At 29.8% G+C, this 62,187-nt stretch overlaps 4 protein-coding genes and 1 long non-coding RNA gene across 5 annotated transcripts; 1 reads left to right on the top strand and 4 right to left on the bottom strand.

Annotated features, from left to right (window-relative positions):
- Positions 1–3,593: 3,593 nt before the first annotated feature.
- LOC101504526 (DEAD-box ATP-dependent RNA helicase 7-like) lies at positions 3,594–9,048 on the top strand. The gene is made up of 14 exons (XM_004506235.4): positions 3,594–4,174; positions 5,041–5,175; positions 5,263–5,403; positions 5,545–5,656; positions 6,341–6,411; positions 6,508–6,662; positions 6,757–6,868; positions 7,022–7,123; positions 7,223–7,283; positions 7,372–7,540; positions 7,620–7,716; positions 7,827–7,921; positions 8,182–8,315; positions 8,551–9,048. The coding sequence occupies exons 1-14, from the start codon at positions 3,716–3,718 to the stop codon at positions 8,748–8,750; spliced, it is 2,043 nt and encodes a 680-aa protein (XP_004506292.1). The 5' UTR covers positions 3,594–3,715; the 3' UTR covers positions 8,751–9,048.
- A 1,612-nt stretch (positions 9,049–10,660) lies between these two features.
- LOC101504838 (mitochondrial metalloendopeptidase OMA1) lies at positions 10,661–13,717 on the bottom strand. The gene is made up of 3 exons (XM_004506236.4): positions 12,454–13,717; positions 11,739–11,887; positions 10,661–11,147 (listed from the first exon to the last, which is right to left on the bottom strand). Exons 1-3 carry the CDS (start codon positions 13,471–13,473, stop codon positions 10,898–10,900), a joined length of 1,419 nt encoding a protein of 472 aa, XP_004506293.1. The 5' UTR covers positions 13,474–13,717; the 3' UTR covers positions 10,661–10,897.
- Positions 13,718–33,186: 19,469 nt separating this feature from the next.
- LOC101505153 (uncharacterized) lies at positions 33,187–34,925 on the bottom strand. The gene is made up of 3 exons (XR_001144177.3): positions 34,709–34,925; positions 34,149–34,348; positions 33,187–33,487 (listed from the first exon to the last, which is right to left on the bottom strand). It is a non-coding gene; the product is annotated as an uncharacterized lncRNA (long non-coding RNA).
- A 476-nt stretch (positions 34,926–35,401) lies between these two features.
- On the bottom strand, positions 35,402–39,818 carry LOC140919099 (uncharacterized). The gene is made up of 4 exons (XM_073364618.1): positions 39,653–39,818; positions 39,556–39,572; positions 36,611–36,715; positions 35,402–36,516 (listed from the first exon to the last, which is right to left on the bottom strand). Exons 1-4 carry the CDS (start codon positions 39,816–39,818, stop codon positions 35,575–35,577), a joined length of 1,230 nt encoding a protein of 409 aa, XP_073220719.1. The 3' UTR covers positions 35,402–35,574.
- On the bottom strand, positions 39,596–43,857 carry LOC101508691 (cysteine-rich receptor-like protein kinase 15). Its single transcript, XM_073364617.1, is given in 7 exon segments — positions 39,596–40,199; positions 40,302–40,539; positions 40,646–40,856; positions 41,773–41,923; positions 41,979–42,108; positions 42,281–42,708; positions 42,710–43,857. Coding segments are annotated over 7 exon segments (2,553 nt in total). The 5' UTR covers positions 43,855–43,857; the 3' UTR covers positions 39,596–39,949.
- Between the last annotated feature and the right edge of the window lie 18,330 nt (positions 43,858–62,187).

Below are 62,187 nucleotides of genomic sequence, written 5' to 3'. Positions count from 1 at the left end.
TATTTTTTGTTAGTCTTGATTATTAAAAAAATATCATTTAAAATTTTATTTCGGTTTATATAATTATAGTATTGATAATAATTTATTATATTGTTTGCAAATGCATGCTCCCCTAATTGAGATATAAAGTATGTCAAAATTTATATATAATGCTTTTGAAAAATAAATCAATTAATATATAAAACATCGATATATATATATATATATATATATATATATACACACACACATATATGGATATAGACCGTAGTTGAATGTACGATAGGAATTTTCCTAGAAGGAAGGGTTTTAAGCAACGTTTTGCTAACAAGGTTGAAGACTTTCTCAATTTTGCGAGAGTGCAGAAAATTGTCGAAGATGAAGGGGGAATGAGATGTCCATGTTGTTTATATGTAAATGGTTTAAAAGTGAAGATGAAATAAGAGTGCATTTATATGCGAGAGTGCTTTTGGCCCTCACAAAATACATGTTTTCTTATTGTGTATAAATATATAATATTTTATCTTTAGTTCCTTTAATTTTTTTTAAACGATGGTTTTTAAATATTTTTTGTTAATAATTTTGGTCTATATTTTAAAATTATTTTATGTGTATTATCTGATTTTTTGTATTATTTTTTGCATACATATTTATAATATTGTAATAATGTCTCCCAAAAAAATTTAATTGTTTTTTACTTTAGATGGATTAAATATAAATTTCTAAACATTTAACGCTTAAAAATTCATATATTAATTCATCTTTTGTTAAAAGAATTTAGATTTTTGTAAAAGAAATTCTTATAATATTTTAAATATGTCTGTAAAAAATAATTCAAAAGATAAATAGAAGTTGGCTTAAACGTATAGATCAAATTATTGATAAATAACATTTGAGGATATTTTTTGAAACAAAAAATTAGAAAATTAAAATCAAAATACAATATATTAAGACAAAAAAATTATACAGTGTGAGGTGTTGAAAAAAAAATGGTTTTTATTAGAAAAAAAAAAGAGTCTGGAGCACCAGTAAATTATGTGTGCAGGTAACAAGTTCTAAAATAGAAAGGAGTTGTTAATTAAATCCAATTAAATTTAATTTATCTGTAATATAGAATAGAAAGCAATTGTCAAAATAATATAACATGTTTTTACACATTTACTCAACCACATTAACTTTGATGTATTTTTTTTTTCTATTAAATATATTTTGTTTGATTTTATTAATATAATTTTGTTTATTAATTACTTTTTATTAAATTAATAATTATTCATTTGTTATAATAAAAAATAAAAAACTTAAAAGATTATACATAGTCGCATTGTGAGATCCAACATATTTTTTTTTATCCTTCATGTGATTCCAGGGGCAGGGATACCACATCCTGAAGGTCAAAAAAGTAGTAGAACATTATAGATGCAAAATAACCCAATTGTTCCAAAATATCAACCCAATATTCTCAATCTAAAAACAAATGTTATCCTCAATATGAACCTAATTTTTTTTAATCCTAAACTAAAAATAAAGTAGATCTATATTGATAATATAAAATAATTTTATATTATCATTTTTGCCCAATCATAATAATTAATCCATTATATTATTTAATGAGATTAATTTATATACATTGATGATATAAATTATTTTATACATATATCTAATCAAATCACATCATAATACTATTTTCTTGATTAATTCTGAAATATCTGTACAAAAATCTACCCAAAGTAATTTGATTGGATACATATATAATATTTTTATACCAGTAGTATATACACATTAAATATTTCTATTATATATATTTTAAATTCTTTTATCTAATGTTTTTGTTGACTTAACAAATTATTATAAGTGGTTTATAAAACAATTTTATCTCTTAAATCAAACAAAAAATAAAATATGTTTGCTCACAGGAATACGTCATAAACAAAAAGTGCTTTTAAAGTTTCACCAAATAATGGATGCGGTTTTTGCCTAAAAATGAAAAGCTAATAACAATAATAGTTTCTCATATTTATATCGTGCTATAGATGAATGAGACAAAATGATACAAAATTGAAATATATTGAACTTAATTCATTAATGAGAGAAAATAATATAATTATTTATCACTTTTTTTTTTAAATCAGAAATTGTCTTTAGCTACGTTTTTTCCGCATCTATGTCTTCCCTGTGACTCTAATATAAGTTTCGATTTCTCCACATTAATTTTTTTTTTTATACAACCCTAATATAGGTTTTGAATTCTTCACATTTTTTTTGAATTTTCTATGCCTTTTATCAAAATCATTTTATATAACAGTATTCATATGTTGATATCATTTTTTTTTGTTATGTGTTTATTTATTGCTTTTTACGTTGTACAATAATTTGACGAGTACTTTAAATTTGAATTGTGTCTAATAAATTGATTAATACACTAATAATAAACTTTGAATTGACAATTAGGATTTGAAATATTTCATTTGTTACATTTGGCAACATTTAAACTAAATTTGGTTTTCAAATAATGGCACATAGCAAAGATTTTACTAAGACTATGACTAAATGTGATAATCTCATGGTAGGTTATGTACGAATTTGACTTTTTGCTGACTTAAATATTAATTAGAATGATAACTAAAAATATATCCGAAAAAAAAAAAATCAAATGTCAATTAGAATTAGGTTAAAATCAATGACTGTGTAGATAAGTATAGAAGTAAAATTGTGGTGAGCCTATAATTTTTGGAGAAACTTTTACATATAAATATAGTTGAATGTACAAAAGTATTTAAAATTTATAAGAAAAAAAATAATATTGTGGTGTATGTGTATGTGGCTATAAACTTGATTCTTTAATTGATGAATTTATTGATTAGAATTGTGATTGTTGTGTTGCCAAAATGTATATTTGAGTATAATATATATTTACATCATGTATACTGATATGTGTAGAGCTTATTGTAGATTGATATGTGTATAAAAAAACTAAAATTTATTTTTATAATTTTTAAAATTGTATTTTTTTAATGATAGAAGCCCAATATTTAAGATTAGAACACGTCCTCCAAAATCTATCACTTGCATAGTTTTGTGATGATTTATTTATATGTTTATCTTTCAAGAAAATTCAAAAATTATGAAATGAAGAACCTAAATTAATTGATTTGTTTGGGATAAAAACATGAAATCATAAAGAGTGATGAAGATAGTTGATAGAAATTGGAGAGAGCAAAAAAAGAGATAAAGATGCAGAAGAGAATAAAAAGACATAAATATATTTAGAAAAATAATATATTTAAACAAGGTTTTTTCAAACAAACATAATTTTTTGAAAATTATTTTTTATGTCCTTTATAATAATTTTGTAATTTTAAAAATAACTTATGCAAAATTGTGTATAAATAAATTAAAAATTATTAAAAAAAATTATTTTTATAATACTAAACAAAAATTAATTCAAAAATTAATTTTTTAAAAAATCTTTTAAAGATCTTTAAATTATTTAAAACAAAAACAAATAAATAATAATAAATCCAACGGCCAACCGTTAAAAGAAAATAGGGTTTCAATATCCAACGTTCAGAAACCAATCTCCAAACCTATAAAACCGTAAAACCCGCAACTATATTCTTCCTCTTAACATCTCCTTGCTTCAGCTGTGCAAATTCACAGCCACCGAAGCAGGAGAGAAAGAAAACCCTAACAACACAAACCAAACACACCGTTTTATTCCATTGTCGGTACCGTCATTATGCCTTCACTTCCAATCACTAACGACACCGTTTCAACCGAAAGCCCTAAGCAAAAATCAATGAAGAAGGAGAAGAAGAAGGAGAAGCTTCTAAACGACGCTGTTTTGGAGAACAGCGAAGTTTCGAAGAAGAGTTCGAAGAAGAGGAAGAAAGGTTCAGATGAAGAAGTTGAAGAGGAAGTGAAGAGTGAAACTAGCTCTGAAGATGGATCTTCTAGAGTGAAAGTGAAGAAAGATAAGAAGAAGAAGAAAGCCAAGGTTGAAGATGATGACGATGAAGAGGAGGTTGCTGTGGTGAAGAAAGATGACCCGAATGCGGTTACGAATTTTAGAATTTCGGAGCCGTTGAAGATGAAGTTGAAGGAGAAGGGAATTGAGGCTTTGTTTCCGATTCAAGCTATGACTTTTAATACCATTCTTGATGGTTCTGATTTGGTTGGTCGTGCTCGTACTGGTCAGGTGAGTAGTGATTTTCGCTGTTCTTGATTTTCTTTGTTTTTCTTGTGTTTGTGATTTTTTTTTGGTTGTAAAAAGTATTTAGTTTTTGCAGTTTTGAATACTTTGTAGGGTTTATGAATTATGAAGTTTTATGATTATAATAATTATAATAAAAATTTAATTTTTAAAGTATTGAATGTTTTGTAGGGTTTGTGAATGGTGATGATAGATTATTTTAGTGTTTGATTTTTGAAGAATTGATTGTTTTGTAGGTTTTATGAATGATGAATTTAGATTTTTGATGTTCAATTGAAAACAGTCCTATTTATTCGGTGAAAATTTGTTTTTTAACCTAATTTTGTTTTAATTTTGGTTTAGGAAGATGTTCAATTTTTGAGCCATTGAAAAGACTATTATATTTATATGTTGAATTGGAATTTATTAATAATACTGAAACTTGTTTTTTTGAACCTAAATGAATATCCGAAGGGTGAACTTTGATAGATGAATTTAGTGGAGAAAATAAATATTTTGATGACTGATGCGGTGAATTTTGGTAGTACATGGGCTACTTTTTGTATATAGAAGACCAAAATAATGCTTTATTATAATTTTAGTAATAATGATATTTTTTGAAAGAACTAATCTAAAATTTCACCACCGAGTGTTTACTTGAAATTGAAAGATTCCTCTACTTTTCATCCAACCAAATATGTAATGCATTTACAAGTATTACCAGAAAAAGGTAATTAGATTAATTATGTAAAAAGTAATGGTTGTGGAGTTTGAAAGATTTAGTGCAATTTTCTGATATGATTGGATGAGAAAATACTGTTGCAATTAAATTGTACTGCTATTATGGTTTTGACTTTTGTTGGAAAATGCAGGGTAAAACTCTGGCGTTTGTGTTGCCCATATTAGAGTCATTGACAAATGGTCCGGCTAAATCCGTTAGAAAGACTGGCTATGGGAGAGTCCCAAGTGTCCTTGTGCTTTTACCTACCAGGGAATTGGCCAATCAGGTATATATACTACAATGGAGCCTGTGTTTCAGTTTCTTAGTTTGGTATTTTATGTATTCTTATATGTTGTGGTTTGCGGTGCATTAGGTGTATGCTGACTTTGAAGTATATGGTTCTTCACTGGGATTGGTCGCTTGTGCTGTATATGGTGGAGCTCCATATGGTGCGCAAGAGAGTAAGCTCAGGAGAGGTGTTGATATAGTTATTGGAACACCGGGTCGTGTAAAGGTGATTACTAGTTATTTTAATTTTAGTGTTTGGTTACATGTGACTTCTTTTTTATTTAATGGACATGATTGTTAGTGTGGGCAAAGGTAACCTATAGAAGCTTGACTTTGGGTACTTACTGCTTGTGATTTCTTTTTGTAGGATCATATAGAGAGGGGCAATATTGACCTGAGCCACCTGAAGTTCCGTGTCCTTGATGAGGCAGATGAAATGTTGAGGATGGGTTTTGTTGATGATGTTGAACTCATTCTAGGTATTTGGTTTGTTTTTGTCTCAATTTAAATTTGGCATTATTTGTCTAATCTAAGGTTATTGTTAGTAGTTAGCAATTTGTGATAGTGTACCAAGTAGATTCAAAAATCTTGTTTTTTTGGCTAGTAAGTAGAGTTGTGTGTGATATTTAATATTGCAATCCTCTAATGGAATACATGATTGATTATGACATTGGAGTAAGATGTAGCTCATTGTCATCTAGATCATTTTTCTTTTCCTCGTATAATGTGGTTCTGATAACTTGGAGAAATACTGCAATTTAAATTGACTAAGGGCCAATTGGGTAGAAGGTTAATTAAGCACTTATTTATATGTTGTGTAAGATTTATGTATAAGTTGTCCTTACAATCAAGGAATAAATAGTTATGTCATCTTGGAGCTTATTACAACTGAATCAAGGCCATGTGGCATTTGGGTAGATAGAGAGTTTAATTAAGTGTTAATCAACTAAAGTGCTTTTGTTTAATGATAAGTCAAAGTAAGCTATTCCAAGAGCCTCTTAAATATGTTTTGGAATCCATTTAACAATCCCTCAAAAATGATTACCTCATATGTCTTAATGTGTGGTGCTGTCTACTACGCATCAATCAAGTTGTGTTTGTAATTTTTTTTAGGTTGCAATTTGTTTTGGGCATTACAATTGGCTCATATTTGTTTTTTGCAGGTAAGGTACAAGATGTTACTAAAGTTCAGACACTTCTTTTCAGTGCTACTTTGCCAAGCTGGGTTAAGCAAGTATGCACCTCTGTGATCCTTTCTTGTACTGAATTCATTGTTTGTGCTTATTAGTTGTTATTTATATGACCTGTTCCCTTACTATTTTTTTTCCAGATTTCTTCAAAATTTCTGAAAGCAGATAAGCAAACTGCTGATCTTGTTGGGAATGAGAAAATGAAGGCTAGTACCAATGTTAGGCACATTATCCTTCCATGTAATAGTACTGCAAGGGCACAACTTATCCCTGATATTATTCGCTGTTATAGCAGGTATTTTTATTGTTCATTTTGTAACTTAAACTTCATAACATGATTCTTGTTTAGAATCTTCAAAATTAATAATTTGACTCGTGGTCTGTTGCAGTGGAGGCCGGACAATTATATTTACAGAGAAAAAAGAGTCTGCTTCTGAGCTTGCTGGAATGTTGCCTGGTGCAAGAGCTCTCCATGGTGACATTCAGCAATCACAACGTGAGGTGAGCTATGAATTGATATGATATTTAATTCTGGTGATCATCATTGAATGGATGTTCATGTGTGGTCTGTATGGAAATTGTTTTTGACTTTTATGTTTGTGTATGCATTCCATTCTCACTCGTGTTTTCTGAACTGTTTCCTGTTTCTTACAGATTACATTGAAAGGTTTTAGGTCTGGGAAATTCATGACATTGGTGGCCACAAATGTGGCCGCTAGGGGTCTTGACATTAATGATGTTCAGTTGATTATTCAGGTACACCTTTTGTTCTTATATAGATATATATCTAATATTCCAATAAACCATTCCCTTGTATACCCTTTTATCTGATATTCTGAATTGAATTTGTTTTAGTGTGAACCTCCACGAGATGTAGAAGCTTATATTCATCGATCTGGGAGAACAGGAAGAGCTGGTATATTTGAAATTTGACCTTTGTAGTTGGATTTTGATGTTTGTGTTATCATGATTTTGAGTTAAATATATGGTTTGGAAATTTTTAGGCAATACTGGAGTCGCTGTGATGCTTTATGATCCCAGAAGGTCGAATATATCTAAAATAGAAAGAGAAGCAGGTGTCAAATTTGAACATGTATCTGCTCCTCAGCCTGATGAAATTGCCAAAGCTGTTGGTGGTGAAGCTGCTGAAATGATTACTGAAGTGTCTGATAGGTATATGCTCGTGAATTATTTTCAACATCTGTTACTGTTAACACTGTCTTTCGCTGTTTAACATGGGTCATGAATGCAGTGTTGTTCCGGCTTTCAAATCTGCTGCTGAGGATCTTTTGAATAATTCTGGTCTTTCAGCTGTCGAATTACTTGCAAAAGCTCTTGCTAAATGTGTTGTAAGTCCAATGTCCTTCGATTTGTTTTGTTTTATGTTCTAACTTATTTTCTCTAGGTAACAAGATCTCCATCTTTAATAATGTCGGGTTATATTCTAACTTATTTGCAGGGTTATACTGAGATAAAGAAAAGATCACTTCTTACTTCAATGGAGAATTATGTTACATTACTTCTTGAAGGAGGAAAACCTATGTTCACTCCATCGTAAGAACTTCACACTATTTAACTAGGGCATCCTTATATCAGTATCTAGGATTTTGATCATATATTGTTTGTTGGTTTGAATATAGGGCATATTTATATCAGTATCTAGTAACTTAATCATATATTCTTTGTTGGTTTGAATATATCAATTTTGAATGTCAACTTTTTTTAAAGTTATCTAAACTTTGTTTTATATATCTCATGGTTGTTTTTACTGTATTTGGTTCTGTTTGATTTATGCATATGTTGGTTGTTGTCAGCTTTGCATTTGGAACACTGAGGAGATTCATTCCTGAGGATAAGGTTGATGCAGTGCAAGGCCTCGCTCTCACTGCAGATGGGCAGGGTGCTGTTTTTGATGTACCGGCCAAGGACTTGGATATTTATCTTAATGGTAATATTTATTTACTTGTTGATTAGAATTTGTAGCTATCAATTTTTTTCTGCTGTCCATAATATTGAACTTCTATTGCTATTCATGAAGATTATAATGAAAGATATATAACATTTGCGTTATTCTGGTTTTCAAGCTTTTACAATCGCATTTGTTGAAAATCCAGTGTATCAATTTATATACCAACATATTGTTCTAATGTAGTTATCTTTATTTTGAATTTTTGGCTCTCCAGGTCAGAAGAATGCGGTTAATGTAACCCTAAAGGTTGTTAAAGAATTGCCAAGTTTGCAACAAAGAGAGGAATCTGGAGGGAGAAGATTCGGTGGTGGTGGTCGTGGATTTTCTGGTGGAAGAGGTGGTGGATATAGATTTGGTGGGAGAGGTGGTGGTGGAAGAAGTTTTGGAGGCAGAGGGGGAGGAAGGAAATGGTAAAAGAGATCAGTTACACAAGAATGCTGAAATAAGAGCTTTTTCAGTCACGTTTGACCTCCAATTAAGTTTAGTGCTCTACCTTGTTCCACCCCCTTACAATTTTGATGGATGTCTGAACCCTATACCCGAGTGTCTATTTTTTCGCTCTATGATTTAGCATTTATGTTATATCAATTTTAATTTTTACAGGAAATTGTAAGAATTAGGTTGCTATGTTCTTTTAAGAAAATGATTTTGTGTATTGTTGACAATGACAATTGACAATGGAAAATATATTTATTATGTATGTTTTGCTGAACTTTCATTGTTACAATTGCTGCTGCTGCATAGTTGAGCATTACTACTCCCCAAGCTAAACTAAGTGAAATTTGGAATGTGATAAAATACATGCCATTGAATTCCATCCTTTTAATAAAAATAAAGTTCCCACCTTCTTATTTCATTCATCTATTCGAACATAACCTAAATGATTTTTAACTAATAGAATTTTGAACCATCAACTTAAACCAAACAAATAAATACTTTACTGAAATTATCATGTTTTTCTCCTTGGGAACATATTTTAAAAGTATTTTTGCAAATATAATAAGATTATGTGTTTAATTGACATCTCCTATTATTTGTTTTTTCATACACGTTGGTAAAGGTTCAAACCTTCAACCAATTAATTAAGAGACTAAAGTATTTTACCAGTGTTACACCATATTGTTAAATTACATACAATTTTAATGGATCATAAACTCAATAAATTATTTTATTATTATCTAAGATCACATTTCTTTAGTTTCGTTTTATTTATTTTATGATAAATTATGTGATATATGTTTGTAATATATAAAGGCCAATTGTTGTTTATACAAAATCAATGTATGAGATCTTAAAGGCCCAAAGCCAATGGGTCACTGACTCAACCTACTTGGTCCTGTCCATTGTTTCAAAATATGTCTCGAGCGGTCTACAATAAGATGTTAGTTTACTCATTTTTAAAATTGACTTTTTGGTCTCTATAAATTAATTCTTATAATTTTTGATTCACAATTTTTCATGATTTTGACACTCTCATTACATGATATTTAGATAATATTTGTGAATAAAATAAAATATTTTATATATAATTATTATTAAATTTTTTATATAAATTAAAATAATAAAATCAATTCAATTTATTATATTTATATATTAAAATATTTGGAATTAGCAAAAAATTAATCTATTTAGTTAATTTGTTTTTAATAATTTTATTTTTGATATATTAATATTGTTTTTAATATTTAGATTTATTAAAATTTTAATTTTAACTTTATTTATAAATTCAAATATTTAAAGTTAAAATTAGAATTTGAAATATTTAAAATTTATTTACTTTATTTTTATTATTTTAATATATAAATAAAATAAATAATCAAGTTAATTACAATAATAGTGATATAAAAATTATTTTATCTAATTTACAAGTATCACCTAAGAATCACATAATAAAAAAATAGTGTTATATATTTAAAACTATTATTAAAATTAAATAATCTTTTTATAGTTTTATAAAATATATAAAAAACGATAATAAAATATAAGCCATTAAAGAGTCGGACAACTCAACTAATATGAGTTAAGAAAAGCTCTTGGAAAAATTAAAAGAAAAAAAAAAATCAAACTTGAAGAAGAGAAACTAACCTAACAAGTAATACACCTACAAATTAAGTATAAAAATAATTAACTAATTTTATCTTTAAGATGAAAATCGGAACAAAACAAATTCCATTTTTTACATGAATGAATTGAATTCTAATTGAACATAAAATACAGTTAAAAAAATCCAAATAAAAAAACTTAGGTTTCATTTTCCTTTATATCTAAACTATATCAAACCACATCCACAATCAAGTATAGTGGGATTCTCTACAAAAGTACAATTGAGAAAATCCCATATTTGTATATTATTTAAATCCAAGGGTACTATGTTACTCCATCCGATCATAAATATAAAAGAAAATTAAATTAAGTTAACAAAAGTTAATATATTTAATCTAAAATTTAGACTAAAAACATCAATATCCATTAACTCATTTTTCTCTAATATTTAGGACCGAAGATAGTATTCAAAATATACATTTATTTATAAAAAAAAGTGATGGCATGATGATTCTGCTCTAAAGAAATCCTTCAACCCCACGTCCAGCTCTTACATTCTTATATATAGTAAGAGCTTCTTCCATTACTTGAGCTTGAGCCAACAATTCTGCTCTTTTTCTTCCAGATGGATGAGTAGAGAGATAATCTCTTAGCATAGATTCGCCCGTCACTTTTCCTAACTTCTCGTATACTTTAGGCGCCACCCGGGGATCGTACCCGGCTGACGCAACTAATAGAAGCCCGATGTAATCGGCTTCTATTTCCATCCTGAAAATTGTTAATAATAAATTGGGTTAAGTCGCAAAATTGTAACCACACAAAATATAAATAAAGATAGCATCATAAAAGGCTTAAAATTACACATTTTTTACATTTAAACATAAAAATATGGACCTAATTGCACTTTTATTCTCTAAGTATCGCAATTGTACAAAATTCGTTTCCCAAATTCCAATTGTGCGAATTGAACCAAGTGTTGTCAAATAGTGGTTATAGCAGCACTATAGACTACAATGTAGCGGAATTTGAACAAACTGTTACTGATCTTAAATAGACTATTTAATACAAAGTGTTGTCAATTAGTGACAATAGTAATGCTATTACATTGTAACATAGCAGAATTTGAAATAGATAGATATGCCCTAGTGTGTACATCTCACATGCCCCTTAATCAGACTCATCATCATCATACAATATACAAATTTAACATAAAATATGTTTCTCATTCTATAATATCCTAGAGTAGGTTTAAATATAATAACTCTATCTCACACCCATATTTGACCAACATTACCTACGTATTCAGGAACAAACAGAAAGTCAATTGGTTAGAAAGAGAGATAATGAAGGAAGCATTACCGTCTTGAGAAAGGTAGCCGTAAGAAAAGCGATGACATTGTGTTGACAATATCGGGCGTGACAAATTGATAAAGTATCAACTGAAGAATAAAAAACCACAGATTCTTTGTCATCCCCTCAGCACTGTGTCTGGCCACTGCATGCCCAACCTAATTAATAAGCAAGCTGCAAAGTGTTAGATTTCAGGTCTCCTAAACATATCAAGATTCTGTTTGGATAAATAGCTTAATTAAGCGCTTAAAGCACAAACACTAATCATATAACTTCCAAGTGATTTTATATGGGCTATTTCTATAAATAAAAAAGTAATTTATTTTCATATAAGCTATAAGTTGTTTTCATAAACTGTCGTAGAGAGTTTATGAAAATAAGCTGAAAACAACTTATGGATATGCTATAGGCTTTTTCTATCAATTGTCAAATAGTCGCTATATCATTGTAACAGAGCAGAATTTGAACAAATCGCTATTGTTCTGTGATACGCTATTTAATAGTACAGAGTGTTGTCAAATAGCCGCTGTTGCGGCTCTGTAGCACTATAGCATAGAAAAACTTGAACAAACCACTATTTTCTACAATCTACAATTCACAACATTGATTTCCATAAGTTTTCTCAAACAGTTTCACAAGTGTTTGTCAATAAATAAGTTTAAATAAATCAATACAAACAAGCCTCAAATGCAAAAACCATGAGTTAAACGAATCAGATGAATACCTCATGTCCAATAATAGTTGCAATCTCAGAATCACTTCTAAAATGTTCAAGCAAACCAGTAAACACAACTATCTTCCCACCAGGTAAACAAAAAGCATTAACAACAGGCTCATTCACAACCAAAACCTCCCAATTCAATCCATCCAAATGCGACGTATAAGGTTGCGACCCTCGTTCCTGACCCTTTTTCCTACTCTTCTGAACCCATTTATCATCAAGAATCTCGTCCTCCCGATTCCAATTCCCTTCAATTTTCCCTTCATTCTCAAACAATGCACTAAGTGTCTCCCTCCCATGCTCATCACCCATCATAGTATTCTCCGAAGCATACCCTAAATCACTCCACACATTCTCCTTACTCAACCCTCTCTTCAAGGCGTCAACGATATCGTTAGCTATCATCCTCACTCTCACACTCTCAGGGTGTATTGAAGGCAACACCTTACCCTTAAAAGCTACCTTCATCTTCTCAAACTCACTCTCTCCGAGCTTCCGTTCCATAACTTTCGACATTAGAATCAAATGAGTTCTCTTAGTGTATGGAACAGTTTCCATGTTTCCAAAATACACAGTTACAAAAACACCTGAACCAACCATTACAACAATGAAAACATGTCTAGGATTCTGAAACCAACGTTTTGGTCCTCTTGGCCTAAAATGCTGAACATTTTGAGGATCAACATAGTAAAATCTCCTAAAATTATTGTTAATTTCAAAACCCTTTTTACCTAATCTCTTAGAAATTGAAGAAAATGAAGAAAACCCATTATTCACATAGTAAAATCTCCTAAAATTATTGTTAATTTCAAAACCCTTTGTACCTAATCTATTAGAAGTTGAAGAAAATGAAGAAAACCCATTAAAGCTAACACCTTTAGAACATGAATTGAAATACCCAGATTGTAAAATTCTTGAACTTGGCTGAAAAATTGAATTTTGAGATGAAACCCTAGAAGCCAAGGAATGAAAACCATCAAGAACAATCTTTCCCCTTCTATACAAACCCATGATTGCAAGCATTAAAAACAAAAATAGATGAAAAAAGAAAGGGAATTTTGTTGTTTAGATGAAAAATTGGTGAATGAAAGGATTTGAAAGAGTTGAGAAATGGAAGAATCTAGAGAAAGAGAGATCTAGAGAGAGAGAGAGTTTAAGAAGACGCGTGTGTGGGAAGAAAGAAAAAAGAAAAAAAACTTGTTTTTTCATGTAACAATAAAAAAGAAAAATAGTTGCACCAAAAAAATATTATATTACTTTTGGTTGTCTCGGACCAAACTGGAAAATGAAAGAAGATGGTTTTTTACAAAGGACTAACAATGAGGTTAAGGATATATAAGTGTTACTTTAATAAAATAAATATTATTTTTTAATTTAATTTTAATTATTTATATATTTTTTTAAATATTAATTTGGCGGTTCCTAGAGAAATGAAATTATAGTAATCTACAATTCAATTGGAAGATAACTAAAGTAAGATAACAAAATCTAGAATATGAACTTGGATTTTTTTGAATGACTCGTCTTTAACTGAAACTTGTTAATAACTTGAACTCAAAGGATGCACGACCCATTCTCGCTCGTCTTCAAAGTTTTCTCTCTTTATTCGTGCTTTATGGAAACATGACATTTTGGACTTAATTATCTAATACCTTTTTCCTCGTCTTCATCAAAGCCGTATTGTTTTTCTAGGGATCAGTATGAGCAGAGGTCAAGGCTTTGATGAAGAGGAGGGCTCACTCGGATCACCCGCACTCCATTCCACCCCTCGTACCCTTGACGGTTTTGAGGGGGTAGTTGAGGATGTTTGTCGTTACAAGTCATACTACACCAATTATAAATAATTTCGATATTGTTATAAGCATTTGCCATGCTATTTGACAATATATTATGTGCGCCTCATATAATGTAGATTCAGTGTGTTATGTTTACTTATAAAATTGCATCTTTGACCAACTTTGGCTTCCATTCTCAACATTTCAATGTGACCTTCTTGACACTCTTAATGTGTCCCTCTCACAGCTCCATCCTAACATGTGGGCCTTTGTGAAAACATTTGAAATCTTATGCAAAAGTTTTGGTGTACGATCCTCTGTTTACAAATTTCTTCACTTCTTCCAGGTCAAAATGAGTAATCCTATGACTTGGCTCCCGATGAGTAACTTCCCCCCACCATCATCTTATTGGGACACGAGTTCGATCATGGAAACATTTTTAAAATGACTTTTACTATGTCTATCTGCGCCCTACTTACACACATGTCTTTTATGATACTGACGAACATGAGCTATTTCCTCTCTCTTGGACTAAATATCCGATCTCCAAAATAGGTATCTCTCAATTGTTCCCAACAGAAGATGAATTGGATGATATCGCCATTTTGAGCATTGTGATCCATGTTAGTGCAATTGGTTTATTGAATGTGGAGCATAAGGAAGACAAATTTGCCTCCCTTCTTCGTATGTCCATACTCGCTTATCATATTGATATTCTTTCTTGGCATTCCTCCCAATTTTGAATTTATTTTTGATTCTCGTATTACTAACAATTTGTTTGTTCTTTTTTGGTTGTCCAAAATCCTGCAGGATGACCCCTCTTACTACTATTGAGAGTTGTGTTATCAGAGAGCAAAAGACTGCTGAAGATGGGGCAAAAATGATTTATTTTCTAATGGCAAAGATCTCCTTGCATCTACCTCCACCCAAATCGTTGCTTTTCGTGAGAAGTGTTCCCATCCAAAAGCTCACTCTACTTCCATGGCTCCCTACTCCTCTCCCCGTCCGCCCCTATCACCCTCAGATTCAAAGGATATTTGTGGCGTCCTTGAGGAGGATCCCCAATGGTTCTCTATTTTGGCACTTGGGAAAGAGAAAAGAGACATTGTCCATTTTATTTGGGATGAGAACCTTTTCTATGAAAAATGGTTGGTCAAATTCCCCGCACAAGTGATGTGGATAGAGTGCATCATTTGGGTTGTTACCAGTTCCTTGCCCATGAATCCAAGAAAACGTTGAAACACAATAAAGAAAATAATCGGGATTGTGAGGACGCAATAAAGGCTTTGAAGACGAAGTTGGTCACATATGATACCGTCTATAAGAAGGTTGAAGCTTCGTTGAAGGATTCGTGGCCCGTGTGCCTTATTTTTCTTTTAAAGCATATGTGCTTCTTATCGTTATGGCATGCATGCCTATTCTGTTATTGTGTCATATGAGCCCTCTATTAACTTGTTGCTAATATTGCACATTATTTATTATATTTGGTTTGTTTTCTATTCGTTGATCTTTAGCTATCAATATGCTTGATATATATCCTTATCGATCATCAAGGAAACACTTTCAATATGAGCTTCTCTATAATGTAGTCTTGAAAGTATGACTCTTTTGGTCATGTTTAACGGACATCAAGGAATCATTCTCAATGGGAGCTTCCCTATAACATAGTCTTTAAGGTATGACTTGTTCGGTCATCCTTATCGGACGTCAAAGAAGCACTCTCAATGGGAGCTTTCTTATAATGTAGTTTTTAAGGTATGACTCTTTTGGTCATCCTTATCAGACGTCAAAAAAGCACTCTCAATGAGAGCTTCCCTATAACATAGTCTTGATGGTATAACTTTTTCAGTCATCCTTATCGGACGTCAATGAAGTACTCTCAATGGGAGCTCCGCTATAATGTAGTCTTAAAGGTATGACTCTTTTGGTCATCCTTATTGGACATCAAACAAGCACTCTCAACGCGAGCTTCCCTGTAACTAGGGATGAGAATAGACTAGGCCGTCCGACAGGGGCATATGGTCTGGCCTACTTATGGTCTGGCCTGACCTGGCCTATTTAATAAAAAGACTAGGCTCATGCTATTTTTAAAGCCTATTTATTTAAATAGCTCAGGCTTATAAAGAAGCCTATTAGGCCTAACAGGCCGGCCTATATATATTTAATTATTTATTAATGTTATTTTTTTTTATTATTTTTTTTATTATTATATTAATAATATTATTTCCTATTTTAAATTCTATCAATTAGACAATCACTCAGTAGTCATTCCATATTCGGTAGCCATTCCATATTTGGTAGTCGTTCCATATTCGGTAGCCATTCAATTAGTCAATAACTCAGTAGTCCTTCCATATTTGTTTGAGAGGTAATAATTGGTACATTTGTTTCAAAAAAAAAAAAAATCTATTCTTTGAAACCAAGAATTATGTTTTAGGGTTTAAAGGATGTTTGTTTCAGATTTTTTAAAAATTATTTTGTTAGAAAAATTATTTTTTGTTTAATATATATAGATATGTACATTGATATTGGTATGTGGAGAGCATTTAAATATTTTAATATGAATAAGGCTTTTAAATAGGCTTCCAGGCCAGGCCAGACTTTTAAAAAGGCCAGACCAGACCGAAAAAAAAGCCTATGATAGGCCAGACTTAGGCCTAAAAAATTAATCGTAGGCCAGACTCAGGCTTTGCAAAGCCTGGCATGGCCTGACCTATTCCCACCCCTACCTGTAATGCACTCTTGAAGGTATGACTCTTTTAGTCATCCTTATTGGACGTCAAAGAAACACTCTCAATGAGAGCTTCCATATAACAGAGTCTTGAGGGCATGACTATTTGAATTTCTTATAAGTAATAATTTTTCATTCCAACTTTCACTTGATTGATCGTACCAAAATGTTAAAACAATGTCTTCCACCTACATAGAAGCACATAGAAAAATAACAATAAAGAAAATGGCAATATTAGCCGTCTTACCAATTGATGTCCCCTCACTAACTAAAGTAGTTACGAGTAGGCTCTATCTCCGTCTGCGATGGGGTTCGAGTTTCCCCGTCCACACCAGCGCCCAATCATATATATAAAATTATAAATTTAAAAGTCATATCTATTAGAATTAATATAAAAAAATAATAATCATTCTACAATAATAAAAGCAAAAGAATATTTTTTTATAGAGATGAGATTATAATTTATAATAATAAAAAAATATTAAATATATTAAATATGCATATATATAAAATTTAAAAATTACAATAATATTACTAATGGGACGAGTTCAGGTGCTAGGTGAATATCAATGCCCCAAACCCGTCCTCACCTCCGAATTTTAATTTAGGAGAAAACTCGCATCCAATCAAAGCGAGATTTTCCTCCTAAATCAAGACAAATGCGAGTTATGTTGCCATCCCTAGTAAATTAGTTGTATTCCATGTCCTCGGTACCTTCTTCACATTGAGTGGTTCCATCTTGTATGCTCAATTCCCAACATTTTGTAGCACTCTGAAAAAGGCACTCTCATTTTGGGTGCAACTTGCCTAGCGACTCTCCTTCTAGCCTTCACCTTCGAGTGATACCTCCTTGTTGCTCTTGTTTTGCATGATGCCTCCTTAATGTGAGTTTTTTTTTCTCTCACTCTTCATCTATGAAGTCCAGACTCATCCTCATGTTGTCTTGATTTTCCCTGTCTTTGACAAATAACACACTCACACTTGGTTTAATCAATTCAATGGGTATCATAGCATCTGATCCGTAAACCATCTTGAAATAGGTTTCTTGGGCTGAAAAGTGCAGAATTGTATGATATGACCACAAAACCATAGGGATATCTTCTATCCATAACCCACTAGCTCCCTCCAATCTCTTCTTCAATCCTTGGAGCACTACCTTGTTTGCTTATTCTGCTTGGCCTTTTGATTGCGAGGGTTCTACAAAGGTGAAAATTTATTTGATCCTCTAGTTTTAACATTGTGCCTGTACATTTGCTCTAGCAAATTGTGTCCCATTATTCGATACAATGCCACCTAGTACTCCTAATCTACATATCATCTTTTGTTGGGGAATCATGGAATAAACTTTAAAAACTCTTTCAAAATCATTCTCATGAGCGAAAAATCTCTTTAGCCAAGGATCACGTAAACATAAAATTTCACTAGAAGTGTTCATGTGCTTACCTCTTGAAGTATCGAAGAGGATACAAATCACCAACACAACGTCTCTCTTGAAACGTACTTTAACTTGGATCACCAATGCAGAAATTACTGGCGTCTCTACACAGTCCACGTGAGCACAATATGAAACGTGATGCTAACCATTCTATGAGGGTAGTGGCAATCATGATTACTTGGGAATGTGCTTCTCTTGTATTTATAGAGAATGAGTTACTAAAACCTTAAGACTCCTATTTTTTGTCCAACTCAAAATAAGGTCTAAAATGATTATATTTAACTATACTTTTTTAATTAGATATTAATTAAATTAAATCATATTTAATTTAATTAGTTGTGAAAACTCATTTATTTAATCAAATCAAACTCAATTATAAATATGTTAATATATTAAATCATATTTAATACGATTAACATATAATTAAATCAAATCATCTTTAGTTTAATCATTTGTTCTACTGCGAGTACTCTTTGCGTGTAACCCTTATAAGTTCTCTATGAAATGATAATAATATTAAATAGTATATATAGTTTATATAATATAAAAATATTATAAACAATGATTGACATCTAACAATGCATCATTGCTACTCTAATTATAAGAAAATATGTGATACGATTTAAACTTTACCATAACCACTCTTTGTTGCGCAGTAATTTTCCATTTGTCCAAATGTCTAATTGAACGCAATTCTTAATATGTGTCATCCTTGCAATGCTCAATTTTTTATTTCTCAATCACATAGTAGACACGTAAAACCAATGGATACAATATCACATATTGGTCAATTCTAGCATGACTACACATTTCCACAGTCTCACTTTATTGACTGACAAAGACATAACTCTTATTATGTAGGAGAGACGAATCATATGTACATGACTCACACCCCTCCTCATGAGTTTGTTGCAAGCCCAATAACCACCTTTATGTTGTTTGTTATAGACAATGTTTGATGGACTTAACGCCTTGTAGTGACTTCAAGTTGAAGGACTAGTCACTATGGTAGCATGAGAATCGCTAATGACACTTACACAATAATTATGTAGCATTCTCATGGTTGGTCAATCCAATATAAATATTACACCTAATATTTATACCTATGTGACGACTTGATATCTCATATCCATGATCCGTGAGATGCAGTCATCAATCTATTCACATAATAGTCTCGAGGTATTATTTCATGATAGAAATAATAATCTATATAAAATAGATTGGCGCTAAGGCTTACACCAACATCTTTTCCCAATACATTTTTTGATCAATTCGACTGTTATGGTTGCAATAGTTCCGCTTCCACCCATTTGGTGAAGTAATGTACATCTACATTGAGAAATTTTACTTGTCCAGGAGGAAGTGGAAACGGTCCTAGGATGCCCATTCCCTATTGCCACAATGGTTGTGGTGACGTGACTGAGTACAACACTTGGGGTGCACCGTGATGTAAATTCAATTTTTTTGACACTTATCAGATTTTTTTACATACATCAAACAATCCTCGTGCATTGTAGGCCAAAAGTATCCCACTCTCAACACTTTTCCCCCTAAGGCGTGTCCTCATATGTGCGTTCCGCAAACTCCTTCATGTACTTTAACCATTACGTAATCCGCTTAGCTCCTAGTTTAGCACATCAAGATATGAATTAAAAAAAAACCCCTTTTGAAGAGTTGATCTATTATGACCACATAGATAACCGAGCACTTTCTGATTTGTTGCACTTCATCTTTGTTGTTTGGAAAGACATTTTGAGTTAGGTAGTGAATGATTCCTCATATCTAAGATTCAAGCTCGTTTTCTACTTTCCACTTACTCTATGCTTGGTTGAGTTAAAGTCTCTCGTATAATCGAGTGGTTATTGTCGAGTTTTTTTTTTTGTGTTGACCAACTTTGCTAGCAAGTCTGCCCACATGTGTTTGTCCCTCGGAACATGTGTTAATTTAAAGGAATCCATCCTTCCACTTAGATACACGACTTTTTCTAGGTACTTTATTAGGTGGGATTTTTTGTTTGGAAACTCCCTGTAACTTGTCCAACCACCATTTGTGAGTCGCTCCTCACCTCCAAATCCTTTACCCCCAATTAAATTGTGAACTTGATTCTAGTTACCAAAACTTTGTATTCAACTTGATTGTTAGTTGCTTTGAAATCGAACCTCAACGACTGCTCCAACAAAACTCCATCGTGCCCTTCTAAAGTTATGTTTGCATTGCTTCCCTTCAAATTTGAAAACCCGACAACACCTACTACACAGTTTTGGGCTCCTCATCCCCAATTGTCATTTCTACTAAGAACTCCAAGGTGGACGCCAATGTTCACACGTGTAAACAAGAAATATTATGGTGCCAAAATCTAGGAGAGAGAATACACTATTTACGAATATGCGTGTCTTAGGGATGACTAGGTGCATGAACACACCACTTGATCCGAGTGAGTGGATGCACAAAATGTTGTAACCAAGTTGGTTTTATATTTAGAGTTTTGATGTTAAGAAGATTATTTTATGATAACAATATATTTGACTTCATAGAGTATGAAAGAAGATTCATGTTTTTGAAGATAATATAAAATAAGATTTGATTGAGATTTATAATTGAAAAAATATTTGACCAAGTTGAAAATAAAATATGGTCAATATTTGAAGAATATACGATCAACATCTAATCAACAATAAGATACGAATTATTTACAAGAAGATTTTTATCAAGATTTATCTACAAGAAGATATGAACTATTTACCAGAATATTTAATCAAGATTTATTACAAGAAGATATGAATTATTTATAAGAAAATTTGATCAAGATTTATCACAAGAAGATATGAATTATTTGCAAGAAGACTTAATCAAGAATATCTACCACAATATATGAACTATTTATAAGAATATTTGATCAATATTTATCTACAAGAAGATATGAATTATTTACAAGAAGATTTGATCAAGATTTATCGCAAGAAGATATGAATTATTTACAAGAAGATTTGATCAGGAATCATCTACAAGAAGATATGAATAATTTACAAGAAGATTTGATCAAGATTTATCACAAGAAGATATGAATTATTTACAAGAAGATTTGATCAAGATTTATCACAAGAAGATATGAATTATTTATAAGAAGATTTGATCAACATCTATCCACAAGAATATATGAATTATTTACAAGAAGATATAATCAAGAATTGATTACAAGAAGAAACACTCACAAGAAAATACATTTATTATTTGCAAAGATAAAATTCAGATTTTGACAAATGACAAAATATTGAATTGGACTTAGTCATATTCCTACTTGTGAAAATTCAAGAACCAGTCCAACACTATGTTCCCGCCAGATCAAAGCAAGCAATAGGAGGAAGTTTCATATGAAGAATTTGCGAAAACAATCTTAACAAAATACGAACAATATCAATTTGAAGAATTTACAAACTCAATCTTAACAAAATATGAACAATATGAATCTAAAGAATTTACAAAGTCAATCTTAACAAAATACGAACAAAATCTGTGACACCCTAAACCGAAAATAACAGTTATAATAATTTATACTAAATTATTTGAAGAAAACTCGCAGCAGATAAAGAAAATCTGTTAAAGAGAATAAAAACTTTTATATCTAATTTAGGATATCACATTTCTCTAAATACACATGTAACAATTCAACTTTGTTTCTCAATTAAAACAGTGCAATATCAATGAACATGATTTAACTAGAATTTCTTGATTTAATCCCAAGACTCACTCGTACTAAGATTTTCATATAAAAAATCATTTGTAATTACATAAGTAAATTACACACTACAACTCTTAATTCCCGATATCACCTATCAGAGCGGAGTTTCTCCTAAACTTGAACTTCAAGACTCATTAATCTGTAATAACTGCGATTTCACAAACGCAGAGCCAAACTAGTCAAAAAAAAAAAAAGGTGAGTTTTGAAATCATGTTGATGGTATATTATAAATAAGAGGAACACACAATTAATCATCAATGAACTGTATCATTATACACATATTCTTCAAGGACAAACATCACATTATATATTCAAAATCAAGGAAAATCAATACACTTCACTATAACATCAAATCATCGCAGAAATTATTATCGCACACAATACATATTAATCACAACAAAACAATCACAAGAAAATGCAATGCTATCCATGAGCTTAGACTCTACTTCACAATGTGATACCATTCTAACTCCAAAGTACTTGGTTAGGAGGCCTGATACTATACCACCATCCCGGTGGACGGACAATTCAAATTGCACCTGTCTTCATAAATCCCCTCAACTCAACCCGAGATATATATACGCGACAATTGAGGTAAACGTGTGTTGCATGTTAGCTCCCGACATTTGGAGTGCTACCTCCAAGTCACCAAGGAATTCCCCACCCGAATACCTCCAAGGTCTAACAATCTTATCAGTCAGGCTCATTCAATTGTACTACCCCAGAATCACTAGGCTTATCAGACCCTACCTATACGATGACAAAATAACATCCAATATTCTCATCACAATTTTATAACATCATTATCATACATAATCATGATCATCATATAAGCTCATCACAATTTTATAACATCACTATCATCAATCAAAAATCATCATTATCATCATGTAAACACATATCATGCCATGCATCCATCTTTTTATTATCACATGACATCGATTCGTCTAATCAAATATATGCATAAAATTCATTCGACACCCAATATCACAATAATATGAAATACACACATTTAAAGAAATTAAACCAATCGATGCCTTAAGAATATTTATATTCTATATTTGAATATCATATTTTCCATATTTTCATATTAATTAATTTATACCTCTAAGGGCTATTGTCGTACGTAGTGAGCCCCATATGAATAATTGGGAAATATAGTTTTCCCGTTCATATCACAATATATTATACTCATGAATTCAAAAGTTCTCTCACCCCTTATCTTATATCGGTGCTTTCACACACGAATACAATTCCACTAGCAAACAAACTTTGTTCTTTGACACTCTGTCCTTCAATCGATCTAACTCGACAGTTTATGGGTAAACGTCAAAAATAGATTATGAGAAGACACTCTAAACACTAAATTTCAACATTCGGTCAAGGAAAATTACCATAAATCAGAAAAACAATAGGTGGATAATATAGTCACTTTTTGCACCATCATTTTGGCGTTGATTTCACTCGAATCAGACTTACGATGAAAAAGAACAATGCAAAATAACGAATCCCACGAACAAAAAAGTCGGGTATTTTAGAGAGAAATTGAGCTTGTTAAAAATCTAGAAATTGAGCTTGTTAAAATGAGTAAAAGAATATACTGAAATTTGGATGAAAACTGAGGAAGTTTTTTGAGACAACTATCGATGATCGGTATCAATTTCTTCCTATTCTCTTAAAGCGGCCGCTCCTGTTGATTCTTTCTTTCTCAGACTTTCTCAATGTGGGTTGCCATCCATTCTCTCTTTCTCATTATTTGTGTCTTTTACTTTTCAATTAATTTTAATTTATTTATTTTTTATTATTTAATTAGGTTTTACTTACATATGGGTTTGACCTTTAAATAGATTTTACCCTTTTCTGTTGCCTTTTTAAAATAAGACCAACAATTATAAACTAATTTTAACACTTCTTTTAATACAATATCATTACTAAAACATTATTATTATTTTATAACTAATATATGATAAATTAGAGTAACTAAAATTATTAACCTTTAAAAAAAAATACATATTACTAACAATTGAATATGTGATAAATTAGAGTAATTAAAATAATTAACCTTTTAAAAAAAGTTCATATTACTAACAATTGAAACTGTCATAATCAAAATAATCTTATAAAAATAACCATAAAATACCCATAATCAAAATAATCATCTTTATAGAATAGTTGAAATGATAAAATAAATAAATATAACATCAATAATTTATATTAATTACTAAATCAAAATAAATATGTATAAAATCATCATACCATAGCAACTATATAAAAATAAAGAAAATCAATATCAATATTACTAATATATCAAAATAATTATTTGTAAAATAAATAATTAAAATAAGATATATTTAAAAATAATTAAATATAGTTATGTACACACTTAACATTAGTCAAACATACAAGAAATTATCACATTAACTACAAATGCACCTATAGAAACATATATAGAAACATATAAAAAATAATAAAATATATAAAAACATATATAAAATAATAAAATATAACATTTGTTATTTATATCATTTATTTAGTCAAATATATACAAAATTAGCATATCATAGAAAACACCCATATAACGAAAGTTAGTCACAAGATTTATGCAAGTATATTCTAAAATAGTTTTAACACCAAATTATTATCTAAACTCCTATTTTATTAAGAAAATATTTATTATAAAATTTAGGGTGCTACAATTCTCCCCTTGTTAAAGAAATTTCGTCCTTGAAATTTATGGTGAATAATAAGTGAAATGATATATAACTAACCTCCCTCCAAATTCAAACTTAGTTTATAAACATATTTAAGATATTCAATACTCATTTAAGCATCACATGTCAAGAATCCTAACATGATAATGTAACATGACACAACAAATCAATTAAACACATCACATTCAACAACACAAATATAAAAAAAATATAATGATCAATCATTATCGTTTATAAATAAAACTAAGCATGTGAATTTAGTCAACAAGAACTTACTGCATTAAGTTGAATCAATTAACACATATATCATATACGCTTTTAAATTCAACTAACTTCTCAAACAATATTCTACTAGTTTTTCTATGTTAAAAAATGTTTAAATTCTAACAACAATTACTCTACAGGTTTCACAAAAGATAGACATACATAGAAACATTTAACATATTTCACACCTTCAAGAATTACAAACAAAAACACATATAACAACTCAATGACATGCAATTACTTAAGTTTTTAATTTTTTTTTAAAGAAAAGTAATGTGTATAATCATAGTGGAATAGGATAGATATTTCTAAATATGGTTTCAAACACACTCAAAGTATAACGTAATTTCAAAGTCTTATACACACATTTTATTTATAGAACTCTTACAATAGTTCTAGGTCCTTATAAAATGTGACAATATAGAAAAATAAGATACTAACGCAATGTAATTATTCATTTTAAGAAAATTACTTAGAAGATCAAACGTACTTAATTGAATGTTTAATTTAAGTACACACCTCCAACCTAATTTTTACGCCACATAAACAATTATCAACATTCAACATTGATGTCATATAAGACTCATCATCACTCAAAATTGTACAAGAGATGAACATGATTTTTATCTATTTCAAAAATAAAATTAACAAGTTTTTCTAACAATTATAATGAGTTATTGTTGCATCTTTTATCGACGATGAGTCATCGGGGTAGCTGGTCCCTCTTACTCATATATTCAACTACTTAAGGTAACCATAATTGTGGTCATCCAAATTCAAACATGGGTAGTTAAAAATATTTTTAATATGGTTCAAGAGTGTGAAGACGGACGCCACAACTCCTACTCCTTACTTCAAGTTAAAAATCCACTTAATTACATATTCTCGATAATCTATTTGTAATTTATAACTAGTTACAACAACAAAAGAAATGACACTTGTATTAATATGAATCACCAATCAAAATAAAGAAATATAGAATTATTTCACTTTTAAACACACTCAACTACTCTAAACACCATTAACAAATTCTCAACACTTAGAACGCTTGAAACACAAATATTTTCACATTCACCTAATCACATATATATGTATATAACTAATTCAATAATTCGCATCATGATGTACAATATTCTCATAGCAATCTGACAACTACAAATTTATCACACAACTCAATTTATTTTAAGAATCAACACAACTCCAACACAATTTATTTCTCTAAAATAAGTTAACAATGATTCAAACATAAAAATTTCTCTTTATAAAATAAAGCAACTTAAATTCCTTCACAATTTTCTTTCTTTCTAAAAGTCTAACTTTAAAATTTCAACGAATCTTGAATATTCGAGAAGTACGATTGCTAATATAATGAATTTTATACTATTTCAAAATCATGAAGAACATCCTAAATTGATTTCAAAAGAAATATAAAAACATTAATCATTTAGATACAATCATCAACATTTTCAAGTGATTTAAAATTAAAAAACACGTTTTAAAATTAGTTTTTTTTTTAAACTTTTTTTTTGTATGTTTTGTTTTGTTTTCCTTCTCTTTTTCAATTACTAGATATTTTATCATTTGACATTTTTTTGTACCATTATAAATCACCACCGAATTCTTAAAATCTAAAACTCTCACGTAAATTAAACTCTGATGAGTTCATGATATGTAAATCAATCATTTCAAACAAATATCCCGACACGCTCACGATTCAATATTCACGCCAGCCCCTCTAAACCAACATAACAACAAATCCTTTTAATTTTCTTTAGAAGGACACATAGTAAAATATGATGTACATTTTCATCTTTTCAAATATTACATAAAATCAGTATATAGAATTATGGTTTTTTATAAATCAACAAAAATTCAACTCAATTTAATTTCTTTGAAATAATCAAGAATAATTCAAACAAAAGTTTTTTCATTTTATAAAATAAAATAACATTAATTCCTTCAAAATATCATTTTTTTAATTCTAAAGTCTAACAACCGCTAATATTCAAGAATTTATTATTATTAATAATATGAATTTACAAATATTTCAAAACTACTACTAACATTTTAAATTGATTTCATTAGCAAGATCAAAACTTTAATAATAACCCTAAAGGCAATATATATCAATCGATAATTAGTATTACGTCGATTAAATTAATAATTTAAAAGATATAGCTAGTCAATTAAGAAAAATTATTTCTAGTTATCCAAAAAGCAAATAATCAAATTTACAAACATAAGCCAAAAGTCCAATCAAAAGGTAATTAACGTAATCATGTCAACAATTCAAATAAAATCACATCTTAACAAATACACAATACAGCAAGAACAAGCAAACAACTACCGGTTAACAATTATCTTCAAAAATAAGAGAATTCACAACAAAACAAGAATACAGAAGTACTTAACAATTAACAATAATCTTTTAGGAATCATGTATTGCAATAGAAAAATACATAACACGTAACACAAGTATAATAGGTAAGCGTTTCAACACATAAATGGGAATACGGGTACACATAATTGACTCAAGATTGACAATTCTAACTGACACATAACCCACTCGGCCTGATTGGACACACTTGCTTTGATACCACTAATGTGACACAATAAACCCCAAAATAACATTTATAATAATTTATACTAAATTATTTAAAGAAAACTCGTAGCGGATATAGAAAATATGTTAAAAAGAATAAAAACTTTTATATCTAATTTAGGATATCACGTTTCTCTAAATACACATGTAACAATTCAACTTTGTTCCTCAATTAAAACAGTGCAATATCAATGAACTTGATTTAACTAAAATATCTTGATTTCATTCCCAAGACTTATTGCCACTATGGTTTTAATATAAAAAGTCATTTGTAATTTCATAAGTAAAATACACATTACAACTCTTAATTCTTGGTATCACCTATCAGAAAAACATCAAGGAAAAATACACATTACACAAACATTTGTAAAATACACATTACACAACTAATCATCAATAAACTGTATCATTACACAAACATTCTTCAAGGAAAAACATCACGTTATATAGTCAAAATCAAGGAAAATCAATACACTTCACTATAACATCAAATCATCGCAGAAATTATTATCGTACACAATACATATTAATCACAACAAAACAATCACAAGAAAATATAATGCTACACATGAGCTTAGACTCTACTTCATAATGTGGTAACATTCTAACTCACTTAGTTAGGAGGCTCGATACTATCCACCAATCCCGGTGGACGGACAATTCAAATTGGCCCTGTCCTCATAGATCCCCTCAACTCAACCCGAGACACATATACGCTACATTCGAGGTAAACGTATGTTTCATGGTAGCTCCCAACATTTGCAGTGCTACCTCCAAGGTCTAACAATCTTATCAATCAGGCTCATTCAATTGTACTTCCCCAGAATCACTAGGCTTATCAGACCCTACCTATACGATGACAAAATAACATCCACTTAACAAATTCTCAATATTTAGTTTCTTCCCTCGTTAGCTTAGACTACTACATTAAGAGCATCATCTTTAGGAATCATCACTATCTCATCAACTATGAGGTTATTCAATACAACATTTGTTAGTTTCACCTATTTAGTCAAATATATACAAAATTAGTGTATCATAGAAAGCACTCTTATAACAAAAGTTAGTCACAAGATTTATCCACATATATTCTAAAATAGTTTTCGCACCAAATTAATTATCTAAACTCGTATTTCATTAAGAAAATATTTATTATAAAATTTGGGGTGTTACAAAATCAATCTAGAAGAACTTTTAAGATTGGACTCAAAATAAAGAATTGGTTAAAGAACATATTATCAAAAAATATCTTGTTCAAAATTATTTTTGAATAAGATCATTTTTGATCAATCTAGGAATAAAAGTACAATTCAAAAATAAACAAAGGCTAAATTGAAGACTTAATTTTATCTATAAATGAATATTCAAGGTTGGAGAAGAAGATCATTGAAAAATCAGAAAAGAGTAGAACTCAAACTCAAAATTTTAAATTCATCTTATAGTTCAAAGTTAGAAACACTTGATCAAATGAAAAATATTTTTTTAAGTATTTTTTTCTTAGAGTGTGATAGTCATTGTTCTAATCAAATTATTAGAAGCAACTAGTCAAGTTCCAAATATTTGTATTCAAATCTGATAGTGGTGTTAGTGGGCCTTCAACAATATGGGGTTGTGAGATTGTGTTAAGAAAGTTTGGCGGATAGTGTCAAGGTGTGTTTATTCCTCAAAAGTCTGGGGTACTCGGGCTGTTTGAGATGACTAACTTGGAGGGTCAATGTAATCTCCCATAGTTTTCCTCTTGGCCATGTTTTTTATTCTACAAAAACAAAAATCAACTGCAAACAGACTTCGAGGAGCGAGTGAATATGCACAAGTAACAACAAAAAAACTAATAAAATTACTAATAACTAAATAAATAAATAATTTTTTTTTTGCTTTTTAATAAACTAAAGTGCAAAACAAAATTGAAATGATAATAATAACAAAGAAAAAGGACATATTAAAAAAATTAATTATATTAATAATAGTAACAGCAAAAATTTCAACGATTTTTTTTTGTTTTTGAATAAAATAATTAAAATTAAACTAAATAAAAAAATGTCTAAAATAATAAAACTTTTTTTTTCACTTAATATTGTTAAATTAATCCCCCACAACGGCGCCAAAAAATTTGGTCGTCAAATACAGATTTGTAAAGTAGTAGTATATAAGATTGTATCTACATAGATTAATTTAACAACTACCAAATTAATCAAGATTTTATATTATTTAGACTAATAAAAATTATCGTTGGTTTGCAATAACAAAAACACAACCATATCATAAAAATTATAACGAGAGTATATAACAATACAAATTTGAATTAATGTAAAGTAAACGGTCATAGTTTCACTTGTAATATCAATACCTCAAGTCCTAATTTTAAACCATTCTTATTTATTTTATCAATTATCAATCCCTCTTTAAAACTATTGACAAAGATTCGTCATTCAATGTAATATTTTTTTCTATAAATTAATTCTTTGATTGATCATACATAAAATATAATTAAGAGAAAACATAAAGAACCAAAATATTGAGTGATTGAAAGATTAATATCTATGTTTCATTATACAAAAATATTGAGTGATTGAAAGATTCATCTATCTATGTTTCATCATACAAGAATCATAATCTCAATTATCGTATAGATCTACCAATTTATTGTAGTTAGTCACTAGTTAGTAGTTAGTCACTAGTCAATTGATTGATTATGGCATTCAAAGGTCGGTCATCCCAAACATATAAATAAAACTATAGAATAATTTAATTGAGATAAACAACAAAATCTAAAATAAAACTAGAATTTAAAACTTAAATATAGTAAAAAGGTATCTTAATCACAAGATTCACCAAATAGTATGATTTTTTTGATTCAAATCTTGAGACACTTTACTCTAGCTCCAAGTTTCCAAAGTGTTTCTCTTGATTTTCTCTCTAGTTTTTTCTACTCCTCCAATTTTGTTTCTGGTGTGCAACTCCCCTTTTGTTTCTGATTTCCATTCCTTATGATAGCAAGAAGATCTTAATTTTTTGCAACAACCTTTACCCTTCTTTGACAATATTTTCTTATCATAAAATTCATTCTACTCGATGTGTGCAACAAACCTCATTCTTGCACTCATATGCTGAAATATTAAACTTGATATTTTTGCACTAAAAACTTAGTTGATTTGACCAATTTAAATTATTTTATTATCTCATGATCAACTCTACAAATATAATAAATAAATGAATAAATAAGAAGAAGTTGAAATCAAAACTATAAAATAAGATAAAATAGAGGGTAAATATAATCTTAAAATCCTATAAAAATAAGTTTATCGTCAACATTGTTCAAATTTGTACAAAAGCCTTTGAAATAAAACAAACACATGTAATTTTTAAGGTATTGGAAACAAGAAGGAACCTTCTCATCCATAATAGATCAAGAGGATAATAAGAATGTCTATTACAAATAATATTCCAGAAGGTTACCTAACAAGTAAAAAAGATGTCAACATGTTTACACCAAATTTCAACAGTCACAAAGACTTATAGATTTGAGGATGATCGTCCATGAACATCCTTAGAATCAATTACATCAGGGGATGAATACAATATCAAGATGATGATAGACATAAACGATATCCTCATAACAAATTTGACACATCCAGAAAAGTACAAAGGTACAAAAAGGCGAAGTACTTGACATGAAGGGCACACTGGTTAAAGTGGTTGGAAAAGGGAAAGCAAAAAGCAACAATTACATCAAGAATAAATAAAATAGAAACTTCATCCTCGTACTTAAACCAAATCTGAGGATAAACATAGAGGATAAGCAACATATAACTGAGGATGCACTTTGTTCATTAATCATTCTCGCACATGGAAAAAATAAGTGAAAGTACAAAGATATAAAATGTGGTGTCCTTGACTTGTAAGGCAAACCACTTCAAATTGTTGGGAAAAGGAAAAGCAGCAAGCATCAGTCACATTAGGAAGAATGAAAGCTTCATCCTCGTACTAATCAGATATGAGGATGGACCACCGTTGTCATCCTTTCAATTTACTTAACATGAGAATAAAGGTTAAATGACATTTTTTCAAATAAAGGTAAGTTGAAGGAAACTTAGCAAAGTCTCCAATAACTATATTTTTCTAAGCCATGTGTTTGAAACTCCAAAGGAAACTATAAATATAGAAGTATTAATCTTCAAACATCAAGATAATCATCTACAAGAAAATATATAAGTTATTCAAGCTTATTATCATTCTTTTCATTCTACACACTCTTCCAAATTTAAATAGATATGAGGATTAATTTTATTGAATGTGTTATATACAACTTCACATCATTGTCGATGCTCGTAAAAATACAATGTTGTAAGCCTGGTGAGGCTAAGAAAATACATAGTTGAAAAGGTCAGATCAGAGACAATTTTTTGAGCACTAGTGAAAATCTCACAAAGTTGTGAGGACTACAGTAACCTATATTAGGTGAACCAATATAAATTATGTGTGAATCTTCTTAAGCTCTACTCTCTTTATACTTGTTTTATTCACACCATTAGCACACTTATCGCACATATTTCAAACTCATATTATTCTTCTTTAGATCATCCTCAATAAGAGGAGGATTTATCTAACCGTCCTCACTCCAAAGAAAGTTCGAGAGCATAATATTAATGCATAAACTAAATTTTAAAAATGGTCACAATTCAACCTCACTTCTCGTGACATTCACTTTTAATTCATAAGAATCTCCCAACAACACTTTCTTATCTTCAAACATAATGTATGTTTTAAATATAGCATAATCATATCAGCCATGGAGAGAGACACCAATGTCTATCCACCATCCATATGATCCACCAACAATGTTGATTTCAATTATCATAACAATGAATTGCTCTTCAGTCAAATTAGCTTGTTGAGAAAAGTTTGACCTGTTCCTGCACTTGTGTGCCATATGACCTGGTTTTCCACTTCTATAGTAGAGGAATTGTGAGCCATAGTCATTTCTAAGAGGTGGTTGTTTCTTTATAATTGGTACCTTTGGAGGGTTCCCATTGTTGTTGTTGTTGTTGTTCTTTAGATTGCGGTTTTGATTCTTAAGTTGTTTGCATGTTGGCTTTAGAACTGCCAGATGAATTTCTTGTTGTTGTTTGAAATAACTAGTACTTCATCGTTATGGTATGCTTTCAGAATTCTTCATCATTTCGGAGGCGAGTTATCAATCTCTCTAGTGAAAATTCTTTTGTTTTATGCCTGAGAGTATCACAACATCTTTTAAAACATTTGAGACATTTTTCATAAATAAGAAAAATAACATATTTTGTTGCCATCATTTGGTGTGCTTTTCAAAAGAGCTTGACTCTCTTTATATAGTAATGAAAGCTATCTCAGATATGTGAACTATCCAATGTATAACTTTATTATTTATAGAGTTAAAAGTTAATCTATGTATGAAATCTTTTCAATGTTAGACTTTAATAATTTTTAAATTAACACAATATCATATTCTCTACGTTCCAACACAAACATTCAAAATATTCACAAAATTATGTTCACATTTTATTTTTTCTAGCTAAGCATCAAAAGGGACATAATTAATTGTTCTCTCACATAATTCACCCATGCTAGTTAAAAAAAAAATCATCCAGTTTTCTTTTTAGCTGTTGTAGATCTTTCATCCACGTCATCTTTGTGTTGTTGATGGATTTCAGCCCATTATGCACTTTAATCACACACACACTTTCTTGTTTCAACATAACTCATCTCTCTCTTCTTACAAGACTTCATCCAAAAATCAAAGAGTTCTTCAAGGATAGCACACGAAATGACAAAAAAAAAAAAAAAGTTGGTAAGAAAAACATTACATGATATTGTGACAATTATGCATATAGCAATAAGATGTTATACTTTATTATTAAGTCAAATTTCTTACGTTTTCTATCTGCATAAAAGAGATGCATGTGGTTGTGCTAATCTTGCTAATCAACTTAATTACTTCTAATAGTCATTTCTTCCTTATCATTTCAACTTTTTTTGGCTTCATCCTTATTTGAATGTTTACAATTTCATCATTACCATTGTCCTTTAAAAACTGCGACAAAAAACAATTCACATGAAAAAAAACAGTAAACATAATTATAGTATTCTAGTATTTTGTCATCATCTTCATGGAAGATGTCACAAGTAACAAGCAACAATGTAAATGATGAAATTGTAAACAAATTATCCTGTAAATAAATTTTTAAAAAGCAACAATGTAATTTTTGTAACAAAGATTTATGTTGTTGCTGCCAACAAAGTCGTGTGCCATTGCAATAACTATGGTAGCTATAGTAGCTTCTTAAATTTTGACATGGAATAAAATAATATAATCCCATTTGAAGAATAAAAAGACTACAGAGAAAAAATGTAGATATTATAATATCCAAAAATTAACTTTCTTCTTCAAAAAGAAAAAATACTAACCTTTATAATAGGCATAATAAATCCAACTATGAAAATGGAACCTTTAGGATCCGACCATAATTATGAAACAAATTTATAATAATCCCTTTGATGTGAGAGCCATCATGATCCTGATATGATCCTGATCTTGATCAAGTGTGCAGAGACCTCTGATGGGGAATGAGAGGGAGAAGGGTGCATCTCACTTAGGAGGGGTGTGCCTATCAATCATCCAGTAAATAAATTAAGAGCAAATAGAATATAAAAATAGAAATAGAAATAGAAATTAATAACAGAAATAGGAATAAAAGAATATAAATAGTGAATATGTGGGAAACATTGTAAAACAGAAAGAAAAGAAGAAAGGAAAGACATAAAAGAAAAAAGAGAGAGAGAAAGGAAGAGAGAAGAGGAAGAAAGTGTTAAAGCAAAATCTTAAATCAAGTGTTTTGAGATTAAACAAACAATTAATTAATCACTAATCATTGATTTTGATTATGTTGCTATTTAACTTGTATTTTTGAGTGATTTATTCAAAGATAGGTGATCAAATATATTTATACAAAAATCAAAGATCTCACCATGAAAAAAATCAAGAGCATCATGTCTTACTTGAAATGGAGATGGATCAGAACAACATTATGGTTATTCCCTTTTAAAGACAAATCATTCTCCGCAGGCCAAATCTCAAGTTAAATCACAATAAGAAAACAAGGAATTTGTGAGGGCCAAAAACCTTCACAAAGGGCAAATAGCAGTCACAAAGGGGTTATTTGTGGTGGCCTAAGGCAGCCACAAATAAGCTGGTCACAAACTTTTGTGAGGGCTTTTGCAGCCACAAAGTTTGTAAAACACGTTGGCATTTGTGAGGGCTTTTGCAGCCACAAAAGGGCCGCCACAAAATATTACGTATATTAAAAAATTAATTTTTTTAAATACAAAATTAATACTATATTATAATATTATATATAATAAATTAATATAAATATAAATTTAAATTGTAATTAAATTAAAATTATAATTAAATTAAAATTATAATTAAATTTAAAATATAATATCATTATAAATTAAATTTAATATATAATAAACTAATCTGAATATAATTAAAAATTTAAATTAAATTTAAAATAAAATATTTAAATTATAATTATAATTAAAGATTAATTTAAATTACAAATAAAACAAAATTAAAATTTAAATAAAATTAAATATTAAAATAAAAATAAATATTATATATAAAAATATAATATTAATAATAATTAAATTAATTACCACAAAATCAAATAAAACATGCATTCCAAAATTAACAAATAATGTCTTACATACCCAAAATTTATAAATAATGTCTTACAAACGCAAAATTAAACACACAATAATTAACTAAGACAACATAATTAATATGTGTTCATACAACCCAAAAATAAATTATGAAATTATTCAGATGACATCAATCCTCATAATAATTCCTCTGATCAGCTCCACTCACACCATCATTATTTCCTGCCATGCCCGACGAAAGAAGTCCCTCAAAAGTATTATGAATTTGTGTTGGAGGAGACATCATGGTTTGAAATTGAATTTCATCTTCAATGGCACCACCACTAGTCGAATGAGGAGCCCTAGCTGGTTGAGGTTGATTTAAATCTGGTCTGATCAACCCAGCTGTTGGCATAGTTGGTCGGTATGCAGTTTGATGATCTGGTTGAGGTTGAGGAATTTGATGTGAAGAGGACGGAACATACGGATAATTATGAAAATATTGTTGTTGTTGAAACATTGGCGGCTGCTGCTGTACTTGCTGGAAGGCAGAGTTCGGAGGATCCTGGTGTTGCTGTTGGAAATTTGGAGGCGGTTGCTGCTGCTGGGAGTATTGAGAGTAATTTTGTTGCTGCTGGAATAGTGGTTGTTGAGGCAAGTATTGAGGCCGAGGCGGGAACTGCTGATGAAACACAGGAGGAAATGAAAATTGTTGTTGTTGAAATTGTTGTTGTTGCTGCTGAAACTGCTGCTGCTGCTCTTGAAACTTTTGTTTCCACTCCTCATTCAATTTATCAATTGCGGCTTGTATCAGCTGTTGTGTCTTTTCTTCTTGCTCACTTGCCCATTGCTTCTTTAACTGGTCAAGATCATTATCTATCGACGGACGATGAGATCGATCCGTACTAGCATAAGAAGAAGACGTCTCAGTCTGAATATAGCCGGTTGGACCTTTCTTAAAGGTTGATGATAAACTACCGGCACCCAGCACACGCCCTTTGTACTTGCCACCACTGATGTGCATAAAACTTGCGGTCTCATATTGTTTCCGCTGCACTGGACCAGCTCGCTGAGCAGGAGGAAGAGTAGCTTGATGATCATCCCATTCTTTCATGATTTGTTGAAGTTGTTCCTATATTAAAAATAAAAAAATAAAATAGTTAATAATTAATATATAATAATTTATAGGTCTAATTAATATATAACAATTAATATATAATAATTACCTGAATATTTTTTGATAATTCATCAGTATACTCATTTGTTTCAGGATTAACATGAAGATAGCGATGTATCTCAGCCTGAGTGACCTCCCTTCCAAGTTGCTTTTCCTAAAATATTAAATTAATGTCAAGTTTATAAGTTGGTGAAATGTGATGATTAATTGAATATAAATTAATAGATATATATTATAAATAATAATAAATTACCATATAATATTTAATTTCTCCAGCAGACATGCCAGGGCTTAGGCAGCCACAAAATCCAGTTAAATATTTAAAAATTTATGAGGGTTTTTTCTGCCACAAATAAAGACCAATTTCAATTTAACTGAACCAATTGATTATATATCTTTAAGAATAAAAATTACATTTATCATTAGCCACCATAAACTTTATAAAGAGTGGTCTTTTACTTAAATTAAACGTAATTTGATATTTTAATTAAGTAGTTAAATTTAATGTATGACAACTGAAAATATGATTTTGGGACTGTTTTTGAGTAAAGTCCCTTCTAACTGTGTTCTTTGGTTTCTTTTATGAAAGTTATGCTTATTTTTGTTGTGAAATGCTTGAGAATGGATGTTACTTCATAAGGCAATGAAGTATTAATTATATGTTTTAAGTTATGAGAGCTGCAAAAATTGGATGTACATTTAACATGTTGCATTCTTAGATTAATGTAGCATCTTTATATCTTTTCTTTTTTAAATCCGTAAATTTGATATATTTACTCATAACACAATCTAAATGGAGTATATAATAAATAAAATTAAGATATTTATGAAATAGATTTATTTATTTATTTATGATAACTTATGAAACAATTAATGAAAAGCATATAAAAGAATATAAACATGACAAGCATGTTTTTTTAGTTTAATTTGCATATATTTATAAATTACAATTATTAATATAAATTAATTTTTAATTATTAAATTACAATTATTATTATTTTTAAATATAATATTAATTAATACTATTAATTTATTTTGGAATATTAAAAGTTATTATTGAATACATCCATATATAAATAATATTTAGTTATTTTTCTATACAAAATAAACCTATAATTAAATTATTAATTCTTCTTGACAAATGTGAAATTTGCAATAGAATATAATATTTAAGGAGAAAGATAGTAATAGATTTAATATGAGATAGACAAAGTTTCCATTGTTTGACCCTCTTTAACCATTGACTTGTTTTCATCTATCTCTCTTCTACTACAAACCTAAACCAAGATGAATTCTGGGTCGTGGTCGTCAAGGAAAATCATGCAATTATAAATTTTGATGAAAAAAAATTATTATTTTTTTACAAAAATGCATAACAATAATAACAAAATAAACTCAAAAATATATGAAAGTTTCTTCAAATTATAATTGTTTTTCTACAAGGTTTCATATTTTAAAAACATTGAACGATTTTTTTATTACCACATTATCAAAAATAAAATAATAAAATTAAAAATTGAATTCTTTTAAAAGATTATAAATTCAAACGTTATTTAAAATATTATATAAGAAAAGTAAATTTATGTGTAATATTTTAAAATTAGTAACTTTATTTATTAATTTAAATTTCTTAATATATTATATATATATATATATATTTATTTATTTATTTATTTATTTAACTAGTTTACTTATTTTAAATTATAATAAATAAATTATTTACATTAAAATATTAATTATTTTAAAATTCAAACTATTTATAAATAATTTAAAACTATAATAAATAAAATTTTAAAAATTATTTACTTTAAAATATTATTTATTAAAATATTTTAAAATTTAAATTATATTTTATTTATAAATAATCTATTTATTTAAATTATTTTAAAATTATTTATTTAAAATTATGATTAATAGATTATAAAGGTTAAGAAAAGATTTTAGTTATTATTATAATAATAAAATTGATAAAACAAATAATAAGCTACAAGTTATAAACTCAAAAACTACTGTCCAATAACACAGGGTCTCTAAATGGTGAAGCTTCAATTTTTTCAATTCATTTTATAATATAATAAAATAAGGAGACTTTTGTTAATTAAATATATTTTTAATCCTACAAAATTACGACCTTTTAAGTTCAATTATTAAACAAATGTTTTTTACATTTAATTTCTATTTTAATTTTATAAGGACTTTTTTTAGAGACTAAAATATATTATTATTTTTACAAAAAAAATTTCAAAATATAAACTAAAATTGAATAAAACAAATTTAGGAAGTGAAAAGTTGAGAATTGTTTTTATAAAATAAAAATAAAATTTTGAGATTTTATAGAGATTAAATTTATTTGAATTTATGTATATATATATATATATATATATTATATAGCACCTAATTTTTAAAATTAATATAAAGTGTCCTCCAAAAAATAAAAATATGAGTTTATTTAAACATTGTTGACATTTTAAAACATAAAATATCAAATTGTCACTTAAAATTAAAATAAATGACTAACTTGAGAAGAAAAAAAATAAAAGACTAAAATATTAACTGAAATTAAGTTAAAGGACTGCTGGTACAATTTAGCTTTATTTTTACTGTACACTCAAAATTTAGAAATATTTTTATTTTATATTCAAAATTTAGAAAAGTGAAGGAATGATGACTAGTGCATATCTATATTAATGTCTTTTTCCACTAGAGCAAACAATCATAATTGTTTTCATTTATCTTTCTTTCATATGAAACTCTAACCAAAATATTCAATTTTGAATTTATTCTAAATTCATTAATTAAAATCATAGAATCATATCAATTTTTTATTCTACATTGATTAATATTTTAAAATAATCCTACAACTGTAAAATTTTAATTAGGCCAATTTAATTTACAACAGAATAAATAATGAACATAATAATAAAATATAAATCTTTACAAAGTTTGGTAGAAGACAAACATAATAATATAAAGCTTTTACATGCTAAAATTTACTTCATTATTAATTGAAACTAAAGCATATATTGTTCACAATAAATAACAATAATATAATTAAAATAAAATTTAATTAACTATCGACGTAGAAAGTTACTTGTAGGCATTTCATAGATAGATGCACAACTATTGGCAGATTGAGTAGAACTTGATTCTTGTGGAAGAGCTTTTGAATGAGTTTTACCATGCAAGAAAAATGCTGGTTCTTGTGGAGTTGGTAATTCAATTGAATAACTGCTTAGATAGGAAGCAATTGTCACCATTGAAGGTCTAGTATTTGGGTCATGTTGAACACATAATAAGCCAATTTGAATACATTTAATTACTTCACTTTTAGAATAATCTTCTTTAATGTTTGGGTCTAATATACTTAAAGGTGTTCGATCCCTCCATTCTATCCAAACTTGAAATACAAGATTGAATTAAATTTCTCAATTATTACCATTGAATTTGGGGGAGGGGGATGTATTATTATATAATTTTGACTCACATTGTTCAAGAGTCCATCAACAAAACGTTGTGGTGTGTATGAACTTGCATTCTTCTTTCCGGTAATAATCTCTAAAAGCATGACTCCAAAGCTAAAATTGTCTGATTTTTCAGAAAATTGTCCAAGCATTGCATATTCTGAAGACATATAACCACTATAAAGTAAAATAAACTCAATGTTAGTTTAACTAAAATGTACTTTAATTAAGAAAATATGGAAAAAGAAAACAGACGGACGTCGAACATTCAAAACTTACTATGTTCCTACAATTCTATTTGTACTTCCTTGGTCTTGACTTATTTCAACAATTCGTGCCAAACCAAAATCTGCAATTTTTGGAATCATATTTTCATCTAATAAAATATTACTAGGTTTGAAATCACGATGTATAACTTTGAGTCGAGAATGTTCATGTAAATAAAGAATTCCTCGAGCAATTCCTCCTATGATGTTAAAGCGTTCAACCCAACTTAACAACTTTTGTCGTTGAGAATCTACAAAAGTACTCAAGAAATCAAATGAAGTTTATATATAGAAAACATAAATACGAAATGCTTAAATATCAACAAATGAAAGGGTTTAAGGTGAAAAATGTCTAACCAAATAAAAAGTAATCAAGACTTTTGTTTGTCACATATTCATAAATAAGTATTTTCTCTTGTTCTTCAAGGCAAAAACCAATAAATGTCACCAAATTTCTATGTTGAAGTTTAGCTATCAATAAAACTTCATTCTTGAATTCCTCTACGCCTTGCTTCGAACATCTTGAAAGTCTCTTTACAGCTATTTCTTGTCCATAAAAAAGGATACCCTAAATATATATTATAAATTTATTTATTCAAAAAACAAGAAGATAAAAAATAATAGCCTAATTAGATTTAAATAATATTTACTTTGTATGTTGGGGGGTTAGAATTATATTATGAGTTTTCTTTTCAGTTGTGATAGGGTGAAAATGAATTAGATAACTTGAGGGAATTTATTTTTTGAAATACATAAAATAATATTTTGAAACTTTTAATATTTTTCAAATGCATGTTTAAAAAATGCATTTTCATAAACTTCCATAATAATGTCTCCTCTAAAATCTGAAGTAAATATATACTAAACAATCAATTGTTTTTTTTCTTAAAACATTTTATGTTTCATTTTTCTAAAATTTGTATTAATTTATTCGTTAATTATAAGGGGAAAGATTTTTAAAGTAAAAAATTGTCTACATCGTTAAAAATAATGAAAATATCAATTTTTATTTAAATATTGACTAACATTTTATATTATGTTTGTAACACTAATTTACTTTAAGAATCTTTAAGAATCTTTTACATTCATGGTCCTTTAATTTAATTTCAGGTAACGTTTTAGTTCGTTATATATTTTTTTTCCGACTTGGTCCTTTATTTTAATTTTAAGTGATAATTTGATATTTTATGTTTTAAAATTTCAACAATGATATCCTTTTTTATACAAAAATTCAAAAAAACATTCAATCAAAACTCATAAAATTAATTATATTCTTCAATATAATACAAATTTCATCAAATTCGTAACGCAAATCTTCAAATAAATTCATATTTTCATACTTTATTTGATATTTTTAGGAATAAAGGACTAAATCGAGAAAAAAAAAAAATAAAGGACTAAAACGTTACTTGAAATTAAATTAATGGACCACAGATGTAATTTAGCCATATATATACAAAATAAAAAATGATAAGCTTTCTCACCTTGTATACCTCTCCAAAACCGCCTTTGCCAATGTAATTGTCTTTAGAAAAATTGTTGGTTGCTTCTTCAATTACTGCCCAATCGAATTGCAATGGTTCTAAAGTGACACTTTCTTCACCAACTAAATAAAATATATTTTGATTTATTGAACTTATTAAAGTTTATAAGAAATTGCAAGTTCAAAATATATATTTTTCATAAATACTTACAATTTTCTCGAAGAATAGTCCTTCTACTCTTTATTCCCATTCTCTTTAGCAAATAGTATCCAATAGAAAAGAGCATCACCAAAATAATTATAGGCACAACAATGAACACAATTGTTTTTCGCTTTGCTACACAACACAATTACTCTGTCACTAATTATAGCAATATATTTTGGAAGATAAAAAGTCCATATTATATTCATTGATACACAAAGAATAATTCAATAATTCCCTAAAAAATTACTTTATACAAAATATATACATTAATTAAATAAACTTGTAATTTTCACAAACAGTTCACCTGCATCTCGTGGTGACGATGTGAAAGTACTTTTGTTGGCGCCATAATCATCACCATAAAATTTGAACAGTTCAAACCTCAAATTGCAGCTAGGATATAAAACTCTTCCCCCAACACTTCCCAATTTGGACCATGGAATTGCTGTACTAATAATATGATTTAGACACGAAACACAATCTTTCTTAGCCAAATCTTGTGTACATTGTTGAAGAATATACAAATTTTGTATTTCATTCAACTTATATGACTTGGTCATATATTTTTCACTATTTATTCCTGTGTCAAGCGCAAGTTTGGATAAATGATTCGACAATATATAAGTGAATGAGTTTCGTTTCGATGTTGAAATATTTATATCGCGATAAATAGGACTTGTTCCTATTTTCGAGAAATCATAATCCGAATAGCGAAGCAAGCAGTGACTATACAATTATACCCTTGGGAGAAGAGCGACACGTTGAGTTTGAAGATAATCGATCTGTTGCGTTTTTTAAGCATTGAACACATAGTCGAGGTGGAAGGTCACCTCGACACATGAATTGTCCATACACCAAGTATTCAACATGATCTTCATAAAATATATTTCCATTGGCAGCGTTGGAAGACAAAGAAAAGAAGAGAGGTTTGAGATATATTTGAAAATAATTAACTTGAGGTAAGTAATGGTAATTACTTGAGCAATTATGGGAAAGATAAAATGGATCTTGTGTAAACCCTGAATCTTGTTTGGAATGATTTGTTCGAGGAAAAAGTGCATCAGAATTTGTAGTCCTATAAAAAGGATATAGTTCATACCTAACATTACAACTAGGATATATAATTCTTCCACCTAGATTTCCATCACAACATGGAAGTTCTCTAATCACTTTATTGAGACAGCTTCTGCAATCATTAGAAGACAAGTCTGGTGTGCACTGAGCTAGAGTGTAAAGGTTTTGAGATCCAAAAATCAATGTTTCATTTGTGGCAAACTTCTTGTTCTTGTGACTTGCTGCTTCATTTGCAGTTTGATTCATGGTTGAGAATAACAAAAGAATGGAACTTTTTGATTTTGTGACATTACCTGGGTTCCATATAAAAACACCACGAGTTGTTTCAATCGTAGAAAAGAAAGAGGTATTGGAGTATCGAACCATGCACTCGTCGTACCAAATCACAGCTTGTTTAGACAAAGAGCACTCTGAAGATAGTGTTGTGGTTGCATTAACTATGCATTGATGACAGAGCTGAGAGGGTACATCACCTCTACACATGAAGAGTCCATAGGCAGAATCAAAGGGGTTTACACCAGTTCCTGTGGTGTTGAAGAATTCGGTGTTGCTGATGGCTTTCGATGATAAGGAAGAGAAGAGGGTTTTGAGATTGTCTTCGAAGGTGCTTTTGGGTGTGGTATCGATTGTGTTACAATATTTATCTACATAATAAGGAGTGTCTTGTGCCTTCATAATTGCAAACAAAAAGAAGCTAGCAAGGATAGAGAGAAATAAAATTTTACATGAAGCCATATATTTTGTTTGATTGAGTATGTTAATTGCTAAACGGAGAAGAGAATGTATTAATGGACCAGCAATCATAGACGTAATATATGCAAATGTTTGGAGTTGTCCTTAGTTTACTCACTAATTAGAAGACTTTAAAATAGGAAATCATATATTATTAATAACTAATAACTAATAATAAATAATATATATATATATATTAGATTAAATATGTTTTTTTATAAGTCTGATTCTGACCTATTTAAACAGGTCAGATTAGGTCGTCAGACCATGGTAGGTTAAACCATAGACTCCCTGACAAATGGCCTAGTATATTATGATCCCTAATCATGTCAGGTTAGGCCAGACCATAAACAGGCCATACCATAGACTCCTGACAAACGACCTAGTCTATTCTAATCCCTAATCATGTGCATTTCAACTTGGTCTCTCTATTTGAGAAGTTCCAATTTTTTTATTTATAATATAATTAAATGAGGATGATTTCTTTTGAAGTTACATATGTTTTTTAGTTTTTAGAAAATTTTGACTTTTTAATTTTAGTCTCTAAAATATTTTATTCACTTTTAATCCTTACTTTGATTCTATAAGACTTATTTTGAGAGATTAAAAATATCAATTTTTTATAATTTTTTTTTAAAATAGGAACTAAAATGACTAAATTTTTTTTAAAGACTAAATGTAGATAATTTGTTTTGTAAGAACTAAACATAAAATTTTATAAAGACTAAATAATTATTTTACACTTTTTTTTAATTATTAAATTTATAATTTTTTATTAGAGACATGATTTTTTAAGATTAAAACAAAGTCTCTGAAATATTTAAAATGGTTCTGTCGTATGGAGTGCTCCATTGTTGTCATCCACCAAAAGTCTAGGGAACATGTTGGTGTTGGCTGCAAGACATGCTTGTCATATCTGGGGTTTGTCAGTCTATAAAACTTGTTAGTTGTGTTAACAATGACATACATGGAAAAGAGGAAGAAGAAGAGAGGAAGAAAAGAGACAACCCCTATAGGGTTACATAACATAGAATGAACTAAACTTAAGTTAATAAAGTTACAATGAGTATATATACAAGATAATGGAAATGTCTAAAATATCCTTACTACTAATATATAATAACATTATCTAACATCTCCCCTCCAACTTACGATGCATTAACATGGAATATCGAGAGTTTTTCAACTAATAAACAAAAACATTTAATGGAATGCATCTTTGTGAATAAATAAGCAATCTATAAGGAAGAAGATACACACAATAGAATAATGGTTCCATGCTGAAGATGACGATGTCGAAGATGACAATCAATCTCAATATGTTTGATGCGCTCATGAAAGGCCGAATTATGAGCAATTTGAATAGCACTCTTGTTATCACAGTGCATCGAAGTTGGCTCAGAAAGAGATATATCCATATCAGACAAAAGCCAACACAACCAAATTAGTTCAGTAGTAATGGATGCCATAACACGATACTCAGTTTATGTAGAAGAGCTAGAGACAATGTCTTGTTTCTTACTCTTCCAAGAAATAAGAGAGTCTCCGATAAAGATACAAAACCTTGTGGTGGATTTACGATATGTTGTGTCACTAGTCCAATCAACATCAAAATAAGCATGTAACTCCAATGAGGATGACGATGAAAGAGAATATTTTGAAATTGAGTTCCTCGGAGATAACGAAGAATACGAAGAACCGCTGCCCAATGTACTATAGTGAGAGGCAACAAAATGACTGACAACACGACCATCATAAACAATATCAGGTCTAGTAATCGTAAGATACTCTAAGCTACTAGCCAAAGTACGATACAAAGTGAGATTTGGTAAAGGAACACCATCCGAGGGAACATATTTCACATTCAACTCAAGAGGAGTATTTCTTGCTCTAGTATCAGAAAGACGAGTCTGGTTAAGAATGTTGACAATGTACTTGGATTGAGAAAGAAGGTAGCCTTTAGGGGAGTAGGGAACTTCAATCTTCAAAGAATAGCGAAAAGTTCTACTTGCAATTTAAACTTCTTGGCAAACTGCAATTTAAACTCATTGATTCTACTTACATCATCACTTGTAATAATCATATCATCAACATATAGAGAAAGTGTAATGCGACCATAAGTGGTGGACCTTATAAACAATGCATAATTATATTCACTAGAGCAGAAACTAAGAGAAATGGTCACAATAGATAATTTTTCAAATCAAACTCGAGGAACTTGCTTAAGACCATAAAAAACCTTTTTTAATTTACATACTTCCCCTTTGTGGAGAGATCATATAGACTTCTTCATGAAACTAACCATTTAAAAGAGCATTTTCGACATCCATTTGGGAAATATGCCATTGACAAATAGATGCAACTTTAATAAGAGTACGAATAATGGTCATCTTGGCTGTAGGAGCAAAACGTTTCTCTTAGCAACAAGACATGTTTTGTAGTGTTCAACTGACTCATCAAACTTAGCAACAAGATATGAACTGACTCATCAAACTTAGTTTTGATCTTGTTTACCCAACGAGACCCAATAACATGTTTTTTAAGAGGAAAATATACTAATTCCCAAGTATCGATTTTGAACAATGCAAAGACTTCTTCTGCCATAACCTACGACCAAAGAGGATCAAGAATAACCTCTTTATAGGAAGAGGGCTCAGATAAACTATGAATAGAGGTTAAGAAAGAAGCAAACAAAACTGAATAAGTTGAATAGACAAAACCAAGTAACTGAGTAGAAAGGGATGTACTCAAGAAAAACGACATTACAAGAAACATAAAGTTTTCTTGCATGAGGATCATAACAACGATAACTCTTTTGATCATTCCCATAACCAATACACATGGTTGAATGAGAAAACAACATACTGCACTATACTTGAGGGCGAAGAACAAAACAAGTAGAACCAAAAACTTTCAAAGAAAAGTAATCAGGGATAGAAGTATACAATTTTTCAAAGGGAGACAAACTTCATATGACAGAGGATGGAGTTCTATTAATAGCATGAACAACATTAAGAAATGCTTATCCCCAAAACTCATTGATAACCGAAACATACAACAAAAGTGAACATACAGTCTCAATAATATGACAATATTTTCTTTCAGCAGCACTATTTTGTTAAGGAGTATCAATACAAAATATTTGATGGAAGGTACTATCATAAGTAAATAATTCAATTAATTTATGAGAGATATATTCTCTATTTAAATCACAACGAAAACATTTTATAACAATATTATGTTGAATTTTGACCATAGCACGAAACATAGATAAACATGAACTAAACATTTTTTTTTTACTTAACCACGATTTTGTGGATGACTCGTTAAATGCAATCCATTTTTCTCATTTCAATTTTAAATACAAAATAAAAAGAAAACATTCCTTTCCAAAAAAAACAAAAAACTAATACATATCAACTTCAGTTATAGTTTTTCACATCTATGCACACTACACAAAGAGAAAACATAGAATTTGGAGACTTCCACTTTATAGTTTTTTGTGGGACAATTAAAATGACACCACATGTCTTCAAAAATATTTGTGGGTCAAATTGAAATGACACCACTGGACTTTATAAAATGTTTGTTTTCAATGTGAATAGGGATGACAAATAGACCCATATTCAGTGGGTATCCGCAAAAAAAACCCCCACAATGGTAGGGTAAAAACTCGCATAATGGGTATGGACATGGGGACGGGTAATTATCCGCAAAATTAAGCAGGTATGGGTGAGGGTACGGGTACTATAGTACCCACCCCGCCCCGCACCCGCACTTATATAAATATATTATTTATTTATTTATTATATTAGTGTTTAGTTTAATTAATTATTTTCTTTTATGTTTTTACATCTATTAATATCATTGGACCATTACAAAATTTATAATTGAAACATAAACGTTTGGAATTTTTTTAAGAATCTGATTATGATAAATAGGTAAATAATTGTGATTTTATAACTAATAGTTATATCTTATTAATCGTGACTTTATAATTATACTTGCAACTTTGTATCAATTATCTAAGATAATATTGTCATATGAGATGCAACTTTACAAAATATTATTATGAATATTTAAATATGTATTGTAACGTGTGTTCATTTGAAATGTTTTGAGTTAGAAAATATTTTGGTTTATAATATTTTATGATTGGATTTAAGATATTTGAATAATTTTTAAATTTAATCACAATAATATCATTTATTTATCGATTTTTTTAGTTAAAGTGTGAGTAACGGGTATGGGTACGGGCACTTAAGTACCCAAAGAGTAATGATACGGGTATTAAAGTTGATACCCAAGAAGGTAGAGACACGGGTACAATATTTTTTTAAAATCGCAGGTATGGGGACGAGTACTATATTACCCTACCCAAACCATACCCATTACCATATCTAAACGTGAAGTATAAGTATATTATTAAATGCCACACGTAAATAAAATAAATACAAGGTTTACATGTTTTTCTAGGACAATGGTTAGTGTACTGAAAATAAATGATTTTGTATTAAAAATGGTGTATTTTATTTTTTAGCAAGTTAAATTTTTAAAAAATATAATTATTATATACGTGGGATCTTTATCTGTGTGGTTAGGACATAAGTTTAATTTTTTAATATTGGTTAACTTTTTTAATATTAAATAATATTTAAAATAATTATAAAATTAGAATATTTAATTCAATTTTTTTTGTCACTCCCATTCTCTCTGTTTGCTATTTATTTTTTATTTTAATTAATTTACTATATATAAAAACACGACAAATAAAAATACAAATCCGTGCAATAACACGAAAATAGGAGTACTCGTCTGGACAATAGTTGCTAGAAAGTCGAAAGCATGATTCCATATTAAACCGTGCACACAAATGTGAGGAGTTGTTAGATTCATATAAAAAATATAAGTGTTAAATGAATTTTGGATTTTTATAAAATTTCAAATTTATATTTTAATTTTTATAACAAAAATATGACTTTTAACTTCTACACGATTATTCAGAAAATATTTTTAGTTTTTTATTGAAAAGAAACATTTTTAATTGTCTTTTAATTTCAAAAATTTTGAATGAATTTGTGCGAGTATATTTAGAAATTATAAAAAGTTTTTTAAACAAAATTTTAAAATTTTTAATTTGAAATGAATTTTAAATAAAAATAACGAAAATATAAAATTAAAAATTAAATTTTTTTAATGCATTTTCTGTGAAGGAGATTTTTATAATGTTAATTTTGCTGCAAAAATTTATGTAAAAATATAAGTTGATTTAATAGTAGAAATTAAAATTATATATATATATATATATATATATATATATATATATATAATTTTATTAATACTAAAGATGAGAGGGAGTGTTTAGTTGGAGAATAATAGAAATGAGAAAAGATTGAAAAGTAAATTTTTTTAAAAATATGTATGAGAAAAAAGTCATTAAAGACATGGAACGTTGCATTGCATTTGATAAAGTAACGAAGAAAAAGCACTTTTTAAGGAAAAGCACTTCATGTTATTGCATCTAAATTATTGCCACAAATGGATGAAACAATGATGTAAGAAATTACTTCATCACGATAACAACCCACTGACGAGGAAAGTGGGACCGTTACTTCATCACGATAACAAAATAATTAAATATTAAAAAATAGGCATTTCATTGATAGACGCATAACTATTGGGAGTAGAACTTGATTCTTGTGGAACAGCGTTTGAATAAGTATAGGTATCATGTTGAACACATAATAAACCAATCTAAATACATTTAATTACTTCACTTTTAATATAATCTTCTTTAATATTTTGGTCCAATATACTTAAAGGTGTTTGATCTATCCATTTCTATCCAAACCCAAAATAATAGGTTAAATTAAATTTATCAATTATTTCACTCAATTGATATATCATTCGACTCATTATTCAAGAAGACAGCAACAAAACGTTGTGGTGTGTGAACTTGATTCTTCATTCCAGCAACAATTTCTAAAATCATGACTCTAAAACTAAAAACATTTAATTTTTTTAAAATTATCCAAGTATTATATATTTTGGAGACATATAATCACTATAAAATAAATTTAATGTTAGTTTAACTAAATTTCACCTTAATTAAGAAGTAGAAAAAGAAAACAATGGACGTAATTCAAAACAAATAGACCTTAATTAAATTCAAACAATATATACTTTATACTTTGTACGTGGGATTAGGGTTTAAAGTTTAAGGATTGTGGAACTTTTTTCAAATGTTATTGAGTGAAAATGAATTAAAAAAATTAGAGGGAGTTTATTTTTTCTGAAATAATGAAAAATATATTTTAAAACTTTTAATTATTTTCAAAAGTATTTAATCTAATTTTCAAATGCATTTTTAATAAGTGCATTTTCATAAACTTTCACAATGTCTTCTTTAATATATGAAATAAATATATATTAAAGAGTTGTTTATTTTGTGAAAACATTTTTTGTGTCAATTTTCTAAAATTTGTATTATTTTACTGTTAATTAGAATGTTATAGATTTTTAAAGTGGAAAATTATTTATATTTAAAAAAAATGAAAAATTAAAATTAAAATATTTTCATTGATTTTGGTTTATGCAAATATAATTCATTTAAATTTAGTTATATACAAATATTTTGGTAAATATTTAATTATAAGAGTCTTGTGTAAATAAATAACAATTTAATATTAAAAAATACCTATACGTTTGATAAAGATATTTTAATAACAAATAATTACATATATAAATAAAACTTTACAAAATCAAATCATGGAAACAACTGATTTTAAGCAACCTGTTACCATCACGTCTTCAATATCTCTTTAAGCAACCTGTACTTGTCTAATCAGAACTCGTTCCCAAGTCACGAACCTATCTCTAAAGAATAATGAGTCAAAAGTGTCATAATTATGTCTTGTATAATTATTGTTTGAATAGTTGTATTTTTGTTTGCTTGTGTAAAAAGATCCCGATAATGTAACATAATAGTCAAAAGGTGTCATGATTAGGTCTTCCATAGCCAAAATGTGTCATGATTATGTCTTCCATAATGGAAAAACATTGTAATAATGCTTATAATGGCATTATCATGAAGAGTATGTACTTTGTCCTTTGTGTAACTCCTTGGCTATAAAAGGAGATGTCTTGTAACATATGAGCTCAGAGGCATTCGAAATAAACAAGTGTTCTTAAGTATAAACATGTTCTTCTAAATTTTCTCTTCTTTCTGAAAGCTCTAGTTATTATGTTCATATCATAAACACCTTATAAGAGATGCAAATATGTTCTACACTCGTCTCAGTTATGAGGATCTTGTGTATCAATAAGCACACGTTCTTAGATTGATCTTCCAAACTCCTTCTCCTAAAATAATATGATACAAAACAAATTAATTAATTAATTAAATTAAATTTTCATACCATTTGTCTCTGCAAAAGAACGAATCCCTCTTGTGTTTGTACTTTTCCCTTCTCATTGATGCCCTATTTTTTTCTTTGTTTTGGTCAAATGCTTTTTTAAAATACTCTAATTTCTAATATTCTCACAAGGCTTTCAAATGAACTCTCCAACCCATTTGACATATTTCCCACTCTTGTGCATATTCCTATGCAAATCAGAGAGATGATTTGTCTATTAATATAGGCACATATCCCTCTACCTTCCACATACGCAAATTCTATTGAAAAAAATATTTCATAAATGAATATTTAAAAGACACAATTTAAGTATAAAAAAAACTACATATTTCATTTATATATTACTTACTTCAAAAACTTCAAAAAACTAAATATTTCATTTATGTATTACTTATTTCATTTATATATTACTATAATGCCTCCACCAGGATATGACTCTTAGTCATTTAAAAGTATCATACACAGGGAACATAATTCCAAATGTCCATAAAGACTTCAAGTCATAAGAAAAAGTCATAACTTTTGAAAAATATTTATTGTTTGAAAAAGACTATTTGACCCTCATTTAATGATTGTCTTTTTAATACTCGTGAATGCATTCAATATATCACAATTTTTTATGAGTATATTTGGAAAAATGTCCAAATGATTACCACAATAAATAACTTCATTGATTTTGATGTTTTTTTGGTTTTTCTTCTTATATTAAGAACTGAAGGGAATACTTAATGATATATTGGGTTTACGATACTTTGCATGAGAATAATTTTGTATTGAATAATTATCTTATACTCAATCATATCATTCATATAATAATTTATAAGTCAAACATAAAAGTTAAAAAAATTACTTTAAGAGTTTGTTTGCACATGGAGAATAAATTGAGGAATATGATGAAGAGGAAATTAGAGAAAGAAGAATGATTAGCTTTTTTGTTTTTATAAATAATTTCCATATTCGAGTTCAAAAATTGATTTCAAACAAATATTACTCTGAGGTGAATATCACACTTTAGAATATAAAGCAATTAATTAATATCAATTATTAATGAAAAATCAATGGTTTGTCTTATATGAATAACAAATTATTGATGGTTAAAACTTTTATCATTGATACATTCACTTTATTAGCTATTCACCCTAGAAGAATATAATCCTTACTCTAGTGAGTACAATCTAAGTTGAAAAAATCATTCAATTTTTTTATGAAAAGATTAACAAGGTGGACCTTAAGATCAACAATGAGCTCAATCAAATCAAGCTCCATCTTGTAAAGTTTCTTCAGAGATTTCTATTGAGAAGTTAGCAATAAAGAAAAGTGTTTTCATTGAACAATCAAGAGCCGTCCAGAAAAATCACTTAGCCTTAATAAAGAATCTTGACACCCAAAAGGGGTAAATTGCTCAACAGCTAGCACAAAGAATACCCAATTTTTTTTCCTAATGACACATATATGAATATGCGAAATAATGTCAATGCCGTGACAACGAGGAATGGTAAGGTAATTGGACTAGTACCACCTAAAGAAAAAAAAGGTGGGAGGGCTTCAATTCCAATCCACTCGGAGAAAATGGTCACCTCAAAGGAGGAAGAACCTGTGGTGCCGAAAAAGGAGACCTTGCAACAGCTCGAAATTCGACTTCCGGTACCTCAAAGATTAAAAAGGAATAAACTAAAGAAAAAAAAGTTGATAAGTTTCTTCATGTTTTAAAAAAAATTCAATATAATATTCCTTTAGTAGAAGCACTAAATTGGCGGTGAAACAGTGATGCTTACTGAAGAGTGTAATGCAATTTTACATAGGAAGCTGCCACCTAAGCTCAAGGGTCTTGGGAGCTTATCCATTCCTTGCATTGTTGGGGATAGAACTTTTGGGAAGACCTTGTGTGAACTTGAAGTTAGTGTGAGTCTTATGGCCCTTTCTATATACAAAATGTTGGACATTAGAACAGTCAAAAACACACAATTGATACTACAATTTATGGATCGCTCAATGAAACACCCATATGAGATGGTGGAAGATGAGTTGGTCAAAGTAGATAAGCACATTTTCCGATTAATTTTTTGGTACTAGACATAGAGGAAGACAAGGATATCCCCTTGATCTTAGGGGTACCATTCTTAGAAACAGAGAGGTAACTGATAGCATTGGAGGTAAATGAGTAAAAAAAGAGAAGGATGCAATCCAATTGAGATTTTTGATTTGATAGTCGAAGAAAGAGTTGGATCATAAGTACCTACTCTGCCTTTAGAAAGGGTGTTGTGTATGTCCCATGATATTGTTAAAGATAGTGAAGATCCAAGAGTGAAAGATGTTTTAGCCATGTTAGAAGCATTGTCATTTTACTCCTCCCACTTCCATACTAGATGGGAAGAGTTGAAAGGGAATGAGGAAAAGTTTGTAGAGAAAAAGAAATAGACGCTATTGGTTGAACTCAAACAATTGTCACCTCACTTGAATTATGTATTCCTTAGTGAGAAAAACGATGTGTTCTTTATGTCATATAATACACCTTGACAATGGTTGAGGTGTCAAGCTAATGACTTTAAAAAAAACGCTTTATGGGAGGTAACTGATAGGTAGAGGTAAATTTTATTTTTGCAATCTTATTTTTATTATTTGAATTTGTACGTTTTTAATTGAGTATAAACAAGCACTATGATGAAAATTTTTCAACAACTTAAAAGTTGGTCTTAAGTTATTTTTTTTGTGATTTCGAGTTTTAAAATCTAATTATGTGATCACGTTTATTGTTCAATTTAATGAGTTTCACTTTTGCATACATTTTTGAATACTTTTTCGTTATGGAAGTCTTGACATTCTTTAAAAAAAAATTATAGTGACATGTTTAGAATCATTTAGATAGTTCATAATTTCTCTTATTATCTTAACTGTGAGCTTTTGAGCATAAACACTTTAAATCTTTGTTGTGTGATTATCCAAACATGTGTTATCCCTTCAAAACTTGCACTAATTCTGACTTGCATCACTTGTGATTTATGCATACAATGAGACAATTTTGTTTGGTCGTTTGTGTTTTTCTAACTATCCTATGTAAAGTTTATCCTTTACCAGCCCCTTTGAGGCTTTCCCTTTTCTTTCGGTTACTAGTCACATTACAAGTCAAATATCTGACTTTAATTAAATCACTTTACTTGGAGTTAAATAGGAAATTTTTTGTCTCGTCTTGGTAAAGTTCTAAGTTTTGAGTTTCTCATGGGACATCATCCTTTTAGGTTTGGGGCGGTGGTTCTCAAAAATAAAAAATAAAATAATAATAATAATAATAATAATAATAATAATAATAATAATAATAATAAAGTAAAAGAGAAAAAATCAGTTTGTGTACTTTGGTGAGAAATCAACATGATCTATGTGGAGAAATTCAGTCATATCTTGAGTTGTAGATGTTTAATTAGAGTCAAACAAAGTGAAAAGACACCAAAACCAAACACAAACTCAAAAGAGGAGAAAAATGTAGTAAGCGACAGACAACAAACACTACAAGAAAACACTCATTTTGTTGCCAACTTTACAAATATTTTATGGCCGAAAAAAAACCCTCTCAAATTACTGACCGAAAAAGCCATCACAAATACTAAAATTCAAATTGGTCTTTATTTGTGGCTGAAAAAACCCTCACAAAAGACTACAATTTCAGCTAAATTTTGTGGCTGCCTAAGCCCTCACAAAATCACAACGTTTTTATTTTGTGAAGGCTTAGGCCCGCCACAAAATCCAGCTGAAATTGTAGTCCTTTGTGATGACTTTTTCAGCCACAAAATCAATCCATTTGTGACCGCCTAGACCCCCACAAAATCAGTGGACCGTTGCACTTTGTGGCTGCAAAGGCCGCCACAAATGCCCAATATGCGGTTGCATTTGTGGCTGCTTAGGCCACCATAAATGCATTCTTTTCTGACATTTAAAGCCGCCACAAAGGATTGGGTTACCGTTGGATTTTGTGGCTGCTTTGACTGCCATAAAGGATCAAGAATTTTTTTATAAATATCACTCAACTCCTCTTATCATTTTACATTTCTACATTCTCTCTAAACTTTCTTTCTAAATTTTCTCTCCACCTTCTCTCTACAAAAATTATTTCTCCAAGCTTTTTCTCTACTATCTTGAATTTTGGCAAGTTTATATTATATATTTGGTTTTTTAATTTTACTTTTGATTTGAAGTTATTCATTTAATGAATACTATTTAACTTTTATTTTGATAGTTGTGTTATTGTGTTTACTTCGAAGAGTTCTCAGTTGTGTGAAAGCTTCAAGTCAGACACTACTCGATATCAAATTAATATTTTATAGTTTTTAAATATAGATTAGTAAAATATGAGATATTATAAATATAAGATATTTTAATATTATTTTTAAAATATATAAAAAGCTCGTCATTTGAAATGTTATTATAGATTTGTTTTAAAAAAAAAATAGAAATTATGTTGTTTACCTAATATATGATAAATAAAAATTTGAAGCACATATAAAACTTATTTTGATTTTAATATAACTATTTTTTAAAAAACATTATTAAAATTGATGATATTAATATATGTTGTTAGTCATTAAAAAGAGTTGTATATACTTTAATAGTCTCTATTTTAGTTTATATATAAGGACTTATTTTATGAAAAAATTTACTAAACATCATTTAAAATTTTATTTTGGTTTATATATTTATAGTCTCTATAATGATTTATTATATTGTTTGTAAATGCTCCCCTAATTGACATATAAAGTACGTCATAATTTATGTATAATGCTTTTGAAAAATAAAACAATTTATATATAAAACATCGATATATATATACACACACACATAATTTATATATTTATTTAATTTTCAGAATAAACATATATATATACACACGTATATAGATATAGACCATAGTTAGATGTACGATAGGAATTTTCCTGGAAGGAAGGATCTTAAACAACATTTTTCTAACAAGGTTGAAGACTTTCTCAATTTTGCGAGAGTGTAGAAAATTGTCGAAGATGAATGGGAGATGAGGTGTCCATGTTGTTTATGTCGTTGTAGACGGTTTAAGAGTGAAGATGAAATAAGAGTGCATTTATATGAAGATGGATTTATGCCTAACTACTGAATTTGTACTAATCATAGGAAAGAGTCTTCGACGACGCCTGATACTAGTACACGTGTGGAGAATAACATAGGTCCTTCAAGTAGTACTAACATGCTAGGTGTAGATTATTATAACTATCAAAACTTTGAGGTGATGAATGATATGATTTCAGATGTTGTTGGAGTTAATTTGTCATTCAATGAAGATCAATATGACGATACCGATGGACTTCTGAATGAAGAAGCTCAGAGATTTTATGGTCTTTTGAAATAGACAAATAAACTGTTGTTCGAAGGATCTCCAAACTCAAAGTTATCAATGTGTATTGAACTGTTAGGTCTAAAATCTCAATTTCATGTTCCTGATTTAGCTTTAGATTTGATGACTAAAATGATGCTAGACGCAACACCTGTTAGAGATGGTTTGCCGCAAAGTTATTACGATGCTAAACGGTTAGTGTCAAAGTTAAGATTAGGTATCAAGAGGATTGATTGTTGTGTTAAAGGTTGCATGTTGTATTATGATAATGAATTTGGTATAAATGATGTCAACTTAGTTGAGTGTAAGTTTTGTCAACAACCAAGGTATTACCAAAGGAATAACTCTAGGGTAAGTAGGGGAAAATTAATTCCAAGGAAAGTAATGTTTTACCTACCTATTGTATCAAGATTGCAGAGAATGTTTGCATCAATACAAACTGCAGGAAAGATGACGTGGCATTATGAGAAAAGAAGAAATACATGTGACTTGCGACATCCGTCTGATGGTTAGGTAGGGAAACACTTTGATCAAATGCATCTTGATTTTGCTTCAGATCCAGGCAATGTAAGACTTGGATTATCCTCAGATGGATTTACGCCTTACATACAAGCATCGTCTTCTCCTTATTCTTGTTGGCCGGTTATTGTTACTCCTTACAATCTTCCTCCTGATATGTGTATGTCTAAACCTTATATGTTCTTAGCTGTTGTGATACAAGACCCTTCTAATCCTACAACTAGTATTGATATTTTTTTGACAACCTTTGATTGACAATTTGAAGAGGTTGTGGAGTGTTGTCTTGACATACGATATTGCTCGGAGAATTTTTTTTATGATGAGAGCTGCTTTGATGTGGACCATTAATGATTTCCCCGCTTATGGGATGTTGTCAGGATGGGGCACCGATGGTAAATTGGATTGTCCTATTTGTATGGAAGATACAAAAGCATTTACTTTAAAATTTGGCAAGAAGGCATCGTGGTTTGACTCGCATCGTAGGTAATTACCTGTTGATTATGCATTTAGAAGGAACAAAGCTGCATTTATGAAGGGCTATGCAGAAAGTCTAGGACCCCCGCTTAAATTGACATCAGATCACGTTTGGAATAAAGTAAAAGATATGCCAAAGGTATACGTTGTTAATGGTGTGGCTTGTAAACCACAAGGTTACGCACAATGGCACAATTGGGCAAAAATATGTATTTTTTGGGATCTACCGTATTGGAAAGATAATCTTTTGAGACATAATCTCGATGATATGCATATCGAGAAAAAATTCTTTGACAACATATTTAATATTGTGATGAATGTGAAAAGGAAAACAAAAGATAATGACAAAGCTAGAAAAGACATATGTATATATTGCAGACGACCAAATTTGTTGTTGGTGGAGCACAACGACAAGACTCTAAAACCTCGTGCGAATTACACTTTATCTACTGATGAAGCTAAATCTGTTTATTGTTGGATCAAAGAGTAGAAGAAACCTGACGCTTATTGTTCTAATTTGGCAAGATGTGCTGATGTAGAAAATGGGAGGATGCATGGTATGAAAAGTCATGATTGTAATATATGAAGTAACAATGTCGATTTACAAGAAATGGGGGTTTGAATTGTAAATGCACCTTTTAAAAATTCCTGTTAAAACTTAAGAAAAATACTCAAGATTGATCTTGGTTATGAAAACAGAAAACGGAGAACGTTCTTGATTTTTGATGTAAAACAGAGAACGTTCCTTGATTAGCTTAAAACAGAAAATCAGTTTATGTTTTATCTTGGTTAGTCAATTAAATATGATAAATAAAGAGATAGGATAGAGAATACCACTCAAGGATTTTATCCTGGTTCACCCAACGTGGGTTACGTCCAGTCCTCACACTGTGAGATTTTCCACTATGTGTTTAAAAAAAAAGTACCTTCTTGATCTTACAACACCTAGTCTAGATCAACCTTGATCTAATTCAATCTCTATTACTTTCCACCCAGAAATCAATAACAACTCCTATCTAATCTTGATAGAATGTAATCTTTAAACAATCTATAAAGAAACTCTTATAGTTTGAGTTTTAACAATTTGATTGTTTTGACAGAATCTGAGATTTCTCAACTCTTGTTTGAGAATTGATTCTTTACAAAGGATCTAATGATAATTGCGCAAACTAATAGATGAGTATGAATCAGCAGCTGTTTCGCAAAAATTAGAATGTATGATTGCCTCTGTTTTGTAGAATTTCAAGTATGTATGTGATTGATTTATGGATTTCTAAGCACTTGAATTTCTTGCTTTGATTCGGGATATTGGCCTTCTATTTAGAGGCTGTAGAGGCACTGAATGAAGGTACAAAAGTTGTTGGAGAGGCTCTGCTTTTTGACTGAAACATTATTTTAGAATAAAAATAATCCTTCTTTGAAATAAATTTTTGACTTAATTGGTTTAGCATTTAAAGCAGTTCTGTCCTTTTTTAGAAAGTACTCTTGACGTTTCTTCATTGATCTTGGATGGTACATTCTCTGTCTTGAATCTTGAGTGTAGCTAGAGAATGTTGGAGATGAATTACAGGCTATTTCAGAGAAGATGCAGTGCTGCTGTTATTGTGCAGAAAACAGAGAATGATTAACGTTCTTGGCTTGTCAGTTTGAACTTTCTTGAGCTTCAATAATCATTATGGAGTTCCCGTTTTAATCGTTCTAGATTTCTTTTGCAATTGTCTTGTCATATGTCAAGATTGATCGAACTTTCTTGACATTTGATTTTTGGAGTTTGCAAACTGTCATGACTTTTGTCTGTCTTTGAGTCCTTTGATCTTTGAGACCAAATAGCCTTTTTGAGTTTGGATGAATCCTACTTGTTCCTTGCCATGTACTGATTAGATATGAATAATTTTCAAGGCAGACTCTTTGTTAAAGAGATAGAAAAAGTTTGACCAATATGCTGTGATGTACAATTTTTGAAGCTGGAGATCATTATCTGTTTTGATGCAGAATGATCTTGTTGCTGTCTTTTCTGTTTTGCTTGATTCTGTTATGAATTAAATCCACTAAAAAAACACATGTTAAATTAACATAACGTTTTAGAATCATAATTAACTTTCTTAATTAACCTTTGTTTATTTTCATCAAAACTTTAAATATAGAGTTTGTCTCAACAATCTCCCCCTTTTTGATGATGACAAACCTGTTAATTTAGATTTTAATTCTAATTCTAATATAAAGTATGTAAAAGAGCTTTAACAGCTCCCCCTCAATTTGTGCATTTTTTTAATTTAAGAAAATTTAAAACAATGTATGTAATAAACTAGTTTTTGATTTAATTAATAACAAAGATACATCAGTATTGGTAGAATTACATAATCAAGCTTTGACAGATTAAAACTAACTTAATTCTCCCCCTTTGTCATTCAAAAAGACAATAGTAAAACAACTAAGAAGCTAAGGAGGGAGAAGATCCTTCTGAAGATGAGGATTTTCCAAGATGAGGAACTTGAGAAGGAGGAGGAATCGGATGAGGAGGTGGAGGTGGAATTCCCAGCTTGGGAGCAAGGTGGTATGTCATCCAAGTTCTTAGTAAAATAGTTTCTTGATCTTGCTGAACTTGTCATGCCATTATGATCTGAAGAGCAGCCATAATGTCACAGTTGGAGGGTGTAGTTAAGGTGGGAGTAGAGTGAAGGTGAGTGGAGGGTTGAGAGGTGGTAGCAACAACGGTGTTGGAAGCAATAGGCGTTGTAGAGATGGATGGAATAGAAGCAAAGGAGGATGATACAGAGGGTAGGGGACCAACAAATGTGTTAGAGGGGCCAACAGTAGCTGGAAAGTTCAAAAACTGACTAATGCCAACGATGGATGAGCTGGTTTTCTGAGGGGAGACGGACAGTGGAGACATGGTAGAGAAAAGTGGATTAGACAGGAAGTTACTGAAGTCATGGGTATGGGAGTGAAGTGTTTGAGAATAAGAGGGAATGGCTGAGGATGATATGCTGGATGTTTGAGCAAAGAGGGTGGAAGGAGTTTGGATATTTTCTGGAGAACGTTCTAGAGGTGGTGGAGAACGTTATGGATTTGGTGAGGAATGTTCTGGTGTTGGGATTTTTTCTGTGATTTCCTCAGGATCAGTAGGAGGTGATGAGAATGAAATAGGGTTTGTGGTAGGTCGTCTTCCTGCTAATCTTTTATGTTTTAATGAGGTGGGAAAGGATGGAGGAGTAGGTGTTTGAGCAGAAAAAGTTTTGCGCATATGAGACAGATTCTTGGTAGAAAATTTGGAGATTTTTATCAGAGATGTTTCAGAAGCAAGAGAGACTCCAAAGTGCTTGAAGTCTTTAGTCAGGACCATGCCATAAGGAACAATATTCTTTCTGTAGTCTTTGTTGGCTGCACAAATCATGTGTTGGAGAATGACATAGGGTAGATTCAGTCCCTTGCAGTTAAGAAGATGATGAATGAGCAAAGCATCATTATCAGATACATACTCATGACTGCCACAGTGTGGAATCAAGGTATGTTGGCACATGTTATTGAACACCTTGGGAAGGGGATTAAGATAGGTGGACAAATAACGAGTGAAGTCTTCTTCAAACAAATCAGATAAAACTTCTGTCTTGCGAAGACTCAAAGCTGAATACCAGTGGTCACCAAAAACAGATGGCCTTTCTGTTGGTAGCTGAAGAATGGATGCCAAAATATCTGGAGTCAGTTTGATTTCCACTCCCTTAATCGTAGAGATGATTAGAGATTTGTCAGCAAATGTCTTGGCATTGCAGTAGAATGCACGGACAACATCTGGGTAATACGATTCAGAGATTTTTAAGAAGGATGTTCAGCCAAGAGCATCAGTGTGATGCTGAACAGCATTTCTGTCAAGAACAAGATTGTTAAAAACAAAAACTCGGCCAATCCCAACTAGGCGTTGAGCCCATTTTTCTTTGAAGAGTTTAGTTTTTGCAGGGGAAGTCAGAGGAGGAGTAGTCTGTTTGGGTTTCTTAGTGGGAGGAGACGGATTAGAGGCAGATGATGTGGAAGTAGAAGAGGACTGAGGAGATGGAGAACGTTTGGTGTGTTTTATGGGGGAAGGTTGTGGATGGGGAGAGGATTCTGGAGGAGGAAAAACATGAGCAGGAGAACGTTCTTGTGGTGGGGAACATTCTGGAGAATGTTCTGGAGAGGTGGGTTTCTGACAACTTTTTAGGTTTTGTTTGGGGGCAAAAGTTTTTCTTCTCTGAGGATTTGGAAGATTTTTACGAGCAAGGTATTGAGCAATGGTCATTGTGATTTTTGTTTTCATGATTTTAGTTTGTGGTTTGGGTTGAGAGAGAGGTTCTTTTTGGTTGGTAGGAGGGAAAACAATGTCATTGATCGATCTCCATTTTTGGTGTGGAGGAGTTGATTGCGACAGTTCAGAAGAGAAGGTAGATTTTGAAGGTGTGGAAGGTTTAGTGGTTGTTGGTGCTTGTGCTGAAGTTGATGATGGATGTTGTGGTGGAGGTGTTGTTGCTGAGGGTGTAGTTTTTATTGATGGTTCAGGTTGTGTTGGTGGTTTTGCTGATGGGAGACATGAATCAGAGGAATCATCATTCTCAGAATCTGAGATGATGAAGTAATGGGGTTTAAGGTTCATTGATTCTGAAGTACCAATTC

The sequence above is a fragment of the Cicer arietinum genome, chromosome 8 (genome assembly GCF_000331145.2).
Source record: "Cicer arietinum cultivar CDC Frontier isolate Library 1 chromosome 8, Cicar.CDCFrontier_v2.0, whole genome shotgun sequence".
NCBI lineage: Eukaryota > Viridiplantae > Streptophyta > Magnoliopsida > Fabales > Fabaceae > Cicer > Cicer arietinum.
Note: the sequence above shows the minus strand (reverse complement) of the source record. Positions and strands in the feature narration are given on the sequence as shown.

Bases quoted from the DNA above. Each gene is read 5' to 3' on its own strand.
- LOC101504526 (XM_004506235.4), top strand. From the start codon at position 3,716: ATGCCTTCACTTCCAATCACTAACGACACCGTTTCAACCGAAAGCCCT. The intron at 7,124-7,222 runs GTACACCTTTTG...AATTTGTTTTAG, and splicing joins ATGTTCAGTTGATTATTCAG to TGTGAACCTCCACGAGATGT. The intron at 7,541-7,619 runs GTATATGCTCGT...TCATGAATGCAG, and splicing joins ATTACTGAAGTGTCTGATAG to TGTTGTTCCGGCTTTCAAAT.
- LOC101504838 (XM_004506236.4), bottom strand. From the start codon at position 13,473: ATGCTTGCAATCATGGGTTTGTATAGAAGGGGAAAGATTGTTCTTGAT. The intron at 11,888-12,453 runs GTATTCATCTGA...CTTATTAATTAG, and splicing joins CAACTATTATTGGACATGAG to GTTGGGCATGCAGTGGCCAG. The intron at 11,148-11,738 runs GTAATGCTTCCT...AACAATTTTCAG, and splicing joins CGGCTACCTTTCTCAAGACG to GATGGAAATAGAAGCCGATT.
- LOC140919099 (XM_073364618.1), bottom strand. From the start codon at position 39,818: ATGGTGACAATTGCTTCCTATCTAAGCAGTTATTCAATTGAATTACCA. The intron at 36,517-36,610 runs GTAATTATTATA...TTTTTAATATAG, and splicing joins AATTATCAAAAAATATTCAG to GAACAACTTCAACAAATCAT.